At 36.9% G+C, this 72,089-nt stretch overlaps 1 protein-coding gene and 1 long non-coding RNA gene across 3 annotated transcripts; both read right to left on the bottom strand.

The window, feature by feature from the left end:
* Nucleotides 1-39,950: 39,950 nt before the first annotated feature.
* LOC141647561 (uncharacterized) lies at nt 39,951-44,211 on the bottom strand. Of its 2 annotated transcripts, none has more exons than XR_012545764.1 (3): nt 43,270-44,211; nt 40,795-40,828; nt 39,951-40,273 (listed from the first exon to the last, which is right to left on the bottom strand). It is a non-coding gene; the product is annotated as an uncharacterized LOC141647561 (long non-coding RNA). The 2 variants fall into 2 exon arrangements; XR_012545763.1 differs by having other exon boundaries at nt 43,281-44,211.
* A 104-nt stretch (nt 44,212-44,315) lies between these two features.
* Nucleotides 44,316-44,690, bottom strand: LOC141648967 (uncharacterized). Its single transcript, XM_074457672.1, has one exon. It carries the CDS (start codon nt 44,688-44,690, stop codon nt 44,316-44,318), a length of 375 nt encoding a protein of 124 aa, XP_074313773.1.
* Nucleotides 44,691-72,089: the final 27,399 nt, after the last annotated feature.

Genomic DNA, 72,089 nt, shown 5'->3' with positions numbered 1-72,089 from the left:
GATGTTGAGTTTATGGATTCAAGTACCTAAGAGGGGGAGGGGGTGAATTAGGTACTATTTTAAAAATTTAACTTCAACTTTATTGAATTAAAGTGAGTTAAGAGAACAAAAGAGATGAGATGATACTTCGAATAATATTGAAAGACTAAACGAGTATCAAGATGAATGTTTGCTGAAGTATGAAAGTAACAACTGTTCTGACTGTAGTTATTTGTCTCAGTTTATGGAATACGGACTGCAGACCAAATGTGACAGTATAATGAACTGTTACTTCTAAGGTTAAGCAAAGCAAAACAAACAAACAAAATAAATTGCAGCGGAAATAAAGTAAGACAATGGAACACGAGATTTTTGAATTGGTTCGGCAAGAAACTCAAGTGCCTACGTCCAATCTACCTTTTTATTGCTTTCTTTTAGTGATCTACTCCGACAACTAAAAGACCCTTACAATAAAAGACACCAACCTACTCCGGTTGTAAAGCTAGTACAAGAACTACTCCGTTCTTATGACAAGCTAACTCGCAACCTACTCCGGTTGCCAAGAGTTAAAGACTACTCCGTCCTAAACTCTACTAACACACTTAGAATGTTATAGGATCAAGTTTCCACTAACACATTCTTAACAAAGAATAGAGATGGACAACTTTTACAAGATCAACAATTCTTAAGCAAGAGAGTTTAGTATGATAAAGTAACAGTAGCCACGACTGTAACAACTTGAAGACTTTTAAAGGTTTTTGCAAAGACACGCGGTTTTAAGCTTTTAAAAACTATTTGCAAAGTTGGAAAATATTTCAGAAAAGTCTTGAGATTTTATGAGGAGAATGGCACGTATTATATAGAGAGAATGGGTGAGGAGGTTGCTAGGGTTTTGAAGGGTCAAAGACCACACATGTGAAGGGCATTAGCAACCACTCAAAACATTCACCAAAGAAGGCTCTTTTGCAAAGGCAAGAATAGAGAAAGAGTGTTTGAAAGATATCCTTAAAAGCTCATGCAAATTCAGAAAATAAAGAGAGAAAAGACAAGTCACATGATGACAAGTTAACACTAAAATGGCAAAAGGCAATTCTCGTTTTCCAAAAGACCAAAGGGTTGAATTTGCACAAAGAGGAAACATTTTGAAATTAATAATTATTCAAACCACTCTTTATTGAAGACCAACTCCTAATAAAATCTGAAGTTTTATCTTTGAAAAATAAGAGACCCGTGAAAGATTTTCAAAAGATAAAAAGGGCTTCAAGTGTTACGAATTGTGGCAACAATCAAAGCAGCTGTTTACTAATGAAAGCAACAGTCGTCTTGACTGTTTCTATTACTCTAAGATACTCTACTTTCTCACTTGTACATTAGATGACACTAAGACTCAATACAAAGGGATGATTAACAACTTCAACACTTCTTAATCCATGCTTGAATTAATCATTAATCCTGAAAAGGTAAACTAAGATAACACAAATCAAATGGGCATGTCATCATCAATCATAAGGAACCCAACAAATTCCCCCTTTGATGATGACAAGCCCTAAACGAATGTATAAGCAATGTAAACACCTTAAATCAAGATTTTAAGCAAGCAAGATCAAATGAGAGAAGGGACAATATTACCTTACCTAAGGCAAGAGCTAAAATCTAACTAGCATGACAATTTTACATTGCCCCAAAACAAGATTCAAAACTAAGAAGGTTAGGCCTAGACATTAGTTAATCAAAATGCAAAGAGATTAAGCATGAGTTTACCTTTTCCCCCTCTTGACATCATAAAAAAGGATAGGGATGTCAACGGCATTAGAGTGCAAATAACCACAAGAAAACGCAAAAAGACACATATAACCGTGACAAGGTAACAAAGTCAACACAAACATACGGATTAAGCATAAGTTAACCATAGTTCACCATGGCTAAATAGAGTTTAAAATACACCACCAAGCATTGAAATAACAAGTAAAGAAAATAATGTTTTAGAAGGGCACAATACGGTGGGACAAAATGAGAAGGCAGGGATAAAAGTTAAGGGGGCCGAGATTAAAAGGGATAGGCTAAGGGGAGGAAGCTTGTTCACCATCCGAGCCACTTCCCAATGGATCATCATCCAATGGAGCATCATCACCATGTTCCTTTGTTGACACGAGAGTGGAGATGATATCCACCTCACCACGAATGAGGTCCACGGTGGAAGCAAGGGCCGAGATTGCCAAATCCTTTTGATGAGCATCTTGCTTAAGCCAAGCACTCAACTCAGCCACGGCTTGAAGAACTTCCCGCATACTACCCGTATTCACTTGACTAGATGACCCACCCTCCGGATCCTTCTTAATTTTCACCGAGATTAATTCATCATTTTCAACTTTGATAAGCATTTTCCCCATTTGACCATCACTCATAATGTCACACATGTCCAATGACCCCAAGCTAGTACTCACTAAACCCCCTTGTGCCTTGAGCACAACCGACAACCACATTCCATAGGGCAAGTGAAGCATGCTAGAAGAGGGTCTACGAAGTTTGGTCGAGATAAGATGAAAACGCTTAAACATTAACCCAACTAAGTTCACCTTTTTGTGAGTTGCAATATGATATATTAAATATTGTTGGGCTATGGTGAGTTTTCCTCGATCACCCGAGGGATAAATTGATCGACACAACATATTAAAAATGATTCGAAGAGGAGGGGGTATTTGGGTATTACTCACTGGACCACAAGTGACGGCTTTGGGACACACGACTTGAGCAACACTAAGGGGTGAGGCGTAAGGTAAAGCAACCCAGGTTTCGGAGGGGAGTTTGTCATAACCTCCGGTAGGGATATCAAGGGCGGTAGCAAAATCAGATTGAGTCAGTTTCAGAGGCTTACCGTTCACCTTAGCCGTAAGAAATTCACCCGATTTGTCAACTCGGATGGTTGCAAAGAATTGAATCACCTCACTCACAAAGATCGGTTCACGCATTTCCAACAATTTTTCCCAACCTTGAGCTAAGATCATGTCTCGGACAGTGTGAAAGGCGGGAGGCTCAAACCAAGATTGGTTGTAAACCCGAGGAGAGTGGATAGCTTTGGGATTCATCAACCTCTCACAATTTTTGTAGATGGAGGTAGGGAGATCTATGCTTTCAAAGTGATCCCAAACAAGAGCCAAGTCCCATTTAGAGGTTAGGGAAACCGGATCTGAGGGAGAAAGGTATACTAGTTTCTTCTTGGAAGGTTTCGATTTTTTCAAAGGAGGTTCACTGGGTGTTTCAACAAGAGGATTGACAGTAGGGTTTTCAATGTTGCTTTGTTCGACACTTTCAGAAATTGGGGGTAATTGAGATGAAGAGGCTTTTTCTTTCCTTTTGTTGTTTTTCTTCGCCGGAATCGGATCAGATTCGGCGGACTTGGTTGGATTCTCATTCAAATCGAATTCGGTTTCTTCAATATCATCAACATTTACCATGACCGGTTCAGTGACAGTCTCGGATGAGGAGCCAGCGATAGAGGTACCCTTCTTTCGACCGCCTCGAGTACGACGCCCAACCATAGTGGAGATGGGAATGTCGTCTGGTGATGATGGAACAGTGGAGAGCGGTGATGGATGTGGGTTTGGTGGATCTGGGTTAGATGAAGGAATCGTGTTTGAGGTTTGGGAGGAAAGGCATGGGAGATTTTGGGTGAAGGCATGGTTTGAGTTGTTGATGTTGGTGGGTCAGATGTGACGGGTGGTGAGGTCATTCTTGTGGGTTTGATGGGTATTGTTGTGTTGAGAGATGTTTTTACCATGGTGGATTAAGGTAGGTTAGTGGGTAGGTGAGATGGTAGTATTTGGGAGATGAAGAGATGGTGGGTTAGGAGGTTTGGACGGGTATAGGGATAGAAGTGGGTTGAAAGGAGTAAATGGCCCAATAAATGAGGGAGGTGAGGTAGTTGGCCCAACTAAACATATTTAATCACTCGAAATAAAAACGCAAGGTAGCATACAATAAACGTAAATTTAGATATGAGGTTGAGTGATTACCGACTCACGAATACGGTGTCAATTTTTTGGTCTAAACATGATGTCAATGCACTTAGAATACTTAATGACATATATCCAATTTTAATTTAATCAATTAAGGAAATTTGTAAAACTCACACTAAAAATCACAAGCAATTAATTAACCCAATTTCTAGTCTAAATTTCTCAAAATGTTCTCTTGCAAGTGGCTTAGTGAAAATATCGGCAATTTGATTTTCGGTTTTGCAAAAGATAAGTTTAACATGTCCTTTCTCCACATGATCACGAATAAAATGGTGACGAATATCAATATGTTTGGTTTTAGAGTGTTGAATAGGATTTTTGGAAATATTTATTGCACTCGTATTATCACACATTATGGGAACGGAGTCAAAAATAATACCAAAATCCAAGAGTTGTTGTCTTACCCAAAGTAATTGAGAACAACAATGTGCGGCACTAACGTACTCACTTTCGGCCGTTGAAAGAGCTACCGTGTTTTGTTTCTTTGAGCCCCAAGAGATTAAACAAGGACCCAAGAATGTTGCAATTCCGGAAGTGCTCTTTCTATCAACCGTGCATCCCGCATAGTCCGCATCCGAAAAGCCTATGAGATCAAAAGGACAATGTAAGGGATACCATAAGTAAAGATTTTGTGTTCCAATTAAATACCGAAGAATTCGTTTAACGGCTTTAAAATGTGATTCTTTCGGATTTGCTTGGAACCTAGCACATAAACAAACACTAAAGAGAATGTCGGGACGACTTGCGGTTAAGTAGAGAAGTGAGCCTATCATACCTCTATATACCTTATCGCTAACATTCTTACCGAGTTCATCTTTGTCCAATTTGGACCCGGCTACCATAGGTGTATCATGAGACTTACCATTAGTCATCCCAAATTTCTTAAGCATTTCCTTAATATACTTTTGTTGATGGATCATGATTCCATCCTTTGATTGCTTAATTTGGAGCCCAAGTAAAAATCCTGGCTCTCCCATCATGCTCATTTCAAACTTCGATTTCATTAGTTCCGAAAAATATAAGTAAAGGAGTTCATTTGTTGCACCAAATATAATGTCATCAACATATACTTGTACAACCAACAATTCACTGGACTGTTGCTTTAAGAACAATGTTTTGTCAACGGAGCCTCTTTTAAAACCATTTTCAATAAGAAATTTAGACAATCTATCATACCAACACCTAGGTGCTTGTTTTAAACCATAAAGAGCTTTGTCTAGTTTGAAAACATGGTTAGGCAAGTCATTGTTCTCAAAACCCGGTGGTTGTTCTACAAAGACATCTTCTTCCAAATATCCATTTAAGAAAGCGGTTTTGACATCCATTTGGAAGAGTTTAATGCCTTTGTGAGCCGCAAAAGCTATAAGTAATCGTATGGCCTCAAGTCTAGCTACCGGTGCATAGGTTTCATCGTAATCAATACCCTCTTGTTGGTTATAACCTTGCACCACTAGTCTAGCCTTGTTCCTTACAATTTCTCCCGAGTCATCAAGCTTATTGCGAAAGACCCACCTAGTACCAATGACGGTACGATTAGGCGGTCTAGGGACTAAGTGCCATACCTTGTTTCTTTTGAATTGATTGAGTTCTTCTTGCATGACAAGCAACCAGTCTGCATCAGTCAGAGCGACTGTTACATTTGAAGGTTCAATTTGAGAGAGGAAGGCATTGTGGGCACAATACTCATTGAGATGAGCGAGATTATTGATGGATGATCTTGTTCGAATTCCCGAGTTGAGATCACTTGTAAGATTGGTGAGTGGATGAGAGCTTTGATGTTTCCACTTCTTTGGAACAATAGTTTCTTGTTCCCCCTCAACAGCATCAGTCACAGTGACTGTTTCTTTTGGCCTGGAAGGATCTTCATCCTCACTGTTTTGGGTTGTTTCAGTTCTGGAGGTAGAGGCAACAGTCGTTGGGTCTGTTGCTTCCAGAGAGGAAACAGTAGCAGAGGTGCTGATACGTGTCGTTTAGCGTATACAAATTAGTAATTTATAATACCTATCTTAACCTCAAAAATAATAACATAGTAAAGGATAAGTAGGGTCGATCCCACGGAGAGATTGGAAAACTAATTAACTATGGAGTAATATTTACAAACTAACTTACATATTCACATGCTGTTAACATATTTATGGAATTGGGGGGGGGGGGGGGGGTTTCATTTGGTGATTTTAAGCAAACTATGATTAACTAATTCTATTCTAATATGGAGAAGTGAAACAAGCAACTCAATTAAGCTCATAATATTCCAGTTACGTGTCAATCGTCTAGCAAATATTCAGTTTAACAATAGGTTAACTGTAGAGAATTTAGCCGCTAAAAACTCCCTATCTTTCCTTAATTTTAATCGGTAGCGAGCCGCTCGACTACCAATACTAACTAACCAATTATACGCAAGTTTCAAGGTTCCGCAAATTGACTAGCCGTATTAAGAATTAGAAAGACCTCATTAACCATATTAATTACCTAAGTGTTATCAATACTCAAGCGATTAACACATCCAATTATACTCCTAGCTTAGTTTAGCGACATCATTGCAGCCTTAAAATAAACTAGTCGCTACTCGGTTAATTAATCTAACGCCGCGCCAAATTAATCAACTAGCAATCGGTTTGTACCATTCACGATTAAAACGAGTATAATGAGAATACCATAAAACGAATATAGCTTAATACGAAATTAACGATTAATAACTGAAAGATTAGTTCAACAAGGTTCCAAAATCCACAGCAACAAACTGAAATTAACTAGTAATTAAGATGAGAACTAATAAATTGAGTACAGAAAACCGTCCCTTGTTTCGGTTGCAACGCCTCCGCAAGTCAGGCCTCCTATCTTCCTCCGGGTCGGAGCCGCTCCACCCGTTGGACTGCTCCATCTTGAATTACATCATCGTCGATTTCCGTCGCCGGATTTTGGTTTTATTATATGTATACTTGCTTGGTCCATTCTGATTGGGAACTTGGGTATTTATAGTTGAACATGGTCAGTGTTTGTGAGAGATTCAGGATAGATTTCCTCGAATAAAATTTGGGAACAGATAGATTTTTGGAAAGAATGGAGTATTTGTGATCTGTGTAAACTCCATCTTTAACTATTCTCGTAGCTTCTGTACTTTTTTCTTCCCAAAGAATTCTCCTCTTTCTTTTATTGTTTGTTCACTTGGTCTTTTTTTTTGATTTTGGCCGTATCACATTGATACACAAGCCAGTCTTTGGGCCTTCGTATTAGTCCACGTAAAATCTACCACGCTTGCACTTTATCTCTTCATTTCATAGGCATCGTGATTAATTAAAAGTTACGTACGTGCCTACTTGCGTGCTTCTTTATTTCCAATGCTTCGCTTCTTATTTTGCTCTTTGTTCCGTTTTATACATCCTCGTGTCATACTTTTGATCCATTAAGCGCATCATTCGGCCCGTTCTCTTCTGTCTCGTAATCTGCTATATCAAAACACACTAAATAAGCCCATTTGTATTTAAAATGATAATAACATTAATTAAATCCCTAAATTAACGAATATATAATAATATAGCTCAAATAATACGAAAGATGACATTAACAATATATAGATAAAGGGTATAAATATGAGTAAATATTGTCTTATCAAATTCCCCCACACTTAGCTTGTTGTCGCCCTCGACAATAACAAATCATGAGCTATAAGTAAATTATCAACCTCAAAGATGCTAGACATAAGATAGAATATAGGGATAAATGGCATGGTATACAACTCATAGCTATCCATACTATTGACTCGCTTAAATAGCATTTATGCAACAAATCAACACCAATGCTAAGGAAACAAATTCCAGAGCGGGAAAAATACGAACTCAGATGCAAACGAATAGGACAATGACACTACTACTGAACCGTCGACCTTGCCAGACTTATACATGTTGGACTCTCGCGGTTCGCTCATCACTCGTTATAAGAATAGGTGAGTATAATGTGAAAGAGAGAAAGAATATATGTCACTCACCTAACTCAACTTACGAAGACATGCATGCAATCTAACATGAAATCGATCTCTACAACCATACATACGCATTCCAACCAAACGAGGACCAATACACATGCCGAGGACTTACAAGAGGTGCGAGATAAGGTAATTGGGTGAAAAGGGGCAAATATTTTTTGGATATGTGGAGGTAAAAGTCAAGCTAGTACCGACCGTAACCAAGATTACACATATTCCGCTTAGAAACCCAAATTACAAAGTGATAAACGATGCCATACATGGCATAAACTCGCGCACAACAAAGATAACTCCTCATATGTAGAACATAATGTCAAGAATAGGAGTTTAATTATAAGGGATTTTTTTTTTTCTGTCAACAATTCTCATCTTTTCCTTTTTTTTTTTCACATTCATTTATCTTATTTTTCTTCTTTCACTTTTTTTTTTCATTCAGTCTCTTTTTTCATCTTGTTTTTTTTTTCTTTTTCCTTCCATTTTTGTCCAACTCCCTTTTCAAGATAATAGCACGATACCAAAACTGACCACAAAGAGCGTGCCAAACACATCAACTAGACTAGCTTGACTAGGGTAGGCTATTTAGGAATGTAGTTGATCGAATGGGTCAAAACAAGTCAATTTGGCTAAGTGAAGTTCAATGGTAAAACAAAAGGGAAATGTTGCCTCTCCACATGTGTCACCGCCACAAACCCGAATGCATACAGGTTAAGAGACAAATTTCATGCTTATGCAATTTGATGTTACATGCCTCATAAGGAGTACTACTCTCATCCTATAAATAGAAACCGATCATGAATGTCATCGGTTTTGAAGGCTCTAAATCTCAGAAATTTTAGTAGTTTGCCAACATTTTAGTCAAGTCTATTCGTTCAGTAGTATCGGTCACACACTCGTAGATATGCAAATGAGTATCCAAAAGATAAGTGCTGATAATGCAAGGCTAAAGTGAGAATTCAAAAGCATAAAAGCAGTTTTATCATCGTTGTACCACCATTCCGACTCCCTTATCCTAGTTAGTCTTATAAAAACAGAGGTTATTTTAAATTCTGACCAAATTTTGCTGACCAAATTTTGACAGCATTTCGCCTAAAAATGGACATATCAAAAAAATTTAAAACCTGTAAAACACATTAAAGACCAATGGCCACCCGCCAACTCCAATTTCAGCATCAAAAATGCACAATTTACCTCTCCCCCACACTTAAATTCGACATCGCCCTCGATGTTCAGCATATATAAAAATAAGAGGGAAGAAGGAACTTAGCGGATTCATGTGAAGTTCACAGCAAGATGCTCCAGATTTGGTGATGATAATGTTCTGTCCTGGCCAACTAAGCTCTCAGTAGCAGCAGTCAATATAAGTACGAACCACTAAGGAAGGCGCCCCGTAGTTTGTGTCAGCCTCCAGCCTCCAAGTAGAGCTGATCAACTTCTATCCATGGCGTTTAGCAAGGCAGCAGTGCCTGCTTTATCTCATCATCAACTCGCAGCGTCTCAACAGCCATACATGTATCCAGATCCCTGCAAAAAGAAACACTCAACCAAGACAAGTGAAATGAAAACAAGCAAATTACCCAGAAAATCCAACAGTAGTAATAATATCTCTTTTTGTATTTTTATATTTTCTAATTTTTTTGTTGCTACCGACACTATTAACATCCTCCTACAAAGGTAGCGAAACTCGGGGAGGCACTTAAGCCGACTCGACAAGACAACAAAGAAAGCATATAAGATAAAACACACACAAAAGCAATAAAAATTTAGCTTGGGTTGCCTCCCAAGAAGCGCCTTGGTTAATGTCGTGGCTCGACATAGTTCTATATGAACTATTCCGCTCCTAAACAGCCTACTCAAACATCTCTGTCTTCCAAAAACTCACACTCAAACCAACTCAGCTAATAATTAAATCTCACAAACTCAGCAACAACTGCTCACACTCAGACTATACTCTTTATTTTACCATGAAATGTACCTAACAAGTACACGTCCAAACATTCAAGTCACAAATATATATGTAGCTCCTTATATTTCCTCAAATATCAGTCATCTTCCCGTCCATTTTCCAAAACTATTTCAACTTTCACTTAGGCCTGTAGGGAGAGTCTTTTAGAAGTGCAACATGAACTTAGTAACATAACTATAAGCAGCCAATAAATTAGTAGGGCAATTAGTTTTAATTCTGGAAATCAGTCTCTCCCCCACACTTAAACTCAACTTAATTAACATTAGTTTTTTTTATCAGGGGATATTAATGGAAGAGGAAAGGGAAAAACGATTAGCTATGGTGAGTTAAGTGTCAAGAAAACGTAAACGAGATGACAAGTGGTTGGCCAAACTACGAGTTCTCTAAAAAAAAAAACGTTCCTCGACCTATCATTCGTCCTCCTACTCACTGTCCCATATTAGCAAATTAGACCATATGTGAGACTGCTCTGCCCAATTATGTCAAATTCCCAACTGCAGTTATGTCAACCCACAAGAACCATTAGTAAGATATAGAATCAAGCTAAACATAAAATGGGAGGCAGGTAGCTAACTAGACTACAAGTTCCCAAAAAAAAACATCACTCGATCCTTTATTCAATCACGTTCTTACCGATGTACTCTTTTCTGCCAATAATTCACGTTGTCCAGACCACCATATAAGTTTCGTGTTACCGCATAAACCCAACAAAAGCAACAGTAATTTCATGAACCTCTCAGATATCTCAGCCAAACTATCTCAATACTCTCAGTTTAGGCTGTTCAATAATAACATCACTAATATATTCCTGGCACCACCAACTATACTCCCTGACCAAACTCTTTGATTGACAAAGCTCTCTGATCAACTCCTTATTTACCAGTATATATACAAGCATGGGTTAGTTTAACAAACTAAATTTGATCAAAACAAGGGTGTTATAGAATTTAGTCTAGCTGGATTAAAAAAAAAGGTAGAAAGAACATAAGAAAACAACATGCAAAAAGTATTAACAAAACATGTCATCCAATTACGATTTCCACAAACATAAAATCCAACTAAAACAGATACTTAATACAAACATAGAAAATTAATAATTCATCAATCTCCCCGACAACGGCGCCAAAATTTGATACGTGTCGTTTAGCGTATACAAATTAGTAATTTATAATACCTATCTTAACCTCAAAAATAATAACATAGTAAAGGATAAGTAGGGTCGATCCCACGGAGAGATTGGAAAACTAATTAACTATGGAGTAATATTTACAAACTAACTTACATATTCATATGCTATTAACATATTTATGGAATTGGGGGGGTTTCATTTGGTGATTTTAAGCAAACTATGATTAACTAATTCTATTCTAATATGGAGAAGTGAAACAAGCAACTCAATTAAGCTCATAATATTCCAGTTACGTGTCAATCGTCTAGCAAATATTCAGTTTAACAATAGGTTAACTGTAGAGAATTTAGCCGCTAAAAACTCCCTATCTTTCCTTAATTTTAATCGGTAGCGAGCCGCTCGACTACCAATACTAACTAACCAATTATACGCAAGTTTCAAGGTTCCGCAAATTGACTAGCCGCATTAAGAATTAGAAAGACCTCATTAACCATATTAATTACCTAAGTGTTATCAATACTCAAGCGATTAACACATCCAATTATACTCCTAGCTTAGTTTAGCGACATCATTGCAGCCTTAAAATAAACTAGTCGCTACTCGGTTAATTAATCTAACGCCGCGCCAAATTAATCAACTAGCAATCGGTTTGTACCATCCACGATTAAAACGAGTATAATGAGAATACCATAAAACGAATATAGCTTAATACGAAATTAACGATTAATAACTGAAAGATTAGTTCAACAAGGTTCCAAAATCCACAAAGAACAAACTGAAATTAACTAGTAATTAAGATGAGAACTAATAAATTGAGTACAAAAAACCGTCCCTTGTTTCGGTTGCAACGCCTCCGCAAGTCAGCCTCCTATCTTCCTCCGGGTCGGAGCCGCTCCACCCGTTGGACTGCTCCATCTTGAATTACATCATCGTCGATTCCCGTCGCCGGATTTTGGTTTTATTATATGTATACTTGCTTGGTCCATTCTGATTGGGAACTTGGGTATTTATAGTTGAACATGGTCAGTGTTTGTGAGAGATTCAGGATAGATTTCCTCGAATAAAATTTGGGAACAGATAGATTTTTGGAAAGAATGGAGTATTTGTGATCTATGTAAACTCCATCTTTAACTATTCTCGTAGCTTCTGTACTTTTTTCTTCCCAAAGAATTCTCCTCTTTCTTTTATTGTTTGTTCACTTGGTCTTTTTTTTTGATTTTGGCCGTATCACATTGATACACAAGCCAGTCTTTGGGCCTTCGTATTAGTCCACGTAAAATCTACCACGCTTGCACTTTATCTCTTCATTTCATAGGCATCGTGATTAATTAAAAGTTACGTACGTGCCTACTTGCGTGCTTCTTTATTTCCAATGCTTCGCTTCTTATTTTGCTCTTTGTTCCGTTTTATACATCCTCGTGTCATACTTTTGATCCATTAAGCGCGTCATTCGGCCCGTTCTCTTCTGTCTCGTAATCTGCTATATCAAAACACACTAAATAAGCCCATTTGTATTTAAAATGATAATAACATTAATTAAATCCCTAAATTAACGAATATATAATAATATAGCTCAAATAATACGAAAGATGACATTAACAATATATAGATAAAGGGTATAAATATGAGTAAATATTGTCTTATCAGGTGCTACGTGTTCCCCCTGAGTTGCTTATCTCCTTTGAAGGTGACAGTCCCTGTGTCTGTTGCAATTCAGTGCTGGGAGCTTCTTCGTCCGCGAACACGAAGTCCTTTCGAACAAGACCAATCTCAAACTCATCGTCATCACTATCATCATCATCATTCACGTTTTGTACCTGTCCAAGCACACTAGATTCATCGAAAATGACATGGATGCTTTCTTCAATTAACAAGGTTCGTTTATTGTAGACTTTATAGGCCTTGCTATGATCGGAGTACCCAATAAATACTCCTTCATCACTACGTGGATCGAACTTACCCAAGTTGTTTTTACCATTGTTATGAACAAAACATTTGCTTCCAAAACATCTAAAATATGAAATGTTGGGTTTTCTTCCACGTAGCGATTCATAGGGAGTTTTATTCAATATACTCCTTATCATGACACGATTATGAATGTAGCAAGCGGTATTTACCGCTTCGGCCCAAAAGTTCTTAGGCAACTTACTAGATAATAACATTGTTCTAGCCATTCCTTCAAGGGTTCTATTCATCCTTTCAACCACACCATTTTGTTGTGGTGTTCTAGGAGCCGAGAAGTTATAGTCTACACCATTGTCATCACAATAAGCACCAAATGATGAGTTTTCGAATTCGGTTCCGTGATCGGTTCTCATTGAAACAAGTTTTAAACCAAGTTTATTTTGAATCTTTCTTAACCAAATTAGAAACTCATCAAATGTCTCATCCTTAGAGCTTAGGAAGAGTGCCCAAACGAACCTAGAGTAATCATCAACAATGACACACACACATACCGACTACCACCTCTACTTCTAGTTCTCATTGGTCCACACAAGTCGATATGTAAAAGTTGCAAAGGTTGAGATGTACTCATAATTCTTTTGGATTTAAAGGAACTTCTAACATGTTTGCCTCTAGCACATTCATCACATACTTTATCAAAATCAAACTTTATGTTGGGAATACCTTCAACTAAGTCAAGTCTTTTAAGAGTATTAAGAGTTTTTGTACTAACATGACCAAACCTTTTATGCCATAACCAAGGATCATTGTTCATTACACTCATGCAAGACATGGTGTGACCGGATAGAGTGTTCAAATTAGTTAAGTATACGTCTTTGACACGTCTTCCTTCGAGTATTAGTTCATTAGTAGTGGCATCAAATATTCGACACAAATTAGCACTAAATTCTACAAAATTACCCTTATCACAAAGTTGAGAGATACTAAGGAGATTATGCTTCAAACCTTTGACAAGCCGCACGTTGTCGACACAAAGTAATGATGACTTACCAACTTTTCCAATGCCAATTACTTCACCTTTCTTGTTGTCACCAAACCTTACCGTGCCACCATCATATGCTTTAAGTGAGAGGAATTGGCTTCTATCACCCGTCATGTGACGAGAGCATCCACTATCCAAGTACCAATTGCGGCCGCCTCTCACCAAGCCCTCGTTGTCGGAATCGGAGTCGGAATCGTCAGGATTAGCCATGAGGCATCTTAAGTGTTCAAGTTTTGAGGTTTTTGAGACTTTTTCTTTACCATGATTTGTAAGACACATTTTAGCCTCTAGTTCCTCCTCGATGAGTTCCTCATCTTCCTCGGAGTCAGACATTCCCCAAATAGCACTCATCTCTATGTTTATAGTCCTTTTTAACCTTTTCTCTTCTTTCCTTTGATTTGATTTCTTCCCACTTGGGACATTCTTTAATTTGGTGAGTTTTATCACCACATTTAAAGCATCCCACGGTGGAGTTAGGTCGTTTCTTAGGAAAGCGTTTTTTCGAGTAATTATTAGTGAACCTTTTGTTTCCTTGTCCATTGACCAACCCGGCTAGATTCCTTGTGAACATAGCAAACTCGTCTTCCTCCTCATCTTCTCCATCACTTGGAGAGGATGTGAGGGCGAGACTCTTTCCCTTTGATGACTCACTAGAATGCTTATCGAGGTTAAACTCGTGAGCCATTAGTGATCCCATTAGTTCATGAAGAGATAGGGTTGACAAGTCTTTAGCTTCCTCTATGGCGGTGACTTTAGGTTGCCATTTAGGGGTTAGACTACGAAGGATTTTTCGAATGATGTCCTCGGACTCGAAATTCCTTCCTAGACTTTTAAGCTCATTAATAATACAAGAAAAACGTGAAGAGAAACTATTTAAGGACTCGTCCTTTGACATTCTAAACATCTCATATTGTTGCATGAGAAGGTCAATACGGTGTTTTCTTACTTGGGACGTCCCTTCATAGGCAAGTACAAGGGAATCCCAAATAGATTTTGCCGTAGGACATCCGGAGATTCGACTAACATCCCCCTCCCCAACACAACGTTGAAGAATCGACATTGCTTTGGAGTTCTTTTCGGCAAGTTTGAAATCATTTTCATTGTAATTTCTTTCCTCTTTTGTCTTGGTGAAACCGTTTAGAATATCGGTTTCCTCAATAACGAGAGGTCCATTTTGGATGATGTTCCAACATTGATAATCAATACTTTTGATGTAATGTTCCATTTTGAGTTTCCACCATCCAAAATTCGAACCGGTAAAGACCGGGATCTTGGAGTGTTTCTCGGAATCCATTACCCACGAATCAAACTCTAAGGCGATTAGCCTCGATCAAGAGCACGAGGCTCTGATACCAATTGTTGAGTTTATGGATTCAAGTACCTAAGAGGGGGAGGGGGTGAATTAGGTACTATTTTAAAATTTTAACTTCAACTTTATTGAATTAAAGTGAGTTAAGAGAACAAAAGAGATGAGATGATACTTCGAATAATATTGAAAGACTAAACGAGTATCAAGATGAATGTTTGCTGAAGTATGAAAGTAACAACTGTTCTGACTGTAGCTATTTGTCTCAGTTTATGGAATACGGACTGCAGACCAAATGTGACAGTATAATGAACTGTTACTTCTAAGGTTAAGCAAAGCAAAACAAACAAACAAAATAAATTGCAGTGGAAATAAAGTAAGACAATGGAACACGAGATTTTGGAATTGGTTCGGCAAGAAACTCAATTGCCTACGTCCAATCTACCTTTTTATTGCTTTCTTTTAGTGATCTACTCCGACAACTAAAAGACCCTTACAATAAAAGACACCAACCTACTCCGGTTGTAAAGCTAGTACAATAACTACTCCGTTCTTATGACAAGCTAACTCGCAACCTACTCTGGTTGCCAAGAGTTAAAGACTACTCTGTCCTAAACTCTACTAACACACTTAGAATGTTATAGGATCAAGTTTCCACTAACACATTCTTAACAAAGAATAGAGATGGACAACTTTTACAAGATCAACAATTCTTAAGCAAGAGAGTTTAGTATGATAAAGTAACAGTAGCCACGACTGTAACAACTTGAAGACTTTTAAAGGTTTTTGCAAAGACACACGGTTTTAAGCTTTTAAAAACAATTTGCAAAGTTGGAAAATATTTCAGAAAAGTCTTGAGATTTTATGAGGAGAATGGCACGTCTTATATAGAGAGAATGGGTGAGGAGGTTGCTAGGGTTTTGAAGGGTCAAAGACCACACATGTGAAGGGCATTAGCAACCACTCAAAACATTCACCAAAGAAGGCTCTTTTGCAAAGGCAAGAATAGAGAAAGAGTGTTTGAAAAATATCCTTAAAAGCTCATGCAAATTCAGAAAACAAAGAGAGAAAAGACAAGTCACATGATGACAAGTTAACACTAAAATGGCAAAAAGCAATTCTTGTTTTCCAAAAGACCAAAGGGTTGAATTTGCACAAAGAGGAAACATTTTGAAATTAATAATTATTCAAACCACTCTTTATTGAAGACCAACTCCTAATAAAATCTGAAGTTTTATCTTTGAAAAATAAGAGACCCGTGAAAGATTTTCAAAAGATAAAAAGGGCTTCAAGTGTTACGAATTGTGGCAACAATCAAAGCAGCTGTTTACTAATGAAAGCAACAGTCGTCTTGACTGTTTCTATTACTCTAAGATACTCTACTTTCTCACTTGTACATTAGATGACACTAAGACTCAATACAAAGGGATGATTAACAACTTCAACACTTCTTAATCCATGCTTGAATTAATCATTAATCCTGAAAAGGTAAACTAAGATAACACAAATCAAATGGGCATGTCATCATCAATCATAAGGAACCCAACAAAAGAGTGTAAGAGGCATTTGGTATTCAGAGACACAAAAAATCGATTTTTTAATCGGTACCAATAATAAAAACTTAAAACAGGTAACCCACTACTAATGATATGCATTCTGCATCCCAAGTAGAGTGCTTAAGCTATGAAACAAGAGGTTTATTAGCTAGAGTATTACATTGCTTGAAAAGGATTGAGAAATTTTTGTGCAAATACATACGATCATTAAAAGTGCAAATGAAATTGCTTGTCATTAAAAGTGCACAACAAAATGTTACATTGCATCTCAACAAACAACTACAATACCCAACCCAACTAATCTACAACAAATTTCATTGATAAATAACTTACTAACCGAACTTATTATTAATAAACAGAATACATTCACATACAATACTTCTTCAAAACCTTCATCTTCAAATAATAGTCTGACATGAAAAACTTCATTAGCATTTCATCGAACATATGTTGTGCACTTGACGATTAATCTTGATGAACGAAAATAGGTCCTGGAGCACTAGTTTGGATTTCATTTGACATAGAATCTTGCCCATTGTGTGGCTCCAAAGCATCTGAATCAACTTGGGAATCATTTTTGTAGACTAGAGGAGACTCATTTTCGAACAATACAGCCTCACTATCATTTGAGCCCAAAATTGAATCTGTCATTTCGTCAAACACCTCATTTGCACCATATACAACTTCTATTAATTTTGCCCAGAAATCGTGTAAGTAAAACCATAATTTACAATCAATCAATCGTGTAAGTGAAACCCCAACTTTGCAATCAATCATGTACAATGACTTATTTGCAATCATAATTGAAGCTTGAGTCGAGTTGGGAAAGAGGGAACTATTGAAATTGAAGCCGAGAATATACACGGGTTTATTATTGAAATAGAGATGGGAGCAATGATAGAAAGGGGAAAGAGGAAGCAAATCTGCAAATGCAAATGGTTTGCAGTAGGATTACGTGCATTATTATTTCGTTGGGTGGGGTAGTGTTATGATAAGTTATGGGTAGTTTAGGTATATTACATAAGTTTAAGTCGTAATATCGTACATAGAACGGGTTTTATAAAAATCGTTAGCGTAATCGATATTAGGGGGTAATTTTTAGGATTATGTGATATTTAAGGCGGTAATTTGTACAAATGAACTTAAAAGGGGGTTATTTGTAAAAAACGGAACATAAAAGGGGGTTATATACAAAATTCACTTAATTTTATATAATTTCCTTTCAATTGATATAGGCCCACATAAATTTTGCAAGAAAACCATGCATCCATTAACATTTCCGTCAAAGTTGACGGAATTGATCTTAGAGGTCCTTAACCGTATAATTTGATAGTTCAATCCCTTAACTGTAAAAAAAATACAAAGTTTAGGTCCTTACCTTACCTTTAACTCATTTTAAGAGGTTATATATTTATATAAATATATTAAATATATGCATTAAATTAAATCAAAATAATTACAGAATATTATATATGTTGCAAATCTAGCTTGATTTATTTACCTTTTAATAGTTTCCAAAATATAACATACTTATATTATATTTGTGTATGTTAAATAATTGTATAGTTATATGATGATGCTAATTAATAACATCAGTGAGGCATGCTTATTTTATGGAAAATCGCCATATTTTGATATTCTCTAAATTTATACTTCAACCAAAACTATATAATATTTACGTTGAAGTCCCTTGGTCGGATCTATCACACAACGCTATCGATTAAAAACTATATATTATAATTAAGTTGTATAGATTTATTTAATTACATTGAAGTCCCTTGGTTTCTGAAATATACATATAATATTGATTGATCACTTTTACTATTTAGCCATACAATTTTAAGAGGTTATATATTTATATAAATAAATTAAATATATGCATTAAATCAAATCGAAATAATTATAGAATATTATATCTTTTGAAAATATAACTTGATTTATTTACCTTTTAATAGTTTTCAAAATATAACCTACTTATATTATATTTGTGTTTGTTAAATAATTGTATAATTATATGATGAATCTAATTAATACCATGAGTGAGGCATGTTTATTTTAAGAAAAATCACCATATTTTGAGATTTTCTAAATTTATATTTCAACCAAAACTATATAATGTCTACATTGAAGTCCCTTGGTCGGATCCATCACACAGTACTATCGATTAAAACTATATAGTATAATTAAGTTTTATAGATTTATTTAATTACATTTGAGGCTCTTCGTTTCTAGAATTAACATAACTAGTATTGGTGCCCGGCTACGTCAGAGCTACCTCTATTTACCATTAAAATTTACTTCCAATTAAATAAAACTAATTTAAAGTTGCATAACTCATAAATTAATCTTTAATATGTTTTTCTATGCCATATCTTAAAATTACGATGAAATAAATTATGAGATAGATTCACTATCCCCGCTATTAAATTTTATTTAAATCGATTAGTTAGTTAATTGTTCATATATGCTTTCTTTTGTTGTTATTATTGTTACTTTTATTACATTCGTTATTATCCCGCCGTAATTATTGTTACTTTTAATACTGTCGCATGAATATTGATAATTTCACTACTCATATTGTTGCTTCTATTAATTTAACTACTCCCCTTGCTAATATTGTAACACCCCCTTTATACCCGGCCAAGGTAATTGGCAGATGTTACCATCTCGGTTTCCCGAGGCGGTGAAATCGGAGTTGCAATTAAGAAACAATTAATATAAATAAAGTATTTAGTGGATTACATAACCATAAATGAATAAATGAAATAAATGATACAACTCATGACTAATATACTCTTCTAAAGAATACTATCTCATGCCGACTCGACTCCAAGCCTGAAGCTCGTCCCGTCTCCCGCGTGACACCAAAACAACCTGTACTTAACCTGCTCCCCATATGATCGAACATATCATATGGATGGATATAGGCCACCCGAAAATAGGTGACAATTACATAGACACACAAACGTCAGTTTCAATAAATAAATAGAGTGTGACACGACTCAAAGTGTGTGAGTATGCAACATGACTATTACATGAATGAGACGCTATCAAGCAACAACTACTCCGGTACCGGGACACGCCCAGACATACCGACAACCACACTGGTACCGGGACACGCCCAGACATACTAACAACCACAAACAGGTAGTGGAGGCGACTCAACTGTAAGACGGTCTCCCAACCGCCTTACGTCTCCACAATAACCAAGTAACACCACCAAAGATCTCCAACACAACACATTAATGACCATTCATGTTAAATGCAACACAACACCAATTATATGACTCATCATGTACTCAATCTCAACATATCATGGATAAAACTTCCTCAAATACCAACACGATATCCAAATCGACTCATACTCGAAATGATGATGAAAGACACACAAATATGCACATAAAAATATTGAAACCGAGTAGGATAAACCTACCTTTTAGCATTCTTCATGAGCTACTCGAATCCCCTACGATTCCGACTCACAAGACCGTCATAATCCTATATTAATCATGTAATATCATCACAAATACATCCTACACTATTATAAACTACAAAACCCCTTATTAATACTCACTAATTACCCATATTACATATACTAATTAATAATTAATTACCCAACACAAACCCCCCAAAAGTTAGGGTTTAAACTAATTAAACAAGGGTAGATCTTAACTTACAAATGTTGAGGGATAAAGGAAAGAGAATGAACAATCCATGAAAGTAAGCTTAAATCCCATGTTTGTGAGGGTTTTAGAAAGAAGGGAGAGCATATGGAGTGAGAAGGAAGAAGATAGAATGAATGAGGATAAGGGGATAAGATTTCCTTATTCCGTGTTCTAATTCAGCGCCACTCGATCGAGTGAGTGACATTCGACCCAGTTCTCAGCAATGGCCAGTTTTCGTAAAACAATCATATCTCACTCGTTTCTTGGTCATTTTGGGCGTGTGACCTACCGTTGGAATCGTAAGAGAACAAGATATCACCTCCAATTGGAATCATATCAATACCATATCTAGATCTGAAGTTATGATAGTTTTAAGACGACCCTTCTATAGGGAGACATTATAACAAATCCACTAAGTGTAGTATAGGTTATACTCGGTCCACTTTATAGTTATTGTTGGAATAAGTGTCCTCCGACAATAATGCGATCACAACTGTCGATCATGATGATCACATGTTTAAATCTCATTTTAAGAATACATGTGGGATGTAATATTTTTACAGTCAATTGGTCCACACATATCGGTAATGATTGGCTGACTAGAGTTTGACATTACTGTCGTGCGACGGTGGTGATCAGTTGATCCCCTTAGGTCATACCTAAAGGGTAACACTCTTAATTGAATATTTAATTGGTCGTATGACGATACGAGTCAATTAAATTACTTAAAATTGACGGACGATTTTGGTAGTAATATTTACGTATCTCATTATAATTTGATTAAATAAGATACGGTCTAAGTGATCGAATTGTTTTATTACTTAGATGAAATTATTGTTCAAGGAAACAATTGCATTTGAATGAATAATTTATTATAAATACAAGATGTTGTGATTTATAATTGGTAAATTATTTTGGTATAAGTAATTATGAATTACTAAGTCGATTTTGTACATGACGTATTTTTATTAATGCGTTGATTTTTAATATGTTAAAAATGCATAACAATTTTACATGACTTGTGACATGTGACAAATTGACAAAGATAAAATGGAATCCATTTTATCTTAAATGGACCGAAATAGAGGGTGTATTAGGCTAAATATTGTGTTGATTAATTAAGTGGAAAACATAATCATTTTACCTAATTACTAGCCATGCATACCTAGTTACTCTTGTGAAGAATACCTTGCTCATGCATTTGCCCCTTTTACCCTCCCCTACCCGGTTTTCCTTGTAGAAAAGACCAAAGGGTTTTCTCTATTATTTACAAAATACACTACATCAAAAGATTAGTGTATATTCATTCATTCAACACATCTAAAACAAAAGTATTTTAGAGAGATAAAATTACTCCATTATTCCTCCTCTTGACCGAAATTCCAAGAGGACAAAACAATAGTTTTGGGTCATTTTATTTAGATTAATATTGTTCTAGTATTAATAATATTAATCTTATTAAGAGGTTATCTTGGGTATTATTCCTTGGGAGGGATTCTAAACTTGAATCCTTTGTTCATCCAATATTAGGAGAGCTCAAGAATAAGTGAGTAGGAGAACTCATTTGTGCCCAATAATCCGAAATTTCCAATGTAAGAATGATGATTTCTTCTCTATATTTACTTATGTTTGCATGCATAAGATCTAATTAATTTTATGACTAAATTAAATTGAAACATATACGAATATGTTTTGTATTATGAGATATAGATTTCTAACAAGCGGTATCATGAGCCTTAGGCTGTTTGCATGCAAATCGGTTATAGTTTTTCCGAGTTATACAATTAACAAATAAAACTTATAAATTTGTGTTTATTATGATATATCACGAAATCAATTATGCATGATAAAGTTTCTGGTCCTAAAATGTATTTAGGATATTTTGGTTAATTTATGGATTTTTATTGTTCATTTTATATAATAATGGCATTAAAATGTGATTTTATGATAAAAATGTCATTTTTGGACTAAAATTAGCTAAACTTCGATTTTTCCAGTGGTTTTTGGATAAGTTTTCACATATATTACCTATAGATGACCTGTAAATTTTCATAATTTTATGAGTTCTTATGCTCGAAATATGGATTTTTCATGATAAAATCGAATTTAAATGAAAAATAGGTTAATATGAGAAATATTTCGAATCTGGTCATAGAAATTTAGTATGTTGTCACATACAATTTTACAAGATGTGTGTAAAATAATAGGCTATAATGAAGTCTTTATGCATGATTTATGAATTTTTGATGAAAAATAACATAAATAGTGACTTTAATTAGTGAATAATTGCTAAAACATACTTCATGACTAAGGAAAAATGTCACATGTTGCATTTTATTACCTATTTCAGATCTAAAATTGAAAAGTTGATAAATATAATTTTTCTCATATTTTTATGATAATATTTGATAAATCCGATAAACCGCAACATTGTTTTTCCTCGATGAATTTTGAAATTTTTAACCTAAGTTTTTTGAACATTATGAGTGTCATGGTATTTTTCCAGAATTTTCATGAGTTTAAATTTCAAATTTCAAATTTTTTTGAAATTTTTATGATTTATTTGAAGTTTATGGCTTTTATTGTAATTTTAAGTCCTTTTATGAACAATATTAAGAAATATAAAGTTAATTATAGTCAATTTGTTAGTGGAGACTAATTTTGAGTCCTAAGATGGTTAGGGTAATTAACTAATACATAAATGTGATTTTATGTAATTATTGTGATTTTAAAAGGTTGAATCACGCAAATCCGTAAAAACCGATTAATATACGATATTGGCTCCTTAAAGGCGATTTAGCATAAAATTGGGCATTTTCATACATATTATAAGGCTACATTTTATTTATGATTGTCATAATTTTATTTTATGTAATTTTTGAATTATGTAATTTTACTTAGTATGACCTTAGTTTTAATTGGTATTACCCGAAATGTATGAGAATATCGATTCGGTTGTAATTTATTGTGATCTCGTATCACCGTTTTGTAATTTAATAGATTTATTTTATTTTTAATTACAAATGTATAATAGGAAATTATGTAATTTGTTATGTAATTTATTTATTCCGGAGATCCTTGAAGACGGTGCCACTCAAGAAGGCGATCCATTAAAGACGGTGTTACCTCGAGATGCGTGCCAAAACCGAAGTTCAAGGGACCAATGGAGTTGGTTTCCGAATTTGTAATAGTTTATTAGATTTACTATTTTAGGAAGGCCATACTAGGATTTAATTTATGCTTTGCATTTTATTTATATGTCCCATGCATCGCTAAATCGCCATAACTAAAACATGCATTATCATTTTAATCGAGTATTTCGACCGTGTCAATTACAATTATCGTAGTTCACCGCTTTAGTTCACTTAAAACGTGATAGATAATAAATTGACATGACCTCTCGCTAAAAATAAACAATTGAGACTTAGCCTTACCAAAGAGTAGAAACCATGAAAACCTATTTCGTGAGGGAGTGCACTCGGCCACACCGGGGTACAAACCTTGTTACGTAGGGGAAGTGGGTGATAAATGTCTATCCACCGAGTTTATGTTAATAAAGGGTATTTCGGCACACCGTGCCCTAAGTTAATATAAATTTGGATAATTGATACATTTATTCGAAATTTGGGTTGAACTCAACGAAAGTATTCACGACGATTTCCGGATGTGTTTCGGGTTAGAGATAAACAATAATGTAATTTTATCGACCAAGAGTTCTAAAAGTAGAATCGATTAAAAGGTTAATCCACAAAGTTATGTTAATAAAGGGTATTTCGGCACACCGTGCCCTAAGTTGATATGAATTTGGGTCTTGGAATCATTTACCAAGTTGGGTAGAGGTCACTAGATAAATGCAATAAAACTTGTTTAAATTAAATTTTTGCGAGTATTATTATTTTGAAAACGACATATGTTTTATTCCTTCTATTTTTGTTTTGTAGACCGCTTTTATTTCTCATAACAAATGGCCACTCCAAACACCAACGCCACACCTCTCACTAATGCTTCATGGCTCCGATCCTTCATGGATCGTTGTAAACTTGAAAAGAATGGGTCAAATTTCTCCGATTGGGATGCCCAACTCAAATTAGCCGCCAAAGGTGACGACAAGCTTCGTTACCTCACTGAGGCCTCTCCACCCGAACCTAATGCTAGGTCGAGTGCCGCCACTAGGGAAGCATATGAGGCTTACCACAAGGAGTCCGCCGCAATGAAAAATGTGTTGATTTTTGCGATGGAGGCGGATCTCCAAAGGAGAGCCTTTAAAATGGACACCGCTAATGAAATCTATTCCAAGCTTGTGACAATGTTTTCACAAACTCCGAGGATCGTCCAATATGAGGCGGCCGCGGCATTTTTTGATCTCGACTTTAAAGAGGGCCAAAAGGTTAGCCCTCACGTGCTCAAATTGATGGAGCTAGTCGAGACTTTGGAGATTCAAAAAGTTGAAATTCCCAAAGAACTCATTGTAGATAGGATTCTACACTCCTTATCCAAAGTCAAGGCATATGTTCAATTCCGGGTGAATTTTAACATGCAAGACAAGGACGTGTCTCTTGAAGAGTTGCACAAGTTACTTGTGCAAGCCGAAAGAGACATGGGGTTAAATGTTAACCCACCTAAGGATGTGCTTAACATAAGCACCAAGAGCAAGGGGAAATTCAAGAAGAATGGGAAGAAGGGTAAGAAGCAAGCTCCCACTTTCACCAAGGCTAAGACTTTTGAAGCTAGCACTTCCAAGATCAAGAAGGGTCCTCTTGATAAATGCCATTATTGTAATGGTGTTGGACATTGGAAAAGAAATTGTTCCAAATATCTTGGTGACATCAAAGCTGGAAAGATCACTCCAGTAGGTAAATGACTATCCTTTGTTTTATGTTTCTAATTCAACTATGGTATTGTGATACAAAGTTGTGATAATGTATTCCCTTTTTATTGTAAATAGGGCCTCCACCAAGCAAGGACAAGGGAAAGGAAAAGCAAGCATGAGAAATCATCAAGAAGCTAGGAGTAGCTTCCATGAAGCTTGGCTTTTTATTGTCTTATTTTAATTTATGTTTCGGATTTTTAGAACCTTTTGATTTCCGTGTTCGACATGGAAATGTTTGATCCTTTCTAAACAATTGTTGTATTTTGGATTATGGTGGCTTGGTTTTCAACCCAAGTCACCCGTTTTATCGTATTTTCTTTGTTCTAAAAATTTGTCTTTATATGCTTGCACATAGAAACATATGATCATCCACTTAAAGTGATCTAATAGACAACTATAATGATGGGATTCATTATATGTCCACAAGCTTAAGGCTAATGTATGATCAATTATAAAGTGATGTTGAGTTGATGAACTCTCTTAAAGGAATGTCAATCACCAAGTACACTTATCAAATCTAAACAATTAGTCAACCTATGAGATAGTCCTCCTTATACTTCAAAAATCATTATTTGTGTCTCATAAGCTATCTTTGAATCTCTAGTGTATTTATTCTAAAGATAGAGTGGGAGAAAAATGAAGACACAAAGAACACAAAGCAAATTTGTGTACTTGAGTAAATGAGATCTACGCAAAAAAGAATGATTTGTATACCTATATAGATAGTGTACATGAATAGATGAGATCTATGGTCTCGTATAGATGAGATCTACATGACAAAAAAGACCAAGTAAAGTAATCAAAAGAATATGTTCTCAAGATTACTACACGAGGAGACCAAAAGAAAGTTTTGGAAGAAGAATGACTAATGTAAAGTCTCATCAAGAGATTTGGCTAGTTTATGAACGACTTTTGACCAATAGTTTTAAATATTGATATTTACTTAAGAGCCTAAATGAATCAAAGTTGCATCCTCGAAAGTAAATGAGATTTATGACTAAAAGTTGCAAAGAAAGATATGCCGATATCTACAAAAGCTAAATTAATTGTTAACCACGCTAGTGTCATTACTTAACCTCATTATGAAAATGAAATGGTTAAACCTCCTTCCGGAAAAGGGTATTTTAAGAAGGACGTATATTAAATGAAATTCACATTTAAATAATGACATTGCTACGCATCATTATAAAATGAATGAGTTAGAGATTAAAAATCTCTTTCCATAAGTTTAAGATTGAAACCTTTTCTAAATAGGTATTTTGAAAAGATATGTTGGGAACATTTGGTTTTATCTTAATAACTTGGCAAAGCAAAATATATTTCAATTCTTGAAATGTTTAGATTGAGTAGTCAATTGAGAAACATGTGGAATTAAGTGGGAGTTGGAAATTATCATGTGAAGACATGGAATTTAGTGGGAGCAATCATCTTGTAAAAATTTATAACTCATTACTCATTGAGAATGACGAGCTAATACTATCTTTCACAAAGAAGTATTTGAGTTTTCAATTTTGGATGAAAATGGACTATGATGAATCCAATCACATCATGGGATGTTGGATAGGTATTGAGATATACACATCGAATCAACGAGAAACATAGGTTATTCATGTCAATGAAAATGGAATTGCCATTAGCAGTCATGGTCGTTCATTGAACCTAAGAATGGTTGATCACATGATTATTAGTTACTAATATTTCCGCCATTAGAATAATCATGCACATGTCCAATAATGAATCATATGCATAAGAGCATGATGAATCATTGGCAAGCCATAGAAGAATCGTCATGAATTCTCGAGGAGAACTAATGAGCGATTCCAGTGATGGACAGAACACTCTGTTATGTGACAAGAGGTTGCACATATTGAAGTTCGATCACACGTAAGGATTTATGAAAATCCTAAGCTATTCAAGCTAAAAGGAGAAATAAGAAGCTTTGAAAAATACTTAGTTGAAGTAAGAAGTTACTCAAAACTGATATTTTCTAATATGCTAGGACTTATGAGAAGTGCTAGGCTAATCATCTTGACAATTGTTGCAAGACCCTGCAAAACGTATACCTAGTGCATTGCGAAATGGTAGAACACTTGATCAGTGCAAGTTATATTATCCACCACAAATTCGTTGGTTATGTGACAAACAACTAGAAAGTTCTTTCAAGATAAAGAACCCAAACCAAGGTTGGGAACCTATATGTGTACTTGGTAAGGTTCATGCTATGAGAGATAACATGAATATAAAGAATAATGCAATTAAAGAAGTTTGAACACATGGACACATGGTATGTTAAACTTCTATTGCAATCGACTAGTGTTTACACTCTTACGATATGCATCACAAGGTTGTAATATGGTATTGACTACCCGAATGTGATGTCGACTTTTGTCGTTTGAGTTATTATTAACTCACCTTATACTTTGTTACATCCAAACGGGTTGTAGAGATAATTGAATCCCGTTAAAGTGAACACGGATTAACATTGTATTCGCCCATAGTCACTTGTATGAGGTGACGTCTCGAAGTGACTAGAGTGTGATGCGTGATGCGTGTCTATAATATAATGTTTTACATCTTTATTTCCACGCATTTTATGTCTATTATATGTAGTTTATTCTACTATTTCCCCTATTTCTGTCTACTCTCGTATTTTTATGTAATATTGCAGATTATTGCGGAAATAAGCAGAAAATGAACCAAATCTTGACCCCGAAAGCTAAGCTTAGGAAGGACATGAATATTTGACTCGGACTTGAAGTTTAGAATGCATTTTAAGGCCTGAAAGGTGTATTTGAGTGAGTTTTAGAAGCGGATTGCCAGCTACAGTGGTCTATAGACTGACCTACATGGTCTATAGACCGTCAGAATGCTTCTCGACATTGCAGGCTGCTTCAGATGGCTATATCTCGAGTTCTAGAGCAGATAATCGAGTGATTCCAAATGGAGGTGAAAGCTTATCCTCTTAGCTTTCCAACACCGTGTAGAACGCCTGATTTGACCAAGTAACGAAGAAATGGAAGCTGTTTTAAGATCGGTGCGCGCTGCAGAATTCGTCAGAATGCAATTCTGTACAACGCTCTTGGTCGATCGACTGGCCTCAGTGGTCGATCGACCACCTAACGACTCTGACGAGAGATTTAAAAGAACGAGAATTAAAGGATTTTAATCTAAGCCCATTTGTAATTAGGTTTGGAGAAGGAGTTACATGATATTTTCTATATAACGTGACTCTTCCTCATCAGATTGAGGATCAGCTAGTTCCTAAAATACAGTAGCTATTTTCGTAGTCTAGAATTCTCAATAAAGTTCCTTGCTTGCTTTTGGATTTAATTCTTGCTTCCTACTTCGGTATTATTTTGTCCTTAATTTCAGTTTCTACTTTATTTTGTCATTAGCATAGAATTGATAGATTAGAATCCCGAACCATAGCCTCTTTATTGCGTTTTATTGCTTTAATCATTCAAATTATGTTTTCCCATATCGTTTATTTCAATTTCGTTGTTGTTATCAATATTAATATGCGTAGCTAATCACCCTTTGCTAAGATGTGAGGGGATCTGTGGCGACGTAGAATTAGGCGACCTGAATTAGGGCATTGGTCGATCGACCGCTTCTCTCCGTCGATCGATCGTGCGATTGGTCGATCGACTGCCTATAGTGGTCGATCGACTGACGCGTGTATGATTAGCACCGTTTTTAATTTATTAATTGCAATATTTGACAACGAGACCGAGAGGGGACTTGTTAGATGCTTAGTATTGACCAACCCATTAAGATCGAGAGATAGGGGAGGGAAATAATTAATGAATTAGAACGACTAAATTGCTGAGATCGAAAGACAGGTAATTTAGGCATTAGGAATCACTTTTCAGGGCGTGAGCTAGTATTAGTGAGACCTAGGGACTAGTAGCTTAGGCTGAGCGGCGCTACTTGTTAAGTTGGACTGAGAGGACTTCTTATTTTCCCATCTTACGTGACTATTTCAGACTTACCTAGGACTTGCGTCGTCGTAGCTACAGTGAACCGATCGTCTTAGCATCCTTTTTATTATTGATACACCTTTTATTTAATTGCTTTAGTTGTAGCTTTTATTTTTATTGCTATTAGTTAGTTATAAATCAATCAAAACCCCCTCATTGTTACCCTTAGACTAAAATAGAAAGCAACTAATAATTCCCTACCTCCCTGTGGTTCGACCCTGACTGCCGCTATCTATAGTAGTAGTTTGGAAAATTATAAATTTATCTTTGGTACTCTACGATGGTATCAAATTTTGGCGCCGTTGCCGGGGAGGCAGCGCTAGTTTTAGTTGTTTTTAATTTTAGTCTTTCTTTCTTTTGTCTCAGGGAACTTTGGTTCCTTGAGACCGTTCTCATGTTTTGTTTTCTGAGTTTTCCACAGGAAGAGGATGAAATTTTTGGTGCTTATTTAGCCAGACTTTGGGAGTTTATTGAGCCCAGACGAGATGCATTCACTGAATTCCAAATATTCATGACTATAGCCAATGGTATGACTGACCCTACGCGAGCATACCTAGAATCTATTGGTAAGGGGGATTTCACAGGACTCCCCGTAATTGAGGTATTAGAATTTTTTGATTGGTTTGCTTCTGAAACTCTTAAACCCAACTTTTCTCTCCATGTTGACTCAGATGAGGGGGTGGGTGAGACCTTAGAAACCAATCTAGAAAATGCTAACGGAGACATAGAGGAGACCATTAGCGTGGTTGACAATCCTTTTTATGAGGATAGTTTAGAACCCCTTTATGATTCTTGCACTGATAGTGAGGTCGATTTGGAGGATCTCTTTGAGAACCTCCAAATTGACGAGTCTAGCGATGCGAAGAGTGCGGAGGAAAATTTTGATAGTCTTGAGGTCAAATGGGATAATTATGACGATGTAGATGAGCCTATTTTAGGAGACCCCATTGACCCATTTGACTTTACAGCCCCATGCATTTGGGATGATTATCCACCTTCAGCTGACCAGACTCCTCCACCTCACAATTTAAACCCGTCAGTGCATCTGGATTATACTCGCGTTATTTTTGAGTCGAATGCTCATGAGCTCTCTTATTTTCCACTCGTGGTAAATTTGAGCTCCTATATTCCGCCCTTAGCTGGAGGGAGGAATAATTTTGTGGATATTTTTAGGAGCTGTCATAGGAAATTTGTTAGACTTAAATGCTATTTCGTTTTAATTTCCTATGCTACTACTATTTTATGGTGCTACTTACAGTTTTGTGTAGCACATGCGCAGTTATTTGATCGGTTGCTTCGTGCTTTGAGCTGTTTTGACTGGGCTTATTTGGAGTGGCTGTTTGAAGGAAAAGAGGGTCGAGCTGGGACCGTCTAATCTAGCGCTACCGGGAGGCAACCCAGAGTTTAAACATTTTGTTTAATTTGGTTTTGAAACATTTAGCTTTATTTGTTTTTGTGTGCTTTAACAATTAGCTCGACTATAGACTTTACATTTGGGTTTAGCGCAATTTTGGGCGTGTTATTATGTGCACTTGCAGGTACTAAGACCATATTAACTCAATTTATTGAGTTAATTCGTGAGCAGGAACTGTTCACGTCAGGTAACTTGGTCGATCGACTGATTAGAGTGGTCGATCGACTGATTCGCGCAGCACAGAAGCTACTGTTCCAGGTAACTTGGTCGATCGACTGGTTAGAGCGGTCGATCGACCACTGTAGCTGCTATACCCCGTTCTTTTAATTCTTTGCACGTAATTTACCGTTCCAATTTTGTTTTCTCGGATAATGCGCGGTATGTTTTGTTTCTTTTCAGGTACCTATGGTAGCACTGCTGGCTACTGAAACCTCCTAGCTCACGCTGGTTTGGGGAGGTTTCCTTTTGCGCTTAAAATCTTGTAAGTTTCCGAGTCCCAATTTCATGTCTTATTTAGTTTCTTATCGCAAAATCCCAATTTCCTTTGCTTATTTATACACATGATTTCGCACAATGAGGGCATTGTGTGATTTGGTTTGGGGAAGGGTTTTGCGTTGCATTTCATTCTGTTTTGCATTTACGTTTACATTTTTGTCTTGCATTGTTTTTTATTTTCCATATATACAAAATTTCAAATTAAATTAGAAAAAAATTCAAAAATTCAAAAATATCACGTTTAATTTTGCATATTAGGTTGAGTCAGATTGGAGTATTCATTGCTGATAGCTGTCTTTTTGCTTAAGCCTTGCATTGTTTCACATCTTTTAGCAAAAGTTTTTGCAATATCTCGAATTTCGTTTCAAAATTTGTTGAACAATTAGACTTGACTTGAAATTTTGGCAAACTACAAAACTTTCTAAGGAATTAGAGCTTTATAAACTGGTGTCATTCATGACTAGTTTCATTTAGGATTGTGAGTAGTTACTCCCTGCATATCGTGTAACATTAATTTGCACAAGTATGACATTTAATTTCTTTTTGCCTGCATACATTCGGGTTAGTGGTTGGTATTGCATGTTTGGAGAATGCTTGCGAAAATCCCTTTTATTCATTTTACCCATTAGCTTCACATTAGCCAAAAATTGCCAGTTGACCCTTTAGCTACAATCCATAAACTAAGCCTACCCTTTGCTGAGCTAGTTTAGTTTTAGTGGTATTCGTTGTATTGTATCAATTTTGGCTCGATTTGCACTCTATGAAGTTGGTAATGAATGAAGGAGAAAAGAAAAAAAAATGAAAAAAAATATAGTGACTGCCGAAAAAAAAAACGAAAACAAAAGAAAACAAAAGAAAAAGAAACGGCAAAGAAAAAAAAAAGAGAAAAAGTTTACTCCTATGTTTGCTTTATATTTTATGAGGAGTGTTATTTGGATTAGTGAAGTGTTTGCCTAATTCATTAAGGCATTTGAGCTTATTTCATTGAGTTAGAAGTGGATGTTTTATTCGGTTTGTTAGGATACTAGCTTGGCTATTTCTCTCTCATTCCCATATTGTTTTGCCTCTTCTTACCCATAGCCTCACTTATCCAAATCTTTGCAAGTATTCGGCATGTTATGGCTTTTGATTGGTTGGAATGTATGTGCACGGTAGCTAGAATTACTTATCATACTATATTGCATGCATGATCATGTTGGTTGAGTCTAGGTGAGCGACTTTTGTCTCTTTCTCTCTTACTTATAAATTGCTTACCATTTGCTTCGTTGAGAGAAGAGCGACCCGGGAGAGTCCAATCTTGAAAGTCTTGCAAGGTCAAACGTTCAACATCTTTTCGAAATATGCATAAATTCGTTTAAGTGACATTGAGCTATTAGTAGTTGATTCATATGCATTAAATTGGTTTAAGTAGACGATTTTCAGTTTGTCCATGTTTTGCTCCTTTCTATCTAGATTTAGTTTTGCATTTAGTTTGCTTGGGGACAAGCAAAGGTTTGGTTTGGGGAAGTTTGATGCGTGTCTATAATATGATGTTTTACATCTTTATTTCCACTCATTTTATGTCTATTATATGTAGTTTATTCTACTATTTCCCCTATTTTTGTCTACTCTCGTATTTTTATGTAATATTGCAGATTATTGCGGAAATAAGCAGAAAATGAACCAAATCTTGACCCCGAAAGCTAAGCTTAGGAAGGACATGACTATTTGACTCGGACTTGAAGTTTAGAATGCATTTCAAGGCCTGAAAGGTGTATTTGCGTGAGTTTTAGAAGCGGATTGCCAGCTACAGTGGTCTATAGACTGACCTACATGGTCTATAGACCGTCAGAATGCTTCTCGACATTGCAGGCTGCTTCAGATGGCTATATCTCGAGTTCTAGAGCAGATAATCGAGTTATTCCAATTGTAGGTGAAAGCTTATCCTCTTAGCTTTCCAACGCCGCATAGAACGCCTGATTTGACCAAGTAACGAAGAAATGACAGCTGTTTTAAGATCGGTGCGCGCTGCAGAATTCGTCAGAATGCAATTCTGTACATCGCTCTTGGTCGATCGACTGGCCTCAGTGGTCGATCGACCACCTAACGACTCTGACGAGAGATTTAAAAGAACGAGAATTAAAGGATTTTAATCTAAGCCCATTTGTAATTAGGTTTGGAGAAGGAGTTACGTGATATTTTCTATATAACGTGACTCTTCCTCATCAGATTAAGGATCAGCTAGTTCCTAAAATACAGTAGCTATTTTCGTAGTCTAGAATTCTCAATAAAGTTCCTTGCTTGCTTTTGGATTCAATTCTTGCTTCCTACTTCGGTATTATTTTGTCCTTAATTTCAGTTTCTACTTTATTTTGTCATTAGCATAGAATTGATAGATTAGAATCCCGAACCATAACCTCCTTATTGCGTTTTATTGCTTTAATCATTCAAATTATGTTTTCCCATATCGTTTATTTCAATTTCGTTGTTGTTATCAATATTAATATGCGTAGCTAATCACCCTTTGCTAAGATGTGAGGGGATCTGTGGCGTAGAAGACGTAGAATTAGGCGACCTGAATTAGGGCATTGGTCGATCGACTGGCTTCTCTGGTCGATCGACTGTGCCAGTTGGTCGATCGACTGCCTATAGTGGTCGATCGACTGACGCGTGTATGATTAGCACCGTTTTTAATTTATTAATTGCAATATTTGACAACGAGGCCGAGAGGGGACTTGTTAGATGCTTAGTATTGACCAACCCATTAAGATCGAGAGATAGGGGAGGGAAATAATTAATGAATTAGAACGACTAAATTGCTGAGATCGAAAGACAGGTAATTTAGGCATTAGGAATCACTTTTCGGGGCGTGAGCTAGTATTAGTGAGACCTAGGGACTAGTAGCTTAGGCTGAGCGGCGCTACTTGTTAAGTTGGACTGAGAGGACTTCTTATTTTCCTATCTTACGTGACTATTTCAGACTTACCTAGGACTTGCGTCGTCGTAGCTACAGTGAACCGATCGTCTTAGCATTCTTTTTATTATTGATACACCTTTTATTTAATTGCTTTAGTTGTAGCTTTTATTTTTATAGCTATTAGTTAGTTATAAATCAATCAAAACCCCCTCATTGTTACCCTTAGACTAAAATAGAAAGCAACTAATAATTCCCTACCTCCTTGTGGTTCGACCCTGACTGCCGCTATCTATAGTAGTAGTTTGGAAAATTATAAATTTATCTTTGGTACTCTACGACGGTATCAATGCGATTGATGGTAAGTTCAAGTGCCATGGAGTTATGTGTGATGACTAATCGATCACATAGGCAGACTGTTATGAACACCTTGTCGGGCCTTATGACCGCTTATAGAGTTCTGGCAAATTTATATAGCCTGGTCGTGGCGAGAGCTACTATAGTATTCTAATGAGTCGATTCTTTTGACTAAAGACTGTTCGCCCAAGATGGCACAGTTTCAGATTAACTTTGATTTGTGTTACTACGACCTTCGTAAATGGGTTCAAATGGGCATATTTTGGGTTATGATGGCTGTGGCTAGTCGAAGGGAATGAGTGCAATAGGAATTGTCCACCCCGAGTCAGGGTTATAACAATATCTCAGGGCCACTCGAGGAGTAATGAACTGGAAATGCATGGCCACGCTCGGAAGGTATCCAGAGTGGATAATTCCGGTCAATCAGTTATTCTCCAGATCGAGGAAACCACTCTCGATATGATGACTTGCAAGTACGACCTGAAAGACACCTTGCATTGAGTGGGAGATAGTAATTGAAGAGTCTATTGATCCAAAATACTCAAGAGGGGGGGGTGAATTGAGGATTTAAAACTTTTTAAGCTTTTTCGATTGTGCGTATGTAATTGATTATTTAAAGTTTATTGATTAAACTTTAACTAATCAACTAACGATTGTAATCAAAGTAAACGAAAGAACGAAACAAGAAGAGACACACGGATTTTTGAAGTGGTTCAGTTTCACAAGTCGAAATCTACGTCCACTATTCTCGATTAATAAATTTAGTACCTTTCTACGGATTACAAATTTACTAACCCAACTCGTACAACTAACTCTAGCTGTAACTCAATGAGTACCATTAAATACTCGAGTGACTAACTTACGCTAATAAGAAAGCACTAATGATTCTAACAAAGGTTCACGTTAATGAACAAGTTAAGAAATCAACTAAGCACTATTATCTTATAACGATAAATGAAGAACATGTATGCGAGTTTTGTAATACACGACCTTTCAAAATTTGCAAATCGGTTTTCGTTAAAAACACACGGTTTGCTCTTTAAAATATGAAAACAATTTTTATGCTTTTGGTCTCTATTTTAGATGTTGTAAATAGCAAAGTATTTATAGGCAAGGAAGATGTAGGCTACACGGTTTCTACAAAAACCCTAATAGCCGAAATAATAAGATATAATTACAAACTATATCTTCTTATTATCTCTTTCCTAAAAGCCATAAAAAATAATAAAGAATATTCTAAAAGATAGAATATAATCTTTCCAAATATTATCTTTACTATAAATTCTAAGATTATGATAAGATTTCCTAAAACAAGAATATCTTTTATCATAAACAAATATATTAAGTAAGATATACAAGATATGTAAAGATTTAATTATAGAATAAAATCTTTACCTAATATCTCTTAGGCAACACGGCATAACACGGCTCATAGGCTCGTGAACCATGCAAACCCTAATCTTAGTATATAATTAGAATTTAGGTTTTAGGAGAGGCTAGATGGAAACCCTAATTGATAGTAAAGTCCAACTCATAAGTTGATCCAATAACCATCAATTAACGCCAACAATAAAACCGGACTCCTCAATAAACCAGGCTTTATAAAATAAATACTTTCATTAAAACATATAAAATAAACTTTAAGAAATTGCAAAACAATTTTCGAACCATTTAAAAGTCCTGTATAAAAACTCAGCATTTCAATGTTATAGTAGAAGAGCTATAACATTGAGCTCTTTTACTAGTAATGTTATAGCTGCAAAGCTATAACTTTACTAATTAAGAAACTCATTCTTTGATTATCATTACGAGATAATCACCTATACTATTCTAATCTTCAAGGAGATCTTCGAGTATAGGCTACATCATCATCCAAGCTTGATTAATCTTCTAGACGAACTTCGTCTTCACATAATACTTGAATGAATCTTTGAATTGTTTGATCTTGAATGAAGGCTTGAACTTCTCATGTAATCATCACAATCCTCTTTGTTGCTCGTAATAGGTTAATGCTAGAACACTTAACAAACGATTACACGCAACAAGTATATAATATGTAAAGCACTTTGACATCATCAAAACATAAACATATAATTTATATGGTCCAACAGTAATAGGACAAGAGAATTGGTGACACACACTTGTCGAGGACAAGTGGGAGATTGTTGGAATAAGTGTTCTCCGACAATAATGCGATCACAACTGTCGATCATGATGATCACATGTTTAAATCTCATTTTAAGAATACATGTGGGATGTAATATTTTTACAGTCAACTGGTCCACACATATCGGTAATGATTGGCTGACTAGAGTTTGACATTACTGTCGTGCGACGGTGGTGATCAGTTGATCCCCTTAGGTCATACCTAAAGGGTAACACTCTTAATTGAATATTTAATTGGTCGTATAACGATACGAGTCAATTAAATTACTTAAAATTGACGGACGATTTTGGTAGTAATATTTACGTATCTCATTATAATTTGATTAAATAAGATACGGTCTAAGTGATCGAATTGTTTTATTACTTAGATGAAATTATTGTTCAAGGAAACAATTGCATTTGAATGAATAATTTATTATAAATACAAGATGTTGTGATTTATAATTGGTAAATTATTTTGGTACAAGTAATTATGAATTACTAAGTCGATTTTGTATATGACGTATTTTTACTAATGCGTTGATTTTTAATATGTTAAAAATGCATAACAATTTTACATGACTTGTGACATGTGACATGTCACAAATTGACAAAGATAAAATGGAATCCATTTTATCTTAAATGGACCGAAATAGAGGGTGTATTAGGCTAAATATTGTGTTGATTAATTAAGTGGAAAACATAATCATTTTACCTAATTACTAGCCATGCATACCTAGTTACTCTTGTGAAGAACACCTTGCTCATGCATTGGCCCCTTTTACCCTCCCCTACCCGGATTTCCTTGTAGAAAAGACCAAAGGGTTTCTCTATTATTTACAAAATACACTACATCAAAAGATTAGTGTATATTCATTCATTCAACACATCTAAAACAAAAGTATTTTAGAGAGATAAAATTACTCCATTATTCCTCCTCTTGACCGAAATTCCAAGAGGACAAAACAATAGTTTTGGGTCATTTTATTTAGATTAATATTGTTCTAGTATTAATAATATTAATCTTATTAAGAGGTTATCTTGGGTATTATTCCTTGGGAGGGATTCTAAACTTGAATCCTTTGTTCATCCAATATTAGGAGAGCTCAAGAACAAGTGAGTAGGAGAACTCATTTGTGCCCAATAATCCGAAATTTCCAATGTAAGAATGATGATTTCTTCTCTATATTTACTTATGTTTGCATGCATAAGATCTAATTAATTTTATGACTAAATTAAATTGAAACATATACGAATATGTTTTGTATTATGAGATATAGATTTCTAACAGTTATACCTCACTTCCGAGTCACCTCTAGCCTAGTATAAGGTATCCTCACGCATCCCAATGTTCCTTTCCGGGTCCCACAATATCCGGTATTACAATCTTCCACCCTTAAAATGAACTTTGTCCCCGAAGTTCGCCTCACTCTCTCTTTTCACAATTATTCCTCAATCTTCTCTCAAGTCTCATTACCGGTTCTCATGTACTCTCTCGCCATTTTACTCTTTCATAAATTCCGTCAAGATTCTTATTGTCATTATCACTCTTATTAACCACACATGTCTATCGTACTTATCCCAAGGTTCTTTGCTCAATTCTCATTACTTCCTCTTATTCCGTACTTTCTCTTTCCTTAATTTCCGAATTATTACATCCACTCCCCCTAAAAGAGAACTTCGTCTCGAAGTTCAACTGTCAAACCTCATAATGTGCTCTCATATGTTCATTACCAAATTTCACAAATGACCATGTTCCAGGTTCAACACTTTCTCTTACTTATTACAAATCCGTAATCAAATCACATATAGTCATAATTCTATCGATATAATTCCACCCTACAAGGCTCCCAAAAGGTCAAACACAAGATCAAACCCACAGTTCCAATTTATAATCCCATAAATAACTCCTAACTCATGTTGGTTATATGTATACATATCTATCAAACGGTATGTCTCGATTAGTATTACGTATATATATCGTCAAATTTCATACATTCACATGTATGCACATCAAATCCTGAATATGCGTCTCTATGTAACAATCGGAAAATGCCAAAATTTCTCGTTATGTGGCTTAACCATGTTCAACATTCTCATTTCCGGACATCATGTCACGCATATACCGCGTCAAATCCACCACATGATCACACATGTGTTTCCACATCCGTTTCCGTCCATCATAAATACTTCTGTTACTAGCATCATGAGACTCTGATTATGCATTCAAGATTATTATGTGACACACACATCACGACAAAACATACATAATACGGACATTGTTATCATACCAAAAATGAATTCACGGCAATTAACGTGTACCACACACAATCGTCACATCATTCTTGTCATCCAATTACACATGTCAATTAACTGAAAGATCATAGATCTAAATTAGACTCTCTAATTAAAAACAAATTATCTCATAATATGTTATTTTAGTGATCTATGTAACATGCATGCTAATATAAAAGCATAATTATAAAGATTAAGGAAATACAATTTCCTTACATTGATTTTGATGGTAATATGGGCACAATCAAGATCTCCTATCTTGATTGTTCTTGAGCTTAAAATAAAGGATGATCCTCATTACCAAATTTTCAAAGAGAAGATCTCCTAACAATATGCACCCAAGAACTAAACCCAATAATCTAACAAGTATTAACTAGAAACTTGTTAAATTTATTCCCTTGTACACATAATTTCTTATGTTTTAGCCAATCTAAATCCGTCTTAGTGATTACTTTGTAGTCCCTTCCTCGTAGCCTAGATTTCACCTCCTCAATGACTTGGTCTACTACTCCTTCAGGCCTTAACATCATCCCCTCCATCTTGCTTTTATTCCTCTGCTGCCAGATATTGTAAACAACACCCCATACCAAAGCACACTACTACAAATCCCTTACATTCTCGACGCTTTTTTAGCCAATTTTCGACGCTTTAAAGCATCGACATTTTATTTCTCGACGCTTTAAAAAGCGTGGGTTTTTGGGCCGTCAGGATTTTTTGACGCTTTTTGGTGTCAACCATGTCGACGCCTTTTTGCGTCAAGGGCCTTTTCAAGTGGCGACGCTTTTTAGTGTCAGTGTGCACGACGCTTCTTTGCGTCATGAATTGGAAGCTTCTCGACGCATTTTTCTGTCTCTCTCAACAGTTTTCGCTACTAATGCTTTCGTCGTCTAAATTAACCAAATGGCATCATAAAAAGCGTATAGAATACAATAATTTAGACGGATCTTCAATACGTGGGTGCAAGGAATGGAGTAATTTCATATAAATATTACATATACACAATAAAATGTACAATGTTTGTAGCAAAAAGCTCCATAAAATGGAACTCATCCAAAGTTGAAATATTTCTATCACACACTAAAATCAATTATACATCCATCTACAACGGAAATACATTTTGTTGAACAATCTGGAAAATATGTCCACACACTCCTCAATTCTAATCCAACCCTCCCACTGCATCTCATCTCTCGTGAGTCCTGCCAAATCATCAATACTTCCACAAGGAGCTTAGTAATTGTAGGTAACAACTTGAAACAAAGAGGCACGCCTGATTAAGAACTAGAAACAAAAAGTGAAGTAAATATGTATATCATATATGCTTTAATATTTTAGTGTAAGAAGTTTATATCAACTACTCCCTCCGCGTACCGGTCAATTGTTGTCCTTTAGTTTTGGCACAAAAACCAAAGAAAGAGGGGGCCAATTAGTAAATGACAAGTGGACCAAATTGTATGTGAATGATCAAATTGCTCATTAAGTTCATTCTTAAAATAGAAAGGACAATAATTGACTGAGACACCCAAAAATGAAATAGGACAACAAATGACCGGGATAGAGGGAGTATATATTAGTAATAATGTCTTACTTGTTGATGGACCCAATCCTAACACTCCTGCTATATTTTGAAACAAAGAGGCACAATCCTAACACGCATGCTATATTTTGATGGACCCCTATTATCCATACCTCTGCAACTCCACATCCTACCATTATCTAAATAGTTGCTAGCTGAAGAAATGCTTTGCTGCAAAAATTTATCCCAAAGATTGAAACAAAAATATGAAAAGAAAGATCTTTACCTCCATATGCAACAATATCTACCTTGAGAGATGCCTGCAAACACAAATAAGAAGGAAGAAAAAACATAGCAAAGTCATCATCAGGAGATAATTTCAGAAAAAACGTAAAACAGGAAGAATAAGCATTAATAAGGGACAAGGGAATACTCCACAAACAATTTGCAAAACCAAACTGATGTCTCTTGAGAGTCGTGATTAAATAAGGGTAACAAGAATGGATTTCATAAAGAGCAGTAATGCGAAAATTCAAACTTAGCAATAGAAGTTTGCTATCAGAAACTCTTAACTCTTACACTCAAGTTAAGTCAATCAAAGGCTTGAATGATAAAACTTGGTTACACTTAACATCAGACGACCTTTCCCTTAAATAGTGCAAGTGATTTGTCGAGTGTAAGGCATCCTATCCTGATGTTAATGTAAGCTAATAAATAGCTTCAATCTCCAAAGCATTTCTCAATTATCTAAACAATATTAGGCTTCTACATAATAAACGACTCCTAGTCCTTTGCATCACTATGAACTAGTAGTGAACTGATTCAATTCTCGACGCAATATTCATATTAGGTCTAATCACAACAATACACAAAAGTTTTCATATTAGCTGAAACTTGTTACTCGTATAATCTAAGAAACATCCCCATTTTAGCTCCGGAAATACACAAAAGTACCAATATACATGCTTTCGACAATAAGCAATGCTATGAACCTTAAATTTCTACAATGACCAATATACAAGCTTTCTACGTTTCTAAAAGGTGGATTCAGATCCCAAGGGCAAACTAACGAAAATAATGTCCAAGTACACCCAAACATTCTTTTAGAGCCATGTAACTTTGTTTCGTAAACCTCCTATATCTCCATTTCAGGTAACCATAAAAGATCTCTGCCAGTTAAGAAAGGTGTGCAGTTATAAACATTCACAATTTTAGAACTTATTAAGACTTACCAACATATTGTGTATCATGGTTTGATATCATGTTAACATAAAAACTAAACAAAGAAGTCAGAAGGGACCTAAACCAACAAAAAGCCAAACACAATTGCCATGGGGAATAGTGGAACAGACCAACTAGCAAATGACAAATTACCACTTTGCTTCATCAACTACACCTGGAAAGCATTCAAATATATTTAGGACGTTACGCAATTCTCTAAAGACATGTCTTATTTTCGATAGATGCATTGTCTTGCTTGCTTGTCTAGCTTATGGTTCAGGATTTCACATCCTACACAGGTATAACATAGATAATGTGAGAGAGAACCAAACATCCTTGTCGGTGGCTACCAATAGACATGCCTTACCCTCTAGGGGTTCAATAGTTACTTCCTTTTTAAGATGAGCTTCATATTTCAGCAAGTCATTTTAATATCGTACATAATTTTTAGCTTTCGGACCTCTATGATGACCCCTCTCATTATTATTAGCTTTGGTTTTTCTATCTCATTCAGTTATATTTCAAGGGAAAGTCAATATTCTACTAATAGGTAAACTTCGAGCTGAAAAGAAGTATAATAGCCTAATTTTAATAAATAATGTAATTTACAATCAAGAGATGGTTTAATCTAACTACCAAAGTTTCTTTGTCAGGATAGTGAATGTACGGTCTATCAATTTTAATGGGGATAAAGGTCAAAGTTTGCTAAACAAACAGCACAAGATAATTGGTCCAAACCATCTAACAGTTTGACAAAATTGACTACATATATTAGTTTGAAAAAATTGACTAGTTTGCAGGCACTGTCATACTAGAAATAAAGATGTCTTCAGAAATCCTCTATGCTGGAAACTCACAACTTAAGAATTAAAACAAATTATCATGAAATCAACATACCATAAGAATTAAAAAAAAAATCACAACTTGAGACAAAATCTACATCAAGTAGAAAAATAAAAAAGGAAGTGTTCCCTTAATCAACAAGTACCTGGTAGAATAAGATATATTTGTAAACCTAAGACTACTTAATACTCTAATAAAGACCCTTTTTCATCATATACATATTGAGATGCACTAGAAATTTTCAGATAACATTTTGTCTTGAAATCAGACGCTAGCATCCAATCATTAAACTCTAAGTATCAACATCGCAAGCAACTGAAATAATTGTTGGGTCAATCATGTAGGTGACATAAGTTAAGTGAAAGTATGGTTGTATGTCTGTAACCTGTAACTGTAACTCTGTAAGTGCACCAGTGACGTACTTAAATTTGCAGTAAAAATGCTATAGAAATAGCTAAATGGGATTCAAACAAACGGTCCACCTCTTATAAGGCTCAGCTCAATTCTTCAAATTATTTACCATATACTCGTTTGTATCACAATAACAATGCATTAAACAGAATCAAGAAATAAAATTTTAGGTGTAATTTGACTTTAATCCAAATACCGAAATTTGAAAACCCTAATGAATGAATTTCCCCAATCCTCAACCCTAAATTAAAATTATAATTAGAAAAGTATTAGTATTAAGAGTTACCCAGTACATACTGGAGATCACTGATGGTCAAACAGTGGTGAAGAAGGTCACCGATGGTCAAACAGTGGTGAAGAAAGCAAAACTGGAATCATTTGCCAACATGGTGACGGCATTGCTTCCTGTTGGATGCTTGTCTATGGCGGATAACTGATACAATCAATTTGAGGGAAAATATTGCAAGAAACTGATGATATTGTGAAACTGAGCAAAAATTAGAGTAGAACGACACAAAATAAGTGCAGAAATGATAACAATTCAACAGATTTGAATGAAAAGTAGGACGATTTACATAAGAAATTGATACCTCATCGCCATTCAAGACAAATCAGCATGATTATGAAGCGGAATAACATTATAAAATAAAACGAACTCATAAATTAGGGTTTATAACAAAAACATGAGATTTCTAATCGCTTAAATAAGAAAAAAAACACAGCAAAACGAAAATAAAAATCAGATCTTAGAAGCAAACTGTAGTTCATTGCAAAAATTTGAGCACCAGATTCACGATTTCAATAAAACAAATCGTTCGGCATTGTTGAAGAGGTTCCAATTAATAACGGAATCGACAGTCCAGATCTAAACATATGAGAGATTGAATGAAGCCATAAGTAATAAAAATTGTTTAATTTAATCTACAATTGCATAGAAAACGCGAAAGAAATCAATGAAAGTATATTAGAGAAGAAGAAAAGTCTGACCTTGCTTTGGATGGTTAGGCAACCAACAAATTGATTTTACTTGATGAAAATCGAAAACGAAGGGATAGCAAATTGTAATGAGTATTACAGAAAAGATGATGGGTGAGTTGGAAAGCAATTAGGGTTGGTTCATCATAAACTGAGGGATAGCTAAGCGTATGCGAGTAGTTTCAATATAGGCGGCTAATTTTGATGGAATTCTTGTTTCTAGCGCCTAATTAGTGCGCTGTTTGGTTTTCAATATTTTGGGAAATGGAAAATTTGATTTTGACGTAATAAGGTGTCGAGACCAAATATAAGGGCGAAAAAAGGATCGACACTTGTAAAGGCGTCGCCCCTAAAGCGTCAAGAACGCAAGGGATTTGTTGTAGTGGCAACATGTACCTCTTGCTGTAGTTTCGTACCCGTCCTCTGATTGCACCAGCCAAGCATATCAGTGACAGGGAAGCTAATCTGCATCTTCTGACTGATGTCCTGCATAACCTTCCTACCGTATATACAATCACACAGCAGATGGTCTATGCTTTCAGCAGCCTGTTCACACAGTAAGCAACTGTCATCAACATCCAGACCATATTTAATCAGCTTATCCTTAGTTCTCATAGCTCCATGTGCATACAACCATCCCATGAATTGATGCTTTGGTATCACATGCTCATTCAAGATCCATTTATACCAGGCAACAGTAGGTTTTCTTCCCTTGAGCCATTCATAGCACATAGCAGGAATATTTTTTTGATATATAATATACATACTCACATTTTACCAAAAAAAAAAAAAAAAAATTATTCCCTTGATATTATGTAAATATTACTAACACTCTTTGTAATTATTTTTAGATTACTAACTTCTTAGTAAAATGGTTTTTATTATTTTAGAGAGAAGAATTTTCTTACACTTTCTATCACATGCAAAATATTCAAGTGAAGTATCAAATGAACAAAATGATAGAGAGTATAAGGAAGGGGGGTGACCGGTTGGGGTGAGAGGATGAGTGAAGTGTTTTCTTTTCTTATTTTAATATGCCCAATGGTGCATAATTTAGAAAAGAACAAAAGCATTTTTGGGAAGAAAAATGTGTGACACCCCGCGATAAAGCGGAAAATATAACTAATAAATTAAAGCGGAAATTTGTGATATTTTAAAAACTTTTAAAATTACTAGTTAAAGAATAGCACGCGGGTGCCACTAATGAAATGAAACAAATACAACAATAGACAAATTTAGGTTATTACAACCCAAGTCTAGAAAACGGGGAAAATATATCCCACGAATAAACATATAAAGTGTTTCTAAACTAGCAACTAAGGTCCAAGGGTTTAGTTCTCGCTAGCCCACACGTATTCCCCACGTAAGCATCTTCACCACCTGTCATTCATGTAAACATGAACACCACAGTCAGTGGGGAGTAACTCAAGGTTCTCCCAGCCACAATATGTCGAAACGAACATAACAAAGAACATAAATAAACAATCATATTAGATAAGACATGAGTGAATCGAATAATAACTAAACATGGGATCATACGTGTTTAAACAAACAAGGATAAAAGAAATGATGGAATAAACAAGTAAGGCATAAGCAACAATAAATAAATGGAGAAGAAAGACAAGGAGACAGACACGGCCACTTAGCCACGAGCACCTATTTTAAGGAGATATGACCAAAATAACCATTCAAATAATGCAAGACATTTACTACTCTTAGACTATAATTTCCCCGGGTAGGACTACGATAATGATACGGTCCTAGTCTAAATCTGCAGATTCTCGGGTGTACATCCCGATTCGACGTGCGCCAGCACAACACACACCCAAGACTCGACTACCAATGGAGACCGAGTACCCCAATCGCCAGAACAGCACGAAAGTGGCGGAAAGACTAAGATAAGACTCACTTGCCAGCACAACACAAGTGGCCCAAAACCGGACTTGCCAGAACAGCACAAGTAGGGCGTAAATGTAGACCAAGCATATATGATAGTATCATGGCATTTCTACAAGAATACGACTCACAAGTGTAAGACCCACAAAGTGTAGACGGAGTATCCGACTCAGAGGCTACCTTTAAAGCATGTCCGAGATACCACACACAAGACTACATCCTAGACTCCAACCTCCTGGTAGGACGACGATCATATCGCAACTAGAGAGTTTATAGCTCACCTCTAGTATCCGATAGGACCAAGACTCTCACAACAGAACAATACAAGACATTATCAAGAATATGACTCTTACCAGTACTTATAGTAAATATCTCGTACTTGTGTCATATTAATAAATATTCCACTTCATAATTTAACATGCCGATTAAATAAAATATAATAAGTGACAATAAATAATTTACGTTATATAAACATTACGGAACAAATTACGGCCATGCTCAAGTGACTCATTCAGGAGCCCACTAAACAAACTATGAGATTGGGCCGACACTTAAAGCATGTCAAGCCCAACAATGGAAACATGTGAAATCTAGCAAGCTAATCATATAAAGCCCAAATATTGTTTTGGTTGGTAGCTTTGACGACGAGTTTATAACCGAGCCAAAAATGGCGCCGTTGCCGGGGACGGTGTTCAATTGATTTGATTTTCGTTAATTGTTTTTAGTCGTGTCTTTCTTTACCTTGGGGAAGTCAATATCCTCAAGGTTTTTCTAATTGTTTTTAAGTTGTTTGATATTTTGAATGACTAGGAGATCACAAGGTAATTTATTACCTATTGATTTCGAGATTGAAAGGACCTTAACCAACAATAGAAGAGTTTCTAGAGGTAATTCAAGAGTTGTAGGTATTGGAGAGATTGTGGACATTCAACCAAATAACATTGAGTTTGTCAACCCTTTTGCAAGAGAAGGAGAGGATAACCCAATTCAAAACCAACCACAAAATCGACCCACAATGCCTAAATTTTCATCACATTCCGTACCAACCGAGGAGAACCTACCAAACGGTACTCCTACACCACCACATTTAACCGGTAATTTCATTGCAAAATCCGCATTCATATAATTAGTTGAGAGAAGTCAATTTGGAGGAATACCTAGTGAAGACCCTCATTCACATATGGAGACTTTTTGCGACTATTGTGATGCAATTTCTCAAACCGGAGTTACTCAAGATCAAATCCGATGGGTATTATTTCCTTTTTCTTTGATCGGTACCGCAAAGCAATGGTTGAAGAGCCTAGACAAGGCTACATGTAACACCCCCATTTATTCGGGAGCCTTTAGCTAGACATTCCCAAGTAAATAGGACTGTTACCATCTCGGTTTCCCGAGGTAGTGAATAACAAAGACCAACTCACCAAAGTACTTTAAATAAAAACTTTAATGATTACATATGTTTTACAATTTTAACCAACACCAACTAAAACTTAATATAAAAATAAATACAACTTGCAGCGGAAAATAAATAAGTGATATAACTATATATGTGAGCTAGACTTCATCTAAGGTTCCAAGTTTGGCTCTCATCCCAATGCTCCCAAGTCAGCTAATCTTTGGTACCTGTAAAATCTGCTCCCCATAAAACGGTTCACCGCAGGTGTTCACGAATACACTGTCAACCACGAGGTTGAGTAGGAAACTAAACAATGAATAAAAAATACAGCAACCTGCAAATAGATTTCCACAATCACCTTTCGTCCATTTCCCACCACGGCACACACCCACTTCTAGACACACAGTCATACTCCACTTCTAGACACACAGTCATACTTCACTTCTTGACACATAGTCATACTCCAGGACACACATTCCAATGGACACACAGTCCCGCCTCAGACACACAGTCTGGATATACTGGACACACAGTCCCGCCTCAGACACACAGTCTGGATACACACAAAGTCATCCCCCAACTCCAACAACAATCAATAATAATGATAGTCTCAGTAATATAACCAAACCAACGTGATATAGAATAATGGCATAAGACAGAAAATCAAGCAAGATAATAATATCGTTGTAAACAGTTAAACACATCCTTCACCAATCCACCACCTCATACATTTAATATAACAGAAATAAGACAAGATTGAGTAGTTTCCTACCTCGAAAGAAAGCACTCCAATTACGCAATCCAATTAGTAGAAATCCAATATAAGCTTCTCAACAATACCGTCACCTAATCATAAATAATTATAATTCAATCCAATTATTTATTTATTTATTTGTTTAATTATTCAAACTAATTATTTATTATAATTATTAAAGGTTTACGACAACTAAAAACCCGATTCAATTACAAACCCGACTCACCCGAACTAATCACTTAAACCCGTCACAAAAACAACACACAAAACCCCATCTTACACGGTTTTTCAACCGTGTACACACCCCCATAAACAACCTCCAAACCGCTACCACAGACCACCATGACCACCACCTAGCCTCGACACCCCCAGCCTGCAGTCCCATGCACCCAACTTACCCCTAACCACCAGCTCTACCACCACCAGCAACCTAAAAACCCACGCCCTAATCCACTCGACACCAACAACACCCCTCTGACACACCCACAAAACCGGTCCCAAAACACCACCTATGCTGCCGCCTACAACCACCACCCAACTCACCAGTCCACCCTCGATAAAAGCCACCCAAAACCACCCCAACCCAGACCTCCTACAACCACCAAAAACCCCCTCGAAACCGCCTGCCCAGAACACTGGTTAATCCCCTGTTTTCGCCACCACCGCCACAAACCGCCACCTGCCACCATACCGCCACCACCAAAATGACCGACCACATTCCTCCGTCACAACCCCTCTATACCCAGGTCAAGACGAGGTCGATTAGGGGTTCAATTTCCCATTCCAATCCCCCACGACCAAACCCGCATAACCCTTAAACCCGCCAGCTTTAACCACCCCAAACACCACCCTATCACGGTCAACGACGGTCACTGAAGGTCAAGTCAGAAACTTTGCAGTTCAATGTCGCTATAGGTCCAATTCCCGAGTCCTATGGCGGTCAATAGATGTCTTACGGCCGTCCTAAAGATGCTTGCATTATAAAGTATAAAACCGATTTAAGATGAATAATTACCTCGAGTTGATTAATTGTTTTATGTTAATTCCTTCTTCTTCCGTCTCCTAAAGCTCCTTCTTTTAATTTGTGACTTATTTCTCAGATTTAAGGTGGTATTTATAGTGTAAGATTTAGAGAATACGAGGTCAATTAGGAAACTATTGTGACTTACCTTATTCTAATTAGTATAGGAATTGTCATTACAATTATATTTTTATTATCATATATTATCAACCTTACCATAGCTAGGATTTCCTCACACAATACTTACTAATTTATAATTGCCATAAATTTATCATTATTATTATTATAATTATAATTACCTTTATATATTATTATTTCCTTATTATATTATTATTAATTTCCCAATATAAATCCCGATTACACTCATACCAATTTATTAAGTTTCGGCCCATATAATAATAGTACACGGCCCAAAGCACAAATATTAGCCAAACCCAATTCCCGACTTGAAGTATTAATTTATTATTTAATTAACGTCTTGTTATAATTACTATTAGAAATGTCTTTTATCAATTATTAAATTACACAAATTATTCTTATAAATTATTATTAAAATACGGAGTATTACAGTCTTCCCCCCTTAAAATGAACTTCGTCCCGAAGTTCGCCCACAACTACTTCCACAACACACATAGACATTCTTATAACTAAGTATCATCCAACACAATTATGCATTTTACGATTATAAATCATGCCAATCTTTTAACAAGGTATCACAATAATAACTTAAAACACTCGTAGTATCACATTCCTTCCCCCTAAAAATAAACTTCGTCCTCGAAGTTAAGAATATCAAACAATAGGAACACACAAATCATTTGTTATAACGCCACAAAATATTAAAACACACATTGTAATAGAAAACAAGTATTATTTCCAACAATATATTGGTTGATGATGATGTAAAAAAAGTTACTAAACGGAAATTAAATAACTAAAACCTTTGAAATGAGTTAGATTTATTACTTACGTGTTTATTTCTTGCCAACGACATTTAACTTAAACATGGATGCAATTATCGTGAACATATATATGGCTTAAGGCAACACATTCCGCATATCACTAGACATGTCATTCTACTTCACATAATTGACAACATCATATATAATGTACAAGAGATCAAAAGCAAAACTTACGCTCTTCAAGGCTAGGAAAACATGTTATAACTTCTAACAATCATTAATACATAATAACATAACTACTTATTAAGAACATATACTTTTTAGAAAAATAAAGAGAATTAGTAAACCATGAGAGAAAGAATCGAGTCAAAAACTCATAGGATCAATTTATAATGCATTTTACAAACTACTTGGTCGAAACAGAAATTTTACAGCAACTTGTCAGAAACTTAGTTTAGTTTGTAAAAATCACCATAAATTGTCAACATATTTTCTTACAACGTGGCTTAACAATTTAGAAACATGCATGAGTCTATTAAACAGTGGAGTTGGAATCATAACAAATCATTACGTAGTTTTTAAATGATAATTTTTACAAAAACATGGTTTGAAAACATCACTGTACAGAAATATTTTGATTACTGTCCACTAAAATACTTATTTCTCCTAAACCGTATATTATTTGAACATGAGACCAGTGGCATATGAAAGTTAACTCACAAAGGTATCACACATAAAAATGTCGTATAATAATTTTAAACTGACAGTAAATGGCAACCAAAACAATCAAGCGATAATATTTCGAGAAATCAACCAAAATCACAATAATTAATACTTCACATGTTTAATCAAATTAACCCCTTCCGCATACATGCCAACATACTTTCCCCATGTCATCATGCTTAGATCAATGCTTAAATAAATCATGTCACACCCCTCTTCCGTAAAATAAGGTTACGCCCCCGTAACCACAACCATCAACAATACGCAACCAAAACAAACAAAATTCCCAAGAGAAATCTACTAAATTCATTTTAGATTACCCCACACTCTCAAGTATTCCCTCAAGGTTACCAGTTCAAAACTGGAAGGGCTGGAAGTTTGGTGTGAGGGGCCCTACTCATCCCAAGCCTTAAGTGGGCTCCTAACAGTTTCTACCGAGGTTCATTTTATTAGACACATCCTATGTTCATTTATTGTTCATTGGTTAGGCCTGAGGATCGTTTTGCTCTGATACCACTTTGTAACACCCCCATTTATTCGGGAGCCTTTAGCTAGACATTCCCAAGTAAATAGGACTGTTACCATCTCGGTTTCCCGAGGTAGTGAATAACAAAGACCAACTCACCAAAGTACGTTAAATAAAAACTTTAATGATTACATATGTTTTACAATTTTAACCAACTAAAACTTAATATAAAAATAAATACAACTTGCAGCGGAAAATAAATAAGTGATATAACTATATATGTGAGCTAGACTTCATATAAGGTTCCAAGTTTGGCTCTCATCCCAATGCTCCCAAGTCAGCTAATCTTTGGTACCTGTAAAATCTGCTCCCCATAAAACGGTTCACCGCAGGTGTTCACGAATACACTGTCAACCACGAGGTTGAGTAGGAAACTAAACAATGAATAAAAAATACAGCAACCTGCAAATAGATTTCCACAATCACCTTTCGTCCACTTCCCACCACGGCACACACCCACTTCTAGACACACAGTCATACTCCACATCTAGACACACAGTCATACTCCACTTCTAGACACACAGTCCAATGGACACACAGTCCCGCCTCAGACACACAGTCTGGATATACTGGACACACAGTCCTGCCTCAGACACACAGTCTGGATACACACAAACTCATCCCCCAACTCCAACAATAATCAATAATAATGATAGTCTCAGTAATTTAACCAAACCAACGTGATATAGAATAATGGCATAAGACAAAAAATCCAGCAAGATAATAATATCGTTGTAAACAGTTAAACACATCCTTCACCAATCCACAACCTCATACATTTAATATAATAGAAATAAGACAAGATTGAGTAGTTTCCTACCTCGAAAGCAAGCACTCCAATTACGCAATCCGATTAGTAGAAATCCAATATAAGCTTCTCAACAATACCGTCACCTAATCATAAATAATTATAATTCAATCCAATTATTTATTTATTTATTTGTTTAATTATTCAAAATAATTATTTATTATAATTATTAAAGGTTTACGACAACTAAAAACCCGATTCAATTACAAACCCGACTCACCCGAACTAATCACTTAAACCCGTCACAAAAACAACACACAAGACCCCATCTTACACGGTTTTTCAACCGTGTACACACCCCCCATAAACAACCTCCAAACCGCCACCACAGACCACCACGACCACCACCTAGCCTCGACACCCCCAGCCTGCAGTCCCACGCACCCAACTCACCCCTAACCACCAGCTCTACCACCACCAGCAACCTATAAACCCACGCCCTAATCCACTCGACACCAACAACACCCCTCTGACACACCCACAAAACCGGTCCCAAAACACCACCTAACACCACCTATGCTGCCGCCTACAACCACCACCCAACTCACCAGTCTACCCTCGATAAAAGCCACCCAAAACCACCCCAACCCAGACCTCCTACAACTACCAAAAACCCCCTCAAAACCGCCTGCCCAGAACAAGGGTTAATCCCCTGTTTTCGCCACCACCGCCACAAACCGCCACCTGCCACCATACCGCCACCACCAAAATGACCGACCACATTCCCCCGTCACAACCCCTCTATACCCAGGTCAAGACGAGGTCGATTAGGGGTTCAATTTCCCATTCCAATCCCCCACGACCAAACCCGCATAACCCTTAAACCCGCCAGCTTTAACCACCCCAAACACCACCCTATCACGGTCAACGACGGTCACTGAAGGTCAAGTCAGAAACTTTGCAGTCGAATGTCGCTATAGGTCCAATTCCCGAGTCCTATGGCGGTCTATAGATGTCATACGGTCGTCCTAAAGATGCTTGCATTATAAAGTATAAAACCGATTTAAGATGAATAATTACCTCGAGTTGACTAATTGTTTTATGTTAATTCCTTCTTCTTCCGTCTCCTAAAGCTCCTTCTTTTAATTTGTGACTTATTTCTCATATTTAAGGTGGTATTTATAGTGTAAGATTTAGAGAATACGAGGTCAATTAGGAAACTATTGTGACTTACCTTATTCTAATTAGTATAGGAATTGTCATTACAATTATATTATTATTATCATATATTATCAACCTTACCATAGCTAGGATTTCCTCACACAATACTTACTAATTTATAATTGCCATAACTTTATCATTGTTATTATTATAATTATAATTACCTTTATATATTATTATTTCCGTATTATATTATTATTATTTTCCCAATATAAATCCCGATTACACTCATACCAATTTATTAAGTTTCGGCCCATATAATAATAGTACACGGCCCAAAGCACAAATATTAGCTAAACCCAATTCCCGACTTGAATTATTAATTTATTATTTAAATAGCGTCTTGTTATAATTACTATTAGAAATGTCTTTAATCAATTATTAAATTACATAAATTATTCTTATAAAATATTATTAAAATACGGAGTATTACACTACCCTTGGTATTGATTCATGGAAGAAGCTAGCACTTGCCTTCTACAAGAAATTATATCCTCCAGAGATGACTAATATGTTGAGAGCCCAAATCACCTGGTTCAGGCAAAGGGATGAAGAATCATTATATGAAGCATGGATGAGATTTAAGGACACTTGTCGTTCTTGTCCACACCATGGGCTTAGTGAGTGGTTCCTTGTGCAACAATTTTAGAACGTTTTATATGAAGATTCCCGCAATGTTCTCAATATGGGATCCAATGGGATGTTTACCGAAGTTGATGACAATCAAACATGGGCCAAAATCGAAGAGATGGCGGTTCATAATTCCCAATATAGTAGGCCTCGAAAGGCCACTAGGGGAGGAAAGCATGAGATAGATTCCATCACACAATTGGGTGCTCAACTAAGTGCTCATATCGACACCATCAATTTGAAGTTTGATAAGGCCATGGCTAAGCTTGATGAAGCTTCCAAATCACCCAAACAACATGTCAATGCTATGGTGGCATCATCCTAAATTCCAAGTGGAGTATGTGAAATTTGTGGAACTTTGGGACATGACTAAAATGAATGTAGGGGAACAAATGAACAAGTGAATGCCTTCCAAGCATACAATAATGGCACCCCTTATTCCAACTACTATAATGAGAATACCAAATTCCATCCAAATCTTTCATACAAGAGCCAAAATGTTCAAAATCCCCAACAAACATACACCCCACCTCCAATGCGAAATCAAGCTCAAAGACCCTTTTTCAACCAAAGGCAAGGATATCAAAACCAACCTTCCTACCACCAATCCAATGACCAAAGCTTTGATGTTCAAAAAGCGGTCCTCCAAATGCAAAAGAACCAACAAGAATACTTCACCCAAATGCAAAAAGATAGCCAAGCTAAAGAAATCACCATCAACAACATTCTTGCCCACACCAAAATGTTAGAAACCCAAATGACTCAATTAGCATCTTCTAGCTATCAAAGACAAAAGGGGCAATTACAGCCTCAAGGTAATCCCCCAAGACATGAGACGGTTAGTGCCATCCATTTGAGGAGTGGTACAAGATATGAGGGGCCAAAGAGGCCAATTGATCAAGATATTGTGGATGCTAGTGACAAGCAATGAGTTGTAAAGAACTCTAAGGAGGAAGATCCTACCACCAATGATGTTTCAAAGAAGAAGAATGAAGAGAAGGCTAAGGAAAAAGAGCCTATTGTGATTAGACTTCCATTCCCAAGTCGTCAAACTAAGCCTAAGTTTGATGAGCAACTTGGAAAGTTCATGGAAATTGTGAAGAACTTAGAAGTCTCAATCCCATTCACGGAATTTATCAATCATGTTCCGACTTATGCAAAATACATGAAAGATATTCTTACCAAGAAGAAATCCATCTGAAAGTTAGAGACTATTGCCTTTACCAAAGTAAGTAGTGCTATTCTTCAAGGGAGTTCCCCTCCAAAGCTCAAACATCCGGGAATTTTTTCTATTCCATGTACCATTGGCAACACTACAGTCAATAAATCATTATGTGACCTTGGAGTAAGTGTAAGTGTCATGCCATACTCGTTATGTAAAAGGCTAGGAATGGGAGAGCTCAAATGCACCAACATTACTCTTCAAATGGCGGATCGATCAACAAATATACCTTTAGGGGTATGAGAGGATTTGCCTGTGAGAATTGACAAATTCTTCATCCCGGTAGACTTTGTCATTGTAGACATGGAGGAAAATTCCAACATTCCTATCATTTTAGGAAGACCTTTCTTGCATACCGCGGGAGCGGTAATCGATGTGAAACATGGAGAGCTCACACTCGAAGTTGGGGACGAGACAATCACTTTCACACAAAACAATGAGAGCTCCCGACTACATGAGCCATGCTTCATGATCGATCAATATAGTCGAAAATGTGATAGAAAGAAGTTAGAATCTCTATGCAAAGATCAAACCATGGGTAAAGAAACACCACCCATATAGAAGAAGAAAGTGGATGACCTTCAAGTAGTTCTATTCGGAGACCAAGGAATTTTCAACAACAATGAGAGCTTTAATATCTCACCCATCATGACAAGTAATGAAGAAGGCCTCATTGGCCATGACAACAAGAAAGAAGAGTTGCTCTTGTCAACTCATGACATCATTGGGGAACAAGCTAGTGACGTTTCTGGTCTATGGGACAATGAATTTGAAAGATTAGGCAATCCTTATATTGGAAATGCTATGACCTTAGACCAAGGCTTTGTTGATCCTTGTCATCACTTTGACTCGGGCCACCATAATGAAGAAAACAATGCACAAAGATCCATGCAAGATATTTATAATGAAAATGAGCAAACCTTCGACTACTTCTACAAGGTGTTGAGCAACATCAACAACACCTTGGCTTTGCCCCCTTGACATCTCATCCAAGAATGAGAGTTTGGTGGAGTCCTCCCTAAACCACCATTTGTAAATATTCTAACCCCTTAACTAGCATTTTATTTCCTTTATTGCATCTTTGTCATTTTTGGATTTGCATTTTTGTGCTTTGATTAAAATTTCTGACATGAGAGCAAGTGAGGGAGGTATTTTAACGTGTTTTGATGTGTAGTGTTTGACCAAGTGTGGGGATGGCAAATGCCTAGGCTAACCGATCCTTTGTAGTGCACCCACAATATTTAACAAAGGAGAAGAAAGAATGACATGGGAAAATGAATCCCCACGAGCAGACCTAAGCTCGTGGGAGCTGAAGAGGATCCGAGCATCCCCAACATCAATCCGAGCGTCCTGACCTTAGGACGTGGGACCTGGGAAAGTTTAAATTGAAGAAAAGTCCTGTAAGGAAATCTGCGCAGATCAGCCTCATGACGCTCGTCCACATCTTTAGAACGCTCGTCTTGGCATCAATCCGCGCGTCCTGGGAGACTTCAAGTCTATGAAATTTCGCTATAAGGAAATCTTCACGTCCCAGGAAGGATCCGAGCATCTTCTCAGAAATCCGCTCGAGCTGTGTCGAATTTGCGCGGCCTGGCAATGGTTTGTTATTTTAGGAAATCTTGTAAGACGATCCGCGCGTCCCCAGGAGAATCCAAGCGTCCTAGGCCTGTACTTAAGCAAAACACATGACAATCCCTTTCATTCCCAATTCATTTCTATCTTTCAAAAACACAAACACATACATTTTCTCCCACTTAATTCCTCAATCAACCCATTCAAAAACACCAATTTCTCAACAAAATTCACCACCATCCAAACAAAACTTGCTCCAAACAAGATTAAATCACTCCTTTATCAACAAAAGACCATCTAAACATCAAATTCCTCACAAATTAAATCAATTTTATAGGATTTGGGCAAAAATTCGAAAATCCTAAATTGATTAAGGAATTGGTTGAAATTTGAGGAAGCAAGGAACATTCAAGCAAAATCTTGGTTTGTTGATACCAATTTGAGGAGAATACAATGGCAAGGACCAATGGCGGAACCAAGGCACCCAAAACAACGAATTTATCCAAGAGGCAACAAGCTCTTCTTGCATCTAAGGCTTTGGTAGTGATCCAACCAAGGGTGGAAATCCAAGAAACCGCAACTCCTATTGAGGAAGCTACCACACCTACTCCGGTTATAGAAAAATTTCCAAATTTTCTGGAGGTAACTTTCTTAACCGATGCTCATAGGAATGCATTTTTACCCCTTGCTAAAAAGACTATTGTAGCTATCAAGTTTATTTGTCAAGACACTTTGAAAAAATTGGGTGTGCTTGAGCGAACTAGAGCATTTTTCGAGTCCATGAGGTTGTTAACCCTCTTTGAAATGGAAGATTTGACTTACCCTTCATTGACCATGGAGTTCATAAGCTCCTTGAGGGTGTCTAAGATAGAGACTCGACATTATGTTGAATTCCGTCTTGAGAACAACAGTAGAAGAATGGCTTTGAGTGAGTTTGGTAAAGTGTTTGGTCTTTTGCAATATCATCATTATGAGAAGAAGCCTTTGAAATACGATGCCGCACCCCTTTGGAAAGTTATTACCGGCCGAAAATTTAATTCTTTCCAGGAGTGCCATGCTTTGTATGTTCACCATCCGGGCATAAGAGTATGGCACAAGTTTGTGGGAAACACCTTGATTGCTAGAAAAGGCACCAACCACTTCACCGAACTTGATTTTGTCTACCTTGAGTCCTTCATGAATATCAATGGAAAGTTCACCAAAAAGTACAACATTCTTCAACTATTGCTTGATCGGTGGCTTGAGATTGATAATGGGAAAGATGAAGCGGCCTTCATTGTAAACGGAGGCTTAGTAACGAGGTTAGCTAAGCACTTTAACCAGAATTTCAACAAAGATAACACCTACAAACCGGTTAAAGGGAGCAACCTCCTTGATATGAGCACTATGATCAACAAATTACATTGGGTCAAGAATGACAATCTTGACAACAAATATGAGTGCGTGGCTCATCAAAGAAGCTAAGTCCTTTGTCTTGCCCACCAAGATTTGCCGTATCTCCGTCCGTAGACCAAACTACCTATTGCCCGTCTCCAAGGAAGCCGAAGTGATAATTAAGCAACATAGGGAACCAAGTGCAAAGCCCTCCTCCTCCACCATTGTAACTCCACCATATCCCTTTGCCTACCAAGAATTCAAACCAAGTGGCTCTAATGTCATGGTAGGCAACGACTATTTGACCCAATTAATGCAACAAATGCTTAAATAAGCTCATGAAGATAGGGTGAATGCCTACCGTGCCCAATATCCACACCTACTACATCTCACTAGGCAAGGACTTCTTAATCCTTCATGTCCTTTGCCTAGTTGGGCGGATAAGGAGGTATTCTTCCCAAGTGCTTCTCAAGATGCCGAAATGAATAGTCGGGTGGCTAATGGAAAGGAGGTTGTTGTTTTTGAAGATGGGGAAGGTAGTGATTCATGCCAATAAGAAGAAGAGCAAGGTTCAAGTTCTAATGATGATGATGAGAGTGGTGAATCCTCCGGGTCAATGGAGGTGGATGATGAAGAAATTGATGATGATGATGTCACCATGAGCGACAATTGAGGGTTGACAAGGCTATTTGGAGGTTACCACATATGCGGGGTTGATCACTTGACTTCAACCTATTCCACTGTGAGTTTCCTACACCTCCTTTAGCTTTGTTCTTATCTCTTGTTTTAAAATTTTAATCTTGATCATTTCTTGAGTCAATCTTGACTCTTGGTAGTTTTTAGTCCTAGCAACACTTAAAGGACTCCCACCTCGGTTCCATTGAGGTGTCTCATATTTTGTTCCCACTTTGAAAATCCAAAATGACAATTAGATTCATGCATTGCATACTTGCCTTGTGATACGGTCGTTAGGTACCAAAAATAAATACCTAAGTACAACTAACAGAAGCTAGCAGTAAGTAGGGTCGATCTCCACAGGGAGGCAAGGTATCTATCTGTAAGTCCGTCTATATAGTCACACTTGGGGGGTTTGAATTTTGTTTTCTAAACTACTAAAGATAAAAGGCAAGAGAAATAAAGAGAAGCGTGATAAAGCAAGAAAATATGAGTCATGTAATCAGATAAAAGAGGTATGTCAGGATTTCGGTTTACCATGGCAGTTCATCGACTCTGTCATAAATAGTCTAGACAATCTACTGTGAGAAGGGCAAGGGAAGGTCCTTCCGGTCCGCTATCCACCCTAGATTACAACTAACTTAACTTCCGTCCTCATTAGGGTAGTCTACTGTTCATAGCAGGTCTGTTCATTCCAATATTCCGATCCAGGAACAAAATTAACCAGATTAAAGTTATTTAGATGCGTCCACTCAACCAAACATGTTACAGTTATATTGCTATGGGCACATGTTCTCACAAATAAATCATCTAGCCTATTCACAACATCGTCACTTTACTGCCATGGCTCCCCTAGTCCTAACATAACGAGATTAGCTACTCATGCTATCGATGCAATCAACAACAATAAACATAAAGATGCTAAGGGTAGACATAGTAGATAGATTAAGATTAAGCATAAACTAAACAAATCGATAACAAAAGAATAATAGAACAAGGATTAAGAAAAAACAAAGTATTGGATTAAGATTAAAAGGAAGAGAAAGATTACAATAAAGCAAATCCGGCGTAAAGAACAAGTAGCAGTGATTAAGAGCAAAGTTCCAGAGATTAAGAGTAATTAAGACAGTAGAAAGCTGTTAAGAGAGATAATCTTTATGACCTAATGACGAATTCCTTATATAGGGAATTAAAAATTAGCAAAAGATAACCTAAACACGGCTTAGTTAACCCGTGTAACATAGCAAGCCACTCGATCGAGGCTTTTTATTCCTCTCGATCGAGTACTTCTCCAGCAAATCCGTTCGATCGAGCAACTGAGGCTCTCGATCGAACACTTCCAAATTAGCCATCTTCGATCGAGCAAAGATACCACTCGATCGACCATCTTCATCTGCCAAACCGCTCGATCAAGCTATAAGAGCTCCCGATCGAGCACCTTCCAGTGAGAACAGCCTCAAACTCGTTGGTTAGCCTTCCAAGGACCTCCCTTCACGCTTCCCGAGGTATGACTTCTTGCTCTAAATCTCCGTCTTCTTAAAATGCATGAAAAGTGAGACGACTAAGGCATGATTCCACTACTTTTAAGTCCATTTCTGCAATTAAGACAAAACAAACCAAAGTAGCCAATTCGGGGCATTTTGCAATACAAAGCGATAGAAATGGGATAGAAATGCGTTCAATAAGAGGCTAAAAAGTCTAAATAAATTACACGTATCAAATATCCCCAAACCGAACCTTTACTCATCCTCGAGTAAACTAAATAAAAACTAATGGAACGAATATGAAAACTCAGAGCTAGCTATAACTTGTCCACTTAAACCATTTAATGCAACTAAAAATTAACAGTTATAGCTACAACAGTCAATACGCAAACGAGTTGTATGATGTCTATAAATAAGATGACCTGTCGACCTTGCAAGACCATTAAAATCGGACTCTCACAGGTCACTCTTCTCTCATAAAGCAAAGGGTGAAAGTATATGTGTAAGAGAAGAAGAGGAAAATAGTCACTCACCTAAACTGCGACCCACATAACATGCGTGCAACAAAAATGATAGACGATTCCAAACAACGCACATACATTCCAACCAACAATGTCCGTCACAGCCGAGGGCTTACAAATGATATGGGAGAGTGAGGTTACAAGTAAGAAAAGGCAAAATAGATTATGGGAGTGTGGAGGTAAAGCGTCAAGCTAGCACCTAAACAGGACCATATAAGACTATCCAATTCTCAACTGACTAGAAATCGAACACAAGTGCCCTTCATTGGCACAAAACTCACTAACCAATACACAATCTACTCAAAAAGATATAAATAAAAACGGAGGTGTAAGACCGTCACAAACTTCCATTTTTTAATACGGTCTATTTTCTTTTCATTTCAACTTTTTTTTCCTTTTTCTTTCTTTCTTTTCTCTTCCTGATTCACGTTCTTTTTTCTTTTCTTTTTTTCATTTTCTTGCCCGCGTTTCTTTCTTTTTTTACCAACTCTATATAAATGAGAATGAACCAAACTCGCAGCAATAAGAATTATACCACAAAAATTTCACTAAACTAGCTTGACTAACATGCTTAATTTAGGTGTAGCTAATGGGTCAAAAGGCTAAGTTTGGCTAAAGTGGAGCTAAATGGGTGAAAATAAAAGAAAGGGGGAAATTGTAAGCACCTCCCTACATGTGACACAGACCACAAACCCGAATGTACGCAAGCAAAAGGCAATCGAATTTCATAAATGTGCAAATGTGATGAACATGCTATGCAAGGAGTACTACTCTCAATTCCTACATGAACTGGTCATGAATGACACCAGTTATACGGCTTTAAAAACTTAGAAATTATAAAGTAGTTTGCCAATTTTATCAGGTCAAGTCTATACAGTCAACTATATTTTTGACATTAACTCGTAGATATGCGCATGACACAGCTAATAACTTCCAATTAGATGCCAGGCTCAAGTGATATGACAAGTTAAAGTGCAATATCATCACATAAATCTACCGTTCCAACTCAACCTATATGCAAAATGAAACGTGAATTTTTTGGTTTTTAGAATTTTTCTAATTTTTTTTGAATTTTTGATTTTTTTGAAATAAAAATACAAATGCAAGCAGAAAAATAAACGTGAATGCAAAAATAGATGCAAAATGCAGACTCAAAGGATACAATACCCTCCCCAAACCAAAACGGACAATGCCCTCGTTGTCCTCCGGCATACACCAGCAGTATATATAATGGGAAAGGGATAAAGACAACCAATAAATGAATGAATAAAATAAATAAATAAATAAATAAAGAGACGAAAATAAATAAAAGAGCAAAAATAAATACAAAATGACGAACTTCCCCAAACCAGCCAGAAAACTGGGGAAGTGAGTAGACCAGCAACTACTCGTCACCAGGCTCCTCCTTCTCCTCACCCACCACCGTGTAGTCAAGATCTCGCTCCCGCTCCCTCCTCCTCCTCTCGTCAGCTTGGGCTCTCTCCTCCCTGCTCGGTTGTGTCTGCCTCGCTCTCTGGCTACGGATACCCCTCCGCCGGGTACCGGTAGAAACAAGGGTGTGGCCAGCCCGCAGGAATGGGACGTCCTCTCCTCATGTGATGCTCGTATAGAGGGAACAAGGTAAGTGCCATGTCCCGCTCCATACGAGCCTGCCTAGTAAGCAACTCAAGAAGCAAACCGTCACGACGCCCTTGGTCAATGATCTCGGACGCCTCAAAGGGGGGAGGAGGAACAAAATTAGCCGGGTAGACCGGCTGTGTAACAGAAGGAGTAGAGATAGGGATCGGTGTAGGCGTGGGCGTGGAAGACTGCCCCACCTCAGTCTGTGTGGATCCCTCTCCAGTCTCAGGTCTCGTCCGCTTCTTAGGAGCGGAAGTAGTGGGAGCGGTGAGTGGAAGGTGGTAGAAAGCTAGAGGTGGAGGCAACCTACCCGACATAGTGGTCAAAGGTACAAGACGGGGTAGGTCGGGATAGGGTAAGGTCACGGACAAGGAACGACCAATCGTCTAGGTCCGATGGTTAGAAGCTAACCAAAATATCGCCAACATGGCAGTAACATCCAGGTACTTTTCCTTATCTCAGGATAGTCAGGATGCGGGTCCAAGGAACTATCGGCACGGAACGTGGCAGTGGCACGTCCAGCGGCAGGAGTGCCTCGTCCTCGACCCCGTCCACGTCCAGCAGCACCCGAAGAAGAAGCCAGTCCAGGAACTGGGCGGGGTACTAGGGCAGACTTGTAAGCACCTGTGAGAGCGGGTGACAACACTGCAGGGGTCGTCACCGAAGAGGAAACAGTACCAGAAGTAGTGGCAGCGGCAGTACTAGCAGAAACGATGGTGGCACCAGCAGGGGCCGCCGTCTCAGACAGGGATGGGATAACAGTAGAACTAGTCGAGGGCATTGTGTTACTATCTATCCTAACAATCAAATAAGTCCTCAAATTAATCAAATAATCAATTACAAAACGATTTTCCCCAATTTATCACGAGTTTTCGAAAATATCGAACCCTAATGCCCTTAATCTGGTCGAAAACAAGCAATAAATTAACAAGAAATAAAGGGGAATACTTACTTGATTGAAGACCCACAAGAAGATGAAAATTAATCGACAAAAACACAAGAAATTGACGGATTAGACCCGACTATGAACAAACCCTAAATCCCGAAATAAAATGCGAAAATCACGAATTTAACAAGGGAAAAAAGAGGGCTTTTGTCGAAATAAGCACAAGAAACACAATGTGGGTGGTTAATTTGGTAAAGGGGAAGAAAAATGGAGGTTTTAGGGGAATTTTCGTGGAGTATATCGCCCAAAATAAGAAGAACAAAAGTAAGAATGAAATAGAATGGAGGGAAAAGAAGAACTCCCTGCGTGATATAGCCTTATTCACTCGATTGAGTGATTTGAACCACTCGATCGAGAGCTTCCTCTTGCATTCTACTCGATCGAGTAAATATCCCCTCGATCGAGAACTCCTCTATTTTGACAATTCGATCGAGAGCTTTCTGCTCGATCGAAAAATTCTTCTGGGCATTCCTCTCGATCGAGTACAAAAAGTACTCGATCGAGCTATTTTCCTTTGGCACGCATCCCAATGCAATAAATCTTCCCCAAACCTGCATAGAAACACGTAGAAATACTTCCCGCAAATACCAAATTCACAAAATATGCAGTCTATATTCGATTTTCGCTAAAACTAACTATGCTATAGTCTAACAGTCTAAAACGCAATTAAAATGTCTTAACGGAAATTCAAAATTACAAAGTGTTACAACGGGACATTCCCCGCTCATCTTCCAAAACACTGTAGTAGCCCAAAAGAGGGCTTCTGACTGGAGGAGGTCCCTTCAGCATCGCGGACCATCCTCTTTGATCGCCATGAGCTGGAACTTGAACTGAGGGAAGGAAAATAGTTTGTGTCCACATACGCCTTCACTTTCTTCTTTCCTTTTGCATTCCTATCTATAATGGCGGCATTCCCATCAATTAATTTGACCTTCACTGTACCATAACCGACAGCATCTCCACTATCCACTCTGTTTGTACCTGCAGTAAGGAAAATAAAAGAATGGTCCTCCTTTTTGCTCCCAGTCTGAGGCGAAGGTGTTACTATAGCAGCACAATATTCAATATTCTCAGCTGGAGTGTCTGTGTCTGGGTCTATAGAGGGTAGGGCATTGCAAGGTTGAACTTACATAGGGGATCTACGAGCCTTGGACTGATAAAATGTCAGCTCGTCATCTCCTACCTGGAAGGTAAGGGTCTTCCCCCCGCCATCAATTACTGCGCGAGCAGTAAATAAGAATGGTCGCCCTAAAATAATAGGGGTATAAGAGTCTTCGGGTATGTCTAAGACCACAAAGTCAACGGGAATAAAGAATCTCCCGATTTTCACAGGTATGTCCTCTAAGACACCTAGTGGCCGTGATATACTACGGTCGACCATCTGAACGGTCATATTGGTACAATTAAACTTGGTCAAACTCAGTCTCTTAGCGAGAGGCAAGGGTAAGACACTCACACTAGCTCCTAAGTCACATAGCGCATTGTCAATTAAGTGGGTCCCTATATGACAAGGAATTGAAAAGCTACCCGGGTCTGATTGTTTGGTTGGTGTCTTATTCTGAACTAAGGCGGACCCCACTTCAGTTAAAGCCACCGTTTCATGGTCACTTATATGTCTCTTACGCGATAAAATATCTTTCATGAACTTCATGTAAGAGGGTACCTGGGTAAGCAGTACTGCGAAAGGAACGTTGACATGAAGGCTCTTCAGAATTTCAGCAAATTTCCCGAACTATTGGTTGGCCTTATAATTCTGCAATCGCCTTGGAAAGGGAACCGTGATAGGAATCTCTAACCCTTTGTTTCTTTCTGCCAATGTCTCGACAGGATCATCAATATTTCTGCTCGATCGACCCCTTTTTCCTCTCGATCGAGGTCTTTCAGCAACAATTTCATTCCATGGAGCTTCATTAGCAACTCGATCGAAGTCCTCTTTATCACCATCACTCGATCGAGGTATGATTTCACTCGATTGAGCAAATTCATCAACCATTTCATTCGATCGAGGCATTTCCACCTCTTGATCGAAGTCTTGTTTATCAGCTGTACTCGATCGAACTCCAGCTTCACTCGATCGAGTACTATTTCCTGCATTTCTACTCGATCGACCACCAGAAATGAGTCAATCGATGATATTCCTTGGATTCAGCATTGTTTCGTCCACTGACGACTGTTCACTCTCAGCAACAACAGGTCTCGGGTCTGATATATCTTCACCAGTCGACATTTTGGGTCCTTCATAAGAGAGACCGCTTCGCAAATTTATTAGATTAATCGTCTCATGTTGATTCTTATTGGGTTGAGACAGTAGATGACCCGGCTTTCTTGTAGATTGGTTAGTGGCAAGTTGAGCTATCTGAGACTCGAGTGACTTAATCGCCGCATCTTTTTGTTGTTCACTCCTTTGCAATTGGACAGTCAACGATTGTATCATTGACTTCAACTCAGTCATCTCACTTACCCCACTAGAAGAAGCACCTTGTTGCGGAGGTGGAAAGGATGGAGGCTTTTGAAAGCCTTGTTGAGCTTTATGAGGAGGGACATAAGGTTGTTGCTGCTACGGAGGAGGGGTAGGATTCAACACATTCTGAGTGGTCCATCTCAAATTGGGATGGACTCCACTCTGATTGTTGTAATAGGAGCCACTTTGCCTATATTACTGAAAGGCAAGCACTTGTTCCTTCTCAGTTAGACAGTCAACAGTAGTGTGACCGTCATTAATACCGCACCTCTCATATGAAACGGTTTCTTGTCTAGTCAACAAGTGAACCGTCTGTTGATCACCAGCATGTTGCAACTTTAATTTGTCAAAACGGGCATTCATGGCTTTCAGCTGAGCCACAACTGCACTGTTGTCAACAGAATTAACTGTCCGAATACCTCCTATGGGGTTCCCATACTCAGCACAATGGGTAGCCATCTCTTCTATAATACCCCATCCCTTGTCATCATCATTGTTCTTCTGAAATCGCCCATTAGATGAGGCGTCCAAGATAGCACGGTGGTCATTATACAACCCATTATAGAACTGGTTGCACAAGAACCACTGATCAAAACCATGATAAGGAAGAGACCTCACCAACTTCTTGAAACGGCACCAAGCTTCATACAAGTTTTCATCCGGTGTCTGCTTAAAACTTGTAATTTTCCCTCTCAGCTGATTAGTGCATTGTGGAGGAAAATACCTTTTATAAAAAGCAAGGGCAAAACTCTCCCATTCAGTAATACCGGCTGCGGTTCTGTAAAGATCTGTGAGCCATTCACGGGCTCCATCTGTCAAAGAGAAAGGAAATAGAACCTCCTTAATCTTATCCTGGGTCACTCCCTTTATGGCGGGAATGGTAGAGTAATAGTCAGTGAAAACCTCCATATGTTTACGCGGATCTTCACCCGCCACACCTCAGAACAGGTTCCGTTCGACCAGATTGATATAGGATGGCCAGATATCAAAAGTATTTCCATCCTCGGTCGCAAGCTTGAAACCATTAGGGATTGAGGCAATTGTGGGCTCTGAGTGACTTGCGATATTAGGCATTTTCACCGGATTTACGACAGAAATAGATTTGTCTTCTTCACAAGACGGGTCTTCTACAAAAAGAAAGTGTTCTAGCTCCGGTTCAAAAGTACTCAAGGCTTCCTTTTGAATTTTCCTCTACAGTCTTTGTCTAATGCGAAAGGTCCTTTCTGGCTTAGGATCAGCTGGAACTAACTCTGACCTGTTAGACCTGGGCATAAACAGCACTGGAGAAAATAAGTGAGAACTGTCTCAAGGAATAAAAATTCCTTGAGACCGAGAAAGATAAACGATACAAAAACAGACAAATAGGCTATTGCCTCCCCGGCAACGACGCCAAAATTTGATACGGTCGTCAGGTACCAAAAATAAATACCTAAGTACAACTAACAGAAGCTAGCAGTAAGTAGGGTCGATCTCCACAGGGAGGCATGGTATTTATCTGTAAGTTCGTCTATCTAGTCACAATTGGGGGGTTTGAATTTTGTTTTCTAAACTACTAAAGATAAAAGGTAAGAGAAATAAAGACAAGCATGATAAAGCAAGGAAATATGAGTTATGTAATCAGATAAAAGAGGTATGTCAGGATTTCGGTTCACCATGGCAGTTCATCGACTCAGTCATAAATAGTCTAGACAATCTACTGTGAGAAGGGAAAGGTCCTTCCGGTCCGCTATCCACTCTAGATTACAACTAACTTAACTTCCATCCTCATTAGGTCAGTCTACTGTTCATAGCAGGTCTATTCATTCCAATCTTCCGATCCAGGAACGAAATTAACCAGATTAAAGTTATTTAGAAGCGTGCACTCAACTAAACATGTTACAGTTATATTGCTATGGGCACAGGTTCTCACAAATAAATCATTTAGCCTATTCACAACATCGTCACTTTACTGCCATGTCTCCCCTAATCCTAACATAAGGAGATTAGCTACTCATGCTATCGATGCAATCAACAACAATAAACATAAAGATGCTAAGGGTAAACATAGTAGATAGATTAAGATTAAGCATAAACTAAACAAATCGATAACAAACGAATAATAGAATAAGGATTAAGAGAAACAAAGTATTGGATTAAGATTAAAAGGAAGAGAAAAATTACAATAAAGCAAATCCGGCGTAAAGAACAAGTAGCAGTGATTAAGAGCAAAGTTCCAGAGATTAAGAGTAATTAAGAGAGTAGAAAGCTGTTAAGAGAGATAATCTTTATGACCTAATGATGACTTCCTTATATAGGGAAGTAAAAATTAACAAAAGATAACCTAAACACGGATTAGTTAACCCGTGTAACATAGCAAGTCACTCGATCGAAGCTTTTTATTCCTCTCGATCGAGTACTTCTCCAGCAAATCCGTTCGATCGAGCAACTGAGGCTCTCGATCGAACACTTCCAAATTAGCCATCTACGATCGAGAAAAGATACCACTCGATCGACCATCTTCATCTGCCAAACCGCTCGATCGAGCTATAAGTGCTCTCGATCGAGCACCTTCCACTGAGAATAGCCTCAAACTCGTTGGTTAGCCTTCCAAGGACCTCCCTTCACGCTTCCCAAGGTATGACTTCTTGCTCCAAATCTCCGTCTCCTTAAAATGCATGCAAAGTGGGACAACTATTGCACGATTCCTCTACTTTTAAGTCCATTTCTGCAATTAAGACAAAACAAACCAAAGTAGCCAATTCGGGGCATTTTGCAATACAAAGTGATAGAAATGGCATAGAAATGCGTGCAATAAGAGGCTAAAAATTCTAAATAAATTGCACGTATCACCTTGTGCATGAACTCCCTCTTTTTAACACTAGAAATAGTGTTTTAATTGGTTTGGGGAAGTTCAAACACAAGGAATGGGAGTTAATCCAAATTAGCTCTCCAACCAATAGAATCCTGCATCATATAGGATGGATTAGAATGCATCACTTATATATATGCTAACTAGTGTAGAAATCATGCATTTTCATTTAGTTTGCATTGCATAATTTCCTATCGTATTGGCCATTGAGGACAATGCCCATACTAGTGCGGGGATGGGAAATTCTAACTTAACTTTTAAAATAAAAAATGATAAAAATTGAAAAATTCGAAAACACAAAAATATGTTCTTTTTTCATAAAATCAAAAACCATAAAAATTTGAAAATTTGAAAAACCAAAAACATGTTCATTCCTTTGTAGTGTAGAATTGTATATTGTATATACTTGTGTTTGTTTGTCCTCCTATCACATTGGATCGACTACGCCACATCCGAGGCATGAGGAATATGAAGACTGCATGGTATGATCTTTCCAAATCTCCTTTTTCCTCTCTATGTTAATGACTATGTGGCTTTATGTTGGTTGATGCGGTACAAACTAATGTGATCTTAGGAGTTGCATGTAGTTTATAAGGCATACTAGTTGATAGAAGCATTTGCATTAGGTTGTATAAATGTTAGTTGCATCATGGCATGTAGTTGCATTTTAGGAAAATTTTTGTGAAAACATCTACTTGGTAAACTTGACAAGTGTATATAAGGCCCTTGTAGATACTTTTTCTTCTTGAGACTTTGCTCATTAGAATACCTCTAAAACACCCTAGGATGTGTCATGCTAGTATCCTTTGACCCATGGATTAAGGCCTAGTCAAGAGTACCTTGTGGTGTGATAACTCCTTGGCTACCGTTTATTCCAAGGTAACCCTTGAAGCCATGCAACCATCTTCCACTTCTACCACATTTTGTCAACAAAAATGGAATGGACACAAAAATTATCAGTTTGAGTTCAAGCATTCAAAATGAAAAAAAAACAAGAAGTTTGCAAAAAATTGCATCAATGAAAAGAGGAGTACAAAAATAAGAACTCTTATGCCTCAAATAAAAGCACCCTCCTTACAAATTTGGGTGACTTTGAAAATGTTCAAAAAATGCAAAAGTTGAAAAATGGTCAAGTATCAAAATGCCAAATATCAAAGAAATGGCAAAGGAAATTGTTATCAAAAATGTCAAATGCCACAAGAAAATTGGGGGGAATAATGTTGGGGCTGGTGTCCTTAACAGTTAGTGCAAGGACTTATAAATCTCTAAAAGGATCAAAGGGCATACTTTTGGTATTATTATCAGTTGATCCACGTTTATCAATAACGGTTGGCATGCTAGATAAGTTTGACGTTATTGTCATACAGATGGCGGTGATCAACTGGTCCCTAAAAGTCACACCTATAGGATACGTTTGAGAGACGTGACAGTATGAAAATACAGTCATGTAGATGCCAAATTTGACTAACCAGTTAGTCTGAGTTATTTGACTAACAATTAGTCAAAATGTGATGTTGAGATATTTTATTTAATACGGATTAAATAAAAATGGCTAAGACGAATTAAGCGGTTAATTCGTAAAATTAAATATAAGCGATTTATATTTGATTAATGTATATTGAATAAATATAATTATACAATATCGTCTTTGTCGGACATGTATTAATGTTTCAACTAATCCGTATTATTAGTTGATGCTTTAATAACCGATAACCGATGACGATTTATGATAAAACCGTGTCATATACATTTAGCGATTTACGAACCGGACCATGAGCTAATTCTAAAAGGAAGTGGAAGCCCACTTCCCAAGGCCCTCTCGGTTTGGCCGAATTAGAAGAACAAAAGGGAGCCTCTCCTCTTGTTTAACCTAATGGTCATTTGTGAAAAATAATTAGGGTTTTGATGAGTGCTTTCCTCTGAAAAACCTAGATCTCTCATCTAAGAAAACCTAACACAAATTCTCTCAATATTGCAAGGCAATTAGAGAATTCTCTTCTAGCACAAGGGCATAATCTCAGACGGTCTTGGGTGTTTCGATTAGGAGGAAATCTCTGTTGATTTCTGATCTTAGGCCAAATTCTCAAGGACCCGAGGTTGTTTCTTTATTCCTTATCGTTTCTATTGTTATTTCGTTTATGACTATAATTTGCATATTAAATTTACGTTATAGTCCTATAATTTAAGGGTATTATACGGATATTACCCCACAAGTGGTATCAGAGCAAGGCCACGTAAATTTTTCTATGTGATTTTCATCAAACGATTTTTGAATCGATGATTTTTGATTAAATTTTGTCACGGCAGAATTGTTTTTTTGCACGGTTAAATTTTTTTTTTGGGTTCGGCTGCGTCTTTTTCTCTCGGCATTTTTTTTGTGTGTTGCAATTTTTTTGCCTTGGGATTCGTGTAATGATTACATGGTGATGGTTGTCGATTGTTTGGTTTTCATTTTGATCTTTGCATATTGTATTGTAATCGATATTCATTGCAATGTGTAAAAGATCTATCAAAATGATTGCATAAAATTTCGTGTGGCACAAATTTTTGTCTCGAAAATTTCTGAAAACCGTGTGGTCTCATGTCTCAGCCTGCTTTACTGTTTTTGCATTGATTTGCGTGCTACACATTTTGTTAGATCGTTCGATCTCTTGTTTTCAATCATTCTTCACATGTTGTAATTTTAACCGATAATGATTGCAATATGTTGAAGATGTAACAATTGTATTTTGATTTCTATACGGATTAGATTAAAATTACAATTGTGTTTTATCAAACCGTTTTGTTTTGATCTTTTGTTGCTCACGATTTTGAGCCGTATAATTTTTTTTTGGCTTTTTTGATGCTCTCGGTTTTTACAGCATTTAAAAAAAAAAAAAAAAAAAAATTTCGTGGTAATCTTGTACTGTTCACGTACAAAGAAGATGCTGAGAAAAAAAAAAAAAAAAATTTTTGTTTTTTGTTTTTTTTTGCGGGCCAATTTTGCATAAAACGTTTTTATGCTCTCGCTTGTTAGTGAAACGGTTCACCCACGTAAAATAAAGTTACTTTAAAACGATTTATTGTAACGGATTATCTCGGATTAAAATTAACTTGACTAAAGCGGTTTTGTCATGTAATTTTAATTATCTTTGGTGGTTTGGATAAAAATTTAACATAATTACGGAATTATGTCACGAATAAATTTTAATTTTAGTTGATGCATTTTAATTTATCGTTCTTGCTTATTTTGAATGCTTTTAATTACGTATTTATTTATTTTTGCAAACGGTTGTAACTTAGTGTGGCCTTAGTAGAACGTGTTACCGTAATGATGGAACACGGTCTTGGTTGTATTTTGAGATCTCGAATCTCCATTTTTATTTCTTTTAATTACAGTTTTTATTTAGAATGTAAATAGGTTTATATTTTGTAAATTTTAATTGTAATTTTGAGAAGACTAAAGAAGGAGACCGGATGCTCACTCCCGCTACATGGACAAAGATGGAACATCAAGACAAGCTTTTCGGGTCCAATGGTGGATTCCAAAGTTGTATTATGTTCTTTTTACTAGGATAGGCCACACTAGGAATTTTTTATTTACGTATTGCA

This window comes from Silene latifolia, chromosome 3 (genome assembly GCF_048544455.1).
Source record: "Silene latifolia isolate original U9 population chromosome 3, ASM4854445v1, whole genome shotgun sequence".
NCBI lineage: Eukaryota > Viridiplantae > Streptophyta > Magnoliopsida > Caryophyllales > Caryophyllaceae > Silene > Silene latifolia.
This window is presented reverse-complemented; position numbering and strand designations above follow the sequence as displayed.

Excerpts from the sequence above, each read along its gene's own strand:
- LOC141648967 (XM_074457672.1), bottom strand. The coding sequence starts at position 44,690 with ATGTGCTATGAATGGCTCAAGGGAAGAAAACCTACTGTTGCCTGGTAT.